Genomic DNA, 72,089 nt, shown 5'->3' with positions numbered 1-72,089 from the left:
GCTGGTTGCACAGATACTTACATCTGCTCCCACGTGTATGGTTGGATGTTTATGAGGGAAATTTATGTTTTCTATATATAGAGGACCTCCCTCTCATATTTGGAGGTTAGAAAAATTTTGGAGCAAAATTTTTCCTCTCTATCTACAATTCTCTTTCTCTCTTGCAAATTTCTTAACCTTTGCTTACATATCCTTCACCATTGCCTATACACACTTAACCAAACCTCTCCATCTTTGAGTTGAGGTGTCTTTGAGCCTTGTTTGAGCTCTTAAGGGTGTGTTTGCCTTGGTTTATTGCTTGGAATTGATTTCCTCTTCAAGAGGTATAAAGCTTTGCCTCTTTAATTGTTGTATCTACTCTTTTTCTTGTTGTTTTTCAACTATTTTTGGGCTGTAAAAACTCTATATTTTTTAGCTGAAACTTGGGTTTTAAGGCCAATAAAGGTTAAGGGATGGTTCACCCTTCTTTACACCTTGCTTTCAAGGACTTTACCCTTGTGTTTCCCACCTTTGTACTATCTTTTTTTTTTTTAGCTTTTAAACACTGATTTTCAGAGTTATTTTAGTGGCTAAAATTATGTTTTGAAGTCCAAAATTGAAGGAGTTAGCCTCCCCTCCTTGTGTTTTGCATACTAGTCTAGCATGTTAGGATTGTCTTCTAGTGTTTGTTGCATTTGAGCTTTGTTTTGCATGCTTATAGTGTAATTGTCCTCATAAGCTTTATGAAATCCCGTATTTTTATATAATAAAAATAATATATAATTTTCTTAAATAATTATTCACAATATTTTGAATTTAATAGTCTGTATATTTTTATACTGAACATTTATTCAAAATAAAATGAAATAAAATATTTTTTGACTTTATATTATTACTCAATATTAATTTCTGAACCTTATGATATTTTTATTATATTTTTCTCTATATTTTTTTGTAATCAAATTACACTGGAACCTAATATTTTCTGTACTAAAATCCAATCCAAAAAAAAAAAAAACCATGGGCTTGCTCCCCATGTTTTCTCACCTTCCACATGCACCCCTCTCTCAGCTATCATTACCAAAACAAAACGTGGAGAACATGCTGATGCCATACCACCAAGTGTTCTATTTCTCATTTTTGTAATTTCTTTTCATCTTCCTCATTTTGCTTCTCTTCTAATTTGATATCTCTCTCTATCCGTTTCATATATCTCTCTCTCTCGGTTCTCCCTCTCCCTCTACCTCTCATTCTCAAAACTCTCTTTCTCCTTATTTATCTATGTTTTTCCTTCTCCCCCTGACCTCCATAGCCATGGCCTCAACCCATACTATCACCATCCAAACCACCAACCCGCAAACTTCACCACCATTGGCGCACCGTCGGACCGCCACCACCACCACCATCACCTATTTCCATTATCATCTAGAACCACCATTCACAAAGTGTTGTAGGTGAGGAAAGAGAAGAAGAAGGAAGATGGAGGAGAAAGAAGCAAAGTTAGAGAAGTTTATTTTGAAGTTCAAAAGTTGGTTTTCGGCTTACTTTCGACATGCCAAAACCATCCATTCCGGGAAGAAGTGAGACAAATAGGCCATGTAAGATGAAGTACGAAGTAAGTTGAAGAGATTGACGAAAGAATGAAGTAAAACCGTTAAGAATTAAGAAAGTTATGGGGTCCGAAAGATGGTTCGAAGAAATGTCCGAGATGGTAAGAAAAAATCTAATTTTTTGTCAAATTTGAGAGATCTGACGGCATGCAAAAAGTGATGGAACAAAGCGTGTGAGTAGTGAACCAAAAACTAGGCCGTGAGGTGAATCCAATGACAGAAAAATAAGATAAAACGGAGTTACGATGAAGAAGATACAAGTATTTGAACTGAGGACATTGAAACTAAAATTCTGGGTCTCTCTGTCATGCATGCTATGGCGGTTGGAGAAGATGAACTAAATTTTTATCCAGTGTTTCTCGGCTCATGGTGCTACGGTGCATCCTAGCACATTTAGGTTAATCGAGTGGTCCTATGACTTTGGGGATGACCACCCTTAGGTTTTTCGACGTGTAGAATCCAGTTTTGGGGTTAGATCTTGTAAATTCTGAGTCTAAGATGATGATCAACAACTAAAAGTTCTAAGAGAGTCCAATGGCAGATCAACGGTGAGATCGCGTCCGATTGATGTGAAATTTCAGCAAGACAATCATGGAGCCAGGACGATCATATCTTACGTTCAGAATCATAAATCAAATTCGAACGATAAATCGTTAGCAACCTAACATAGTAAGAAAACTCTCATAACCGTCTCATTCTTTTTAATTGTCAATTTTTAGATTTGTGTTCATATGTTAACATAGCTAAAACTTTAGATAAAATTTTGTTTATAGTTGTATGTAAATTTATGATTGGTATGTTAAATATTTGAAGGTCATTTCTTTATTAGTAACCTTAAAATCATGATATAATCTTGGAATTAGATGTGCATGCGTAGTTTGTGCCATTAAAGAGATGATTAAAGATTTTATTTGGTTTGATTATATAACTCTTCAATCTGCCAGAAACTTGTACGAATTTTTAGATAATTTTATGCTCAAAATTTTGAGATGAATTCTTCTACAAAGTTGTTGATAATGATGTCTAGTTTATCCAGAAATTTTTGGAAACAATTTTTGAGCTTTCTACGAATTTATACAAATTTTTAACTAAATCTGAAACTGTGTTGAGAATAATCTGTTTTGAATCTGCCAGCATGTTACCCGAATTTTTAGATAATTTTATATTCAGAATTTCGAGATGATTTCTTCTACAAAGTTGTTGATAATGATGTCTAGTTTATCCAAACAAATTTGGAAACAATTTTTGATCTTTCTACGAATTTATACAAAATTTTAACTAAATCTGAAACTGTGATGAAAATAGTCTGTTTTGAATCTGCCAGAATGTTGCTCGAATTTTTAGACAGTTTTACACTCAAAATTTCGAGATGATTTATTCTACAAAGTTGTTGATAATGATGTCTAGTTCATCCAGAAATTTTGGTAACAATTTTTGAGCTTTCTATGAATTTATAAAAAATTTTAACTAAATCTGAAACTGTGAGACAGATTTTACCATGTATTTGAAAATTTATTTAAAATTTTATACTAAGCCAAATCTGGTAATTTCTAACTAAAAGATGAAATTTGAGAAGTCTAGTTTCATGATAAATTTTTATATTATGGGTTTGATCTATAAATTTAAGCATGGAATTAAAATAAGGAAATGTGATAAATCTGTGTCATAAAATTTCTGGGAATTTTATAGAATTATTTATAACTTATTTTTGGGAATTTATTTCTGAAAAATGACCCAAACATATTTATTGAATATTAGAACTGTATAAATAATTTATTTATAATTTTTATTACCTAAGGTATAACCTGAAAATTTCTAGACAGGTTTAAGATCATCACTTCAATTATTTATTTGGATAAAAACCAGTTATTGTGTTGGTCCAATCCATCAAATATAGTAAATTAGTAATCCATGTATGGGTGTATTGTGGTTTATTTAATATTGTGGCAGTCTAATCTTGTAAATTAAAAATCCATGCACGTGTGTTACTTTGGTTTATTTTCTCTGTATCTAAATTATTATTTCATACCATGGTTTAAATAAATTGTTTATTTAAATGTTGTACATTTATTTATTATTGTGTGACATGTGTAATATTTTATGTTGGGAATTTTAATGAGTTGGTGTAACATCAATTATGATTAAAAATTGGAATTATTTGTGAGTAATATCAAAATTAACTGAAATGATTAACGGCATATACGAAGTTAACAATTGACGGTCAATACCAGTTGCTCAGAGTGAGTCTTGGTTTTAAAGAGTGTACGAAATTAAGGGTTGACGGTTAATACCGGTTGTTCAGGGTGAGCCCTGATTTTGAGAATTCTCACGTAAATTGTGTTGCGAGACTCTAAGATGGCACGGGACTTATTTGAACCCTTTTCGGTATTAGGTTTTGGAATAAGGGTGGATGTGCCGATGGCACACAGGGAGGTTACGTACCCCTGGCAGACCGTTTCCTTAGGGCAGACCACGGATGCTACTACTTGGGTATATAACTCCGGACGTGGGCATCCCTGGTAGTTACGGTTGGTAACACTAAAATATTTGACCAAGGGAGGGTTTCAAATTAACCGTTGCCATGCTTAGTGGTTGGTAAGTTCAATCTCTTTGGTGAGATTTCGAGTGTCACCTAATTTATTAAAATTATTGAAATTATTTTAATGGTTGTAATTCATGTTTACAATTATATTATTATCTCGTGTTTAAAATCTCATTATTTTTCTCTTAAAAAGAATGGTAGGTTGGTTATGTTTTCTTACTGTGTTGCAAAACTCATGGCATATATTTTTGTTGCCCTGGCGTTTTATGCCAGGTTTTGGCGAGGAAATAATTGAAGCTGAAATGGAGTTGACGCTAACGTAGAGCCTTGGCTGACTTGAAATCGTGACTAAAGTCGAATAACTTTATTATCTTATAAATTAGCTATTAAAGACCTTATAATTTCATTTGATGTTGTATTTGGATAATCTTAAGTTTTTATTTAATATTATTTGAATCTTTGGTTATGTACGAGAGCTGGAATGTCCTATTAAGATGTCAACTTTTTAGTTTATTAAGTCATTTTGTTTATTTAATTTCCCTTGATATTTCAAAAAAAAAAATTTGGGGCGTCACAAGCTCGGTGTTTTAAGCATTAGACACCACCTATTTGAGTTGATTGCATTTATTTATGGCTTTCCATACTTGTGATCACTCTTAATCACCTCTGCAACCTCCCTCCTTTTTTGGCTTTTGTTTTGCTTTGAAAGTGGTTTCAAACAACTTGTTTGTTTAAGCATGAATTGAGATGTCATGCTTAATGGTTTAATCCCTTTGGGGATTCATTACCAACGGTATGATGTCTCTTTCATGCCTAAAAAAACTCTTGGTTTGAGCCCTCTTCCCATTAGAGGACTTAACTTCACCTTTTGGACTCAATTAACTAAAGAATGGTTGGTAATTAAAATGAAATAATAAAACTTGAGGCTAAAAAAAGGTGCAAGATAATAACTTGTTTGGATTCAATCGGACATTAATTGAACCCTTGAGTCTTAAGTCGTTTCATACTCATTAGTGATGAAAACAGTTCAAGATTCATTGTCAACTACTTCCCTTGATCATTCATGATAAGGAGGTGGTTTTGAGAGTCTTATTTTGTTGCATCTATTGAACTTGCACACTTTGATTCATAGGCCATCATGCAATGAAATTGCATAGATTGGTGGTTTGTGAACCAAGATTACTACTCCTTTGATTTGTTCATGATAAGGAGGGGTAAATTGTGCAAACAAACCTTTGAGAATACATTGTTCTGCTCTCTGTTATGGCAGGAAAGTTCTGTCATCAATGGCCGGCAGGCTCTTATTGGTGGCCGGCAGGGCATCATCAGTGGACGACAGGCCCCCTGCCGGCCACCAGTGCAAAATCAAGCAGTGTTCTCTTGTAGCAGAACCATTGGTGGCCAACAGACCATCACTGGTGGCCGGCAGGCCACATCACTGGCCGATAACCAAGAGTGATGGCCGACAAGCCACCAAAGGTTGCAGGCTTGAAAATCACAAGGTTTGGTCCAAAAACAAGGCAACAGATGTGTAAAGTTGGAAAGGCTCAAAGCTGTGGCATTCCGCTGAGGACTTCGAGCACTTGACAAGCATATAGACTCATCATTGGATGTGCAAACGATGACGTTCAAGTCGTAAAGGCCGTCAAAAATGGGGTGTCTACGGTTGCTCATCTTTGACAAAACTCGGAGTCATGAAATGACGTGAGTGAATGTCAAAGCGTGAAGACGACCCATTTTGACAAGGCCATAAGACTTGGATAAACAATAAAGACAAAAATAAATGGTTGCACCAGCAGGTTGCCTACGTATCCTTTTGCAAGGAATCAAACCAGCGTAGTTTTGGAGCAAGATGCAAATGATATGCATAAAAACTTTGAAAGCTGGACTCACACGCTTCGCGAAGCCAACTATTTTGAAAACTCGTGATCATGCAAGATGATATAATAAGCAAGATAACGAGATAACAACATAGGAATGAGCAACTTCAAGCTTAAAACCAATACAGGTTCCATGCAAAAAAAAATCTAAAACACACTCTGACCATGCCAAAACACGAGACGGGAAAGAAAGCACAGCTCAGGGTTGTGCCTCGCGTGTTCTGAGAAACTGAGAAACGAAAACCGCTTGGGATCGCATTTTACACATCTTGAGAAACAGAGGAACAAAAACCGCTCGGGATCACATTTCATACATCCCAAGAAACAAGAAAAACAGCTCGGGCTGGCGTTTCACGCGTCCCGAGATACAAAATAAAACCGCTCAGGCTCAGATTTCACGCATCCCGACCAGGGCCGCGCGTTACGCGTCCTGGAAAACAAGAAAAGCCACTCAGGCTCACACTTCATGCTTCCTAAGATAAAACACGCCCAAGGGCACGCGTCCTGAGATAAGAGAAAACCGCTTGGGCTGCTGCTTCACGCGCCCCGAGAAATAAGAAAAACCACTCGGGATTGCGTTTCACGCGTCTTGAGAAATAAGAAAAATAGTTCGGGCTCACGTTTCATGCATCCCGAGATACAAAACAAAACCGCTCGAGCTCGCGTTTCACGCGTCTGGAGATAAAACACGACCAGGACCGCGCGTCACGCGTCTTGAAAAATAGGAAAAGCCGTTTGGGCTCGCACTTCACGCTTCCTGAGATAAAACATGCCCAACACCACGCATCGCGCGTCACGCGTCCCGAGAAACAAGAAAACCACTTACGCTCGCGCTTCACGCATCCTGAGATAAAATAAAGAGGTGTGCGATAGATGCACAAAGTGAACATGTGCGATAGATGCACAAAGTGATCGTGTGCGATAGATGCACAAAATGAACAAGTCAATTCAGTGACAACGCATATTCTATGCAAGATGGACAACCGACGTATGATGTTAATTGAAGGCATGTTCTATGCAAGAAACAAAAGCATATTCTATACAAGAAATAAGAGCATATTCTATGCAAAATTAACAGTGTGTTCTATGCACGAATCAAAAATGATGCAAGATACGCATGCAACATATGTATATGCGAAATGCATATTCTATGCAACAGAACAAGACGACTAAAACCAATATTCGGTGACGACCTCCGATTTACCTCTCGGAGATGTTGCAACATGTTCACAAAGGATACACCTCATTCATGTTGGCAAGTGAGGAACATCGTGTGCTAAAACATAGTTTTGAGCTCCCTTAGAAACAATTTGGACCCAACAGTAAACTTTCCCCACACTTCTTGGGAAATAAAGACACAAAACAACGTATGGACAGAGGAAGGCCACTGGCCACTCGCCGACCACAAAGGGAGAGCGTCGGCCACCTGCCGGCCATCAAAACACCTTGTTGACCATCTGCAGGCCACCCGTGGCAGATTCGGGGCATTTTTTACTTTTCACCCACGGGTGTTTAAATATGCATCACAACACTTCATTTCCACACAACCCTAGGTCCGAAAATCTTCCCTCTCTTTCTTTAGGTGCTTTCTCTATAGATTCGTGCTTTATACGCATTTTTCAACACCCCACGCACACTTTTTCGTAAAACCCTCTTGATTCTCAACATTTTGAATTGATCAAATTTTGATTTTGACGCTTTTTCTTGGATTTTCAACACTTTAGGCTTGTTTCCCACGAGTTTCTCTCGGGTTTCATGAACTTTCCTAAGCTTTGACTTTTTCTCTCATTTTCTTTCTCCTAGGGTTCACTTTTTCTAAGTTTACCCTCTTTTTTCTGTTTTTCTTCACTTTTCACCTACTTTTCTCCCATTTTCCAGATGACGGATGAGATTCCACACGATGGGGCTCTTCCAGAGGTTCTACCTGCATTTCCACCTGTTGCTGAGGTAGAAGAGCCGACAGTTGCCCAGGCTGGTGAGGCAATTGAGGGCATTAAGGCCGACCTCGAGGCAGAGTTTGAGCCTAAGTTTAAGCCAGAGCTGCTACCATTGAGAGTACGGCCTTTTGATCCGGCGAGATATCATCCCCTCAAGCACATATGGCCACCCGGAGGCATTAGGTGCTTCAGCGACTTTGCTCGCGATGTACTAGAGGACCTCCTGTTGAGGGAGCCAGCCTCCCACCTTTTATCCAGCGCCACTGAGGTATGAACTCTGTTTTCAAGCATTCTTGCCTTTCTTTTCACTGCATTTCTTGCATTGCCTTTCATCTGACTGTACTTTTTCATCACTGCCTGATCTGATTCATCTGTTCTTTGCTACAGGGAGAGTCTCGTGCCTACAGGGGGTACGGAGCTACGACAGCGAGGGATTGGTATGACAAGCTCCTCACTGGAGTCCGTGACATTATTGTTGAGACTGACTTCGGCCTTTTCTGCTCCGACCTAACATGGGTCATTGCGAGCCGTCTTCTTCTAGGAGCGCTTTTGGAGAGGTGGTGGGACACCCCCAACTCCTTCCGCTTCTCTACTACTGGGGAGATAACGATGACTCCCTATGACTTTGCCATGATCACAGGCTTAGGAGTAGGGGGTGATCTGATTCCCTTTGACACTGACATGGAAGAGTAAGAGCGACTTAGATCGACCTGTTGGGAGCGCGCCCGCCTTTGTACCGGCCAGCTATGGTCAGATATAGTTGGCTTGCCGAGCAGTTCTAAGAGAGCGAGCCTGAGACGCTGTAAGAGATGGAGCAGTACGCTCGGGGCTTCCTGATGTTTGTCCTCAGTACCACCTTGTTTTGGAACAGGTAGAACACCGCGGGCTTATATCTGCTGAGTGCCCTGGTAACCCTTCCCAAGGTATGCTTCTATGACTGGGGCGGAGCTGGCCTCACCACCCTATACAGCTATATGAGCTCTATCTCCTACCTGAGGGGAAAGTGGATCGGAGGCTCCTGGCAAGCCTGGGAGGTATGCATCTTAGTTTTCCCCTTTGCACTTTACATTTTATGCTTTATATCTGTTCAACACCTGTACTTTCTGCTTTGCACTTTCTATATCTATTCATGCTCTGTTGATCACATATCACTGCACTTTCCTTGCAGCTATGGGTTCATGTGTATTTTCCATCCCTCACCCCCGAGCCCATGGAGGAGCTCCTCCCGATGGTTCCCTACTCAAGGCAATATGATGGTCGATGCCAGCGCCGGAGTCGCAAATCCTTCGCCTTCTTCTGCCACTACTTTGATACTGTGGCCGCCCATGAGGTAACCCGAAACACAATCATTTTTTCTTTGCAACTATTCTAATTCACATTTTAGCAGCTGACGGCAACTAACAATCTGTACACTCTCTATTTGCAGATCATGTGACAACCCTGGGCCATGATACCGGCTAGGGTACGGGACCAATATGTGGGAGCGTGGGCCACATCGCACTTCCGGATCCTACTGGAGGGCCCAATCTGCTGAGCTTGGTTCTTGAGCGAGAGATTCGTTTGCCAGACTGTGGGCTTGCCGAATCCGGTCGTTCCGATGCCACCCCCAGAGTCTATGAGGTTAGCGGACAACCTATCCGTCGATCAAGTCATTCAGTTCATGGTGGTCTTGGACGCTGATTTCTTCAAAGGTGAGGGCGACTATGCGACCTTTATTCAGACCCACCTCATGCCACCTCTTATAGGTGCTCTCGGAGGCAAGGGGACAAGAGCTCCTGCGGCAGGCAAGGCGGTTCGAGCAACTTCCAACATCATGCTAGAGGGGCTCCCCCTGTGGAGCAGACTATCCACTGGCCAGATCCTCCCACTGTGCTCACATGCTGGAGGTCGACTGGGACTGCTTATCAGATCCCGATTGAGCCTGCAGAGGCTAGGCACGAGCTTGTCAGAGTTCGAGGCTCGACCCAGGTATGGACCATACTTTATCATTTGCACCCCACACTTCATTTCAGATACATTTATTCCAGACTTTGATCATCTAAATGCATTTGTAGGCATCCATTGAGTACACGGGGAGCTGTCTCGAGTTGGTGACCTCCTTGATGGGCATGGTGCAGAGGAAGGAGGCGCTGCTTGGTCTCCACGGTATCTAGGTAATTTTCTTTAGTTTACGCTTTATGCTATCATTTTTCCACTGATACCTTGACATTTCAACTGTAAACTTTCCCAAACTGCACTGATACACTGCATTGGCATACTGTACTCACACACTGTACTTACACATTGTATCTGATTTCTGCATGACGCTCATTCTGCATACTATGCTTGTATCTAATACACACACTGTAATTGATATGTTGACAGCTGTTTTATTTTTTTTCCAGATTCCATCTGTACCGATGGCGCCAGCGACGGTAACAGCACCAACACCGACAGCACCTCCTCCAGCAGCAGAGAGGAGAGAAAAACAGGCCCCAGCTCGCAGCCGAGATGCGAGTCACGGTGGAGGCAAAGATGGGGGCACCCGAGGCCAGAGTAGTCCTTCAGACCCCATCTTGAGCAATGATGATGCTGAGACTAGTGACTCAAAGGAGGCAGCGAGTCGACATTCTGAGTCATCCGAGAGTGGTGACGATGATACTGGCTCGAGCTCAGAGAGCAGAGGTGTTGCCGAGGCAGGCTATGAGGCAGAGAGCAGAGATGATACCGGCTCGAGTTTTGGTTCAGAGACTAATTCAGACAACGGTGCCGATAGAGATAGTGCCCCGAGTCCTCCCCTTCGAGGAAGAGGACGAAAAGGGCCTCTCAAGCCTGAGGGGACTGCTGCTGATTTTTTTTTGTTCTTTTTTGCTTGGTTTCTTTTTGTTTTGTAGCATTAGCACATGTATATATAGCTTTAGATAGGTTTATTTTGCTTTTGAAACTTGTACTCCTCTTTTGTAAAAACCATGATCGAAATAAAACTTCGCAATTTTTATAAAAAGTGTTGTCATTTTTGCATCATGAGCACCATATTTGCATGAAATGGACATGGAATCGAATTTGCAAATGAAATTTGAACACTTGTATTAGCGTGACACTCTTAATCAGGTAATGAGCAGAGCAACAACCAAAATACAAAATACAAAATACAACTCGATAAACAAAGCAAAAACAACTCAAATACAAATAAACAAACTTGCTAAAACCAAAAAGACTCAAAACAAGACCTTAAAACACTCAAAGATCAAGACAAAACACAAGCTTCCAGCACTATCCAGCACACAGATGGACGGTAGGCTAGAAAAAGGAACTGCCGGCTAGAGGAGAAGGTTGCCGGCCAGAGGGGGTGGCCTGCTGGCCACCAATGCGAGGAACCTCCATATTGTTGACAGCTAGCTTCCACTCACAGCCTTATCTTCTACAAAAGGTTTAGCTTCATGATTTCTCTTCAGAACCTCATTTCAGGTGCAATTTATTCCACAAATGGAGCCATTTTTTGCCGAAAAGCTCTCGGCTTGGATAGCAACTTTAGACGGCATGGAAAAGGTAAATTTTTAGGATTTCGGCATAAATGCACTTTTTCTGTTGAGCCGTACTCCACTTTATTTTCCGTTCCTTCATGCCGCAGTCCGATGTTGGGACCCAATTACACACGTCTTTCGTTTCGGGGGACAAGAAATATGCCCAACAATTGAAGAATTTCAAGCACTAATGGAATCCCGGTGCAATGAGAAAATCATGCCTCAGTCCCGTTTTAGCCACACCCAAGCTTTGGGACAGATGTGTGGGCTTACTCTGCACGAGGCTCGATCTCTGGCCCATAACGGAGAACTAAACATTCCCAGTTTGATTCATCGATTTTCCAACATCGATGACAGAGGCAACCTTCTTTGGCGAGGTTTTTGGAAACATGCCCTCTGCTTATGTATGCTTACTTATTTCCTTCTTGCCCCTATCGAAGTGGCCCAAGGTCTGAAAGAAGGCAATAGTTGCATTGGCTTGGTGCTGGCCGAGACCTTGATGGGCTTAGACGCCTTTCATCGACGAGAGACTACCAAATTCACGGGGAGTCCACTACTCCTTCAGGTATTGTTTCCCACTCTTTCTCATATGTGTTTCTCACATTACTCAGCACTCATGCTCTATTTTTCTCTCAAAACCCTTTTCTCACTTTTCCCTCAACATACATCTCTCTATTCTTTAATCTCTCTTTTCTTTCATCCCTTTCCAGGTGTGGCTTATGGATAAGCTGAAGGTAGTGGACTCTTGCCCTAAATACTCAGCTCGAGGTTTTTTCTTCCGCTACCAACTAGTGGATTTCCCGAATAAGGGATGGTGGTGCAACTGGATGTGCCATAGGTCTGCTGCTGACATAGCTTGGCGTTGTCCCTGGCTTAATCTAACCAAGATGAGTTACAGCATGGCTCGGCAACCTAGCATACAGTTGATCAGCCTCACGCACTGCATGTTCTATTTTCCTTTCCGGTTCAGACGTCAGTTCGGGCATGACCAGTCCTGCCCAGAGAAGGGAGTAAAGTACCTAGTTTCATTCCCCATCCGTGGTTCACACTAGGCTAGGTACCTCACTACTTGGAGGACGAGAGAGCTTTTAGCCCCTGCCCCTAGTTTCAGTTATGCCCTTTCTAGCGAATGCTTGGCTTGGCTCGAGGATAAGGCACAAACCAGGTCCAATTTGGCATTAGATGCTTCCACAAGCACGAGCAGAGGATGTAGAAACACCTGACTCACCTATGCCCTTAGTTTATTGCTTTGACCTTTCTTTTCAAGTTTTTTGTTTTCAATGTAATAAAAGCAACTTTGATTTGTATCAGAGAGTTGGAGAACTTTTATGTTGAAATCAATGAAATTAAAGTTATGAGTATTGAAAATTTTCCTTTTGGTCCAAAAATGGTCTAAGTTGTAAAAGGTAAAATTTGAACAAAATCAACTTTTATTAAAACTTTCCAAAACCATTTTCGAAAAAGATCACCACCTGACATGCACGGAATCAATCCTCAAGATGTACAACCCCAAATCCAAACCTCAGAAACGCCCCTGACTGAATAGCACTACTCTGCATTGTAACCAGCTCTTAGGTAAAGATCACAACCGACCTCCTAGGTAAAGGATAGACAAAGATGACCTGATCAGACACATGGACAGGACAGTTGAGTTGGAAGTGATTACGGTCGAACTTCAGGATGAAGTTTCCTACGTATCCCAAAGATGGGAATCAGGCCTTACGTAGTTCGATTCAAGTTCACTCGAATATTAACTTTCTCCTTTTGCGCTCTAACTTTTGCCAAAGTTGCCCTTTAGGGTTTTCAAGCTTGCGAGCTCAGTTTTTTTTTATTTCTAATTTTTCATGCTCTAGCTTTTGCCTAGGTCGCCCTTTCGGGTTTTTGGCCTAGCGAGCCTCTCAGGAATAGTATTTCTTCAACTTGTCCATGTTGATTGGTTGTGAAAATTTCAGGCCATCCAGGTCCATAAGAATGATAGCTCCACCCGACCAAATAGCTTTGATGATATAAGAACCAGTCCAATTAGGTCTGAACTTGCCCCTAAGGTCGTGAATGAGAGCTCGGTTGTCTTTCAACACCCCATATCCCTCCTTGAGATTCTGGGACTTAACTTTCTTATCAAAAGTCCTGGCAATTCTGTGCTAGTAGCCCTGAACATGATACAATGCTTTTAGTCTTTTCTCATCAAACAGCATCAACTCCTTAAATCTACTATGTTGCCAGTCTGCCTCTGCTATCTGACACTCAGCCATAACTCTCAGCGACTTCTATTTCAATTGGCAAAACAGCCTCCATCTCGTAGACAAGAGAGTAAGGAGTTTTCCCTGTAGACGTCTGAATTGAAGTTCTATAGCCCCAGAGTGCGAACGACAATTTATCTGGCCAGTCCCTGTAGGTCTTAACCATCTTTTACAAGATATTCTTGATGTTCTTGTTGGCGGCTTCAACAGCTTCATTGGTTTGCGGCCTGTATGTAGACGACTTATGAAAAGCCACATTGTATTTCTCCAACAAGTCTATCACCTCTTTCTTGAAGTGGGAGCCATTATCCGATATGATCTCGTTTAGGACTTCGTATCGGCAAATGATATTGTTTCTGATGAACTTGGCCACATGCGATGCTTTCAACACTGCATAGGACTGAGCTTCCACCCACTTTGTAAAGTAATGAATTGCCACCAAGATATATTCATGCCCATTCGACCCTTTTGGTGTGACTGCACCAATAACATCGATTCCCCAGACTGAGAAAGGCCATGGCGAAGTCATGTTGTACAATTTTGACGACGAGATATTCATGCGATTGGCATGAATTTGGCATTTGTGGCATCGCTGAACAAAACCAATACAATCCTCCTCCATAGTGGACTAGTAGTAACATTGCCTAAGAATCTTCCGGGCTAACATCACACCTTTCATATGCACTCCGCACTCTCCGCCATGGATGGCCTCCATCAGGCGCTTTGTTTCCTTTTCTTCGACACCCAACTTGTGCATTCCCAAATGACCCCTTTTATACAGTTTACCTCCACAGATGATAAATTGGACCGCTATTTGTCGTATTGCCCTTTTGTCCTTGGCATTTGCCCCTGGTGGATAAATCTCATTTTCTAAGAAGTTCCAAATATCATAGTACTAGGGGTTTTTGTCTTGCGCTTCATCTATTGCGACGATAGTTTCATAGGCCGGTGTGTATTTCTACTCAATGATAATTGGACGCATCCGGACTCCAAGTGGGGATGTCTACCATAGAAGATAGAGTTCCTAAAGCATCAGTGAACCTGTTGTTCTCTCGCAGTAGATGCGTGAAAGTCAGCTTTTCAAACCTAGGAATTAGAACATCCAGGGTCTGGTGATAAACCTTCATCTTTTCTTCTTTGACTTTTCAGTCTCCATTTGCATGAGAAACAACTAAGTTCGAGTCCTCAATGGGGGTGTTTGTTTCAGCTTTTCAGAGCCAACTTATGGCTTTTAGCTTTGAAAAAGTTATTTGGACTGTTTGGTTAAACTTATTTCGGACTGTTTGGTTAAACTTATTTCAAACAGCTTCTGATTCTAACAGCTTATTTTAACTCAAAAAAGCTGATTCTAAGAAGCTGTTCACCCCTTGCTTCTGATTATCAGCTTCTGCTGTGGACATGTTAATTTATGATTATACTCTTAAATTTTTTTATTTTTTATTTTTTAAAAAATAGAAAAAGACTCAAATGGACTATAGATTATTATTATTTTTTTTATGAGAAATGTAGACAAACAAAAAATAAAAATTAATTGAAAAAGCTATTTCACAGCTTATTTAACAAACACTACTCAGCAACTTAAATCTATAATCCAACAGGTACACCAAACAGATTAATAACTTCTGATTAAAGTCATAATCTATAATCTATTAAGCTATAATCTATAAGCTGTTTTAACAGCTACACCAAACGAGGCCAATGACATCCAGCCTTTTTGCCCCTAGTTCTAGGGCAGCTTCTAAACCAGCGATACACGTTTCATATTGTGCTTCATTAGTAGACACCTTGAACCGGAGTTTGAAGGCTAAAGGTATATGGGAGTCGTCGGGTGCTATCAACAACACACCTATTTCATAACTGTACTGATTGGACGCTCCGTCAAAGTACATTGTCCAAGTCTCCTCCTCGACTTGCAGAATGGCTTCATTTGGGAACAAGTATTCCATCGCCTTATCCCCTTCTACCGGGTGATCTACCAAGAACTCTGCTACAGCTCTTCCCTTGACCAACTTGCGGGTGACATATTTGAGATCAAATTCGGAGAGAAGAAAAAACCAACGAGCTAGCCTACCCGTAAGCGCTGGTTTCTCAAAGAGATATTTGATGGGACCTAGTTTCGAAACCAGGATTACAGAGTGAGCTAACAAGTAGTGCCTCAACTTTCTAGTAGCCCATACCAAGGCTAGGCAAGCTTTCTCCAACGGAGTATAGCGAATCTCATAGTCTAACATTTTCTTGCTCAAGTAGTAGATGGCTTTCTCCACCCTATCTTCAAATTCCTAAGTGAGCATGCATCCCATAGTTGTGTCTGTCACTGACAGGTACAGAATCAAAGGCTTCCCCGACTCTGGCGGCGATAACACAGACGGATTCTGGAGGTACTGCTTAACCTGCTCAAAGGCGAATTGACATCGATCATCCCATTGGAATTTCTTCCCTTTCTTCAGGAGACCAAATAGTGGTTCACAAGTCAAGGTTAATTTGGAAATAAACCGTCTTATGAATTGCACTTTACCCAGAAAGCCCCGCACCTCATTCTCAGTCCTTAGTGGTGGCATTTCTAGGATGGCCTTGATTTTGGAAGGATCTACTTTGATGCCCCTCTGTGTGATCAAAAAGCCCAACATTTTCCCTATTGTTACACCAAAAGTGCATTTCTGTAGATTCAACCACAATCTGTATTCTCTGATCCATTGAAAGAATTTCTCCAAGGCCACGTAGTGGCTCTCTCTTTCTTTAGACTTGACAATCATGTCATCTACGTACACCTCGACCTCTTTGTGGATCATATCATGCAGAATGGTGGTTGCAGCCCTCTGATCGGTAGCCCCGGCATTTTTCAGCCCAAACGACATAACCCAATAACAATAGGTACCCCACGGCGTAGTAAAGGCAATTTTCTCTCTATCCTCAGGCGCTATCAGAATCTAGTTATACCTGGAAAATCCGTCCATTAAAGATAGCAATGCATGGCCCACAATGAAATCCACTAACTCATCAATGTGCGGCAGACAAAAGTCGTCCTTCGGACAAGCTCTGTTCAAGTCCCGGAAGTCCAGACATACCCAGATTCTACCATCCTTTTTCGACATTGGGACGATGTTGGCCAACCAAGTCGGATATTCAGATACTAACAAAAAATCTGCCTCGATCTGCTTGGTGACCTCTTCCTTGATCTTCAACACCCAATCCAGATGAATTCTACGCAACTTCTACTTGGCGGGTCGAGCCTCGGGGTCAAGAGAGATCCGATGCTGTACAATCTCAGGATCGATTCCAGGCATGTCTTCGTAGGATCACCCGAAAACATCTTTGAAATCTTTTAATAAAGTGACTAAGCACTTGTGCTCCTCCGAAGACAACGTGGACCCGATCTGGACCAGACACGGATCCTTCTCAGTACCCACATTAATAGCAATGATTTCATCTGAATAGGGTTTCACAAACCTCTTCTCCTCTCGATTAATCAAGTTTTTCAAAACCAGAGGAATTCCTTCCTCTTTGTTTTCATTAAAATTCTGAAAATCTTGGTCAATACAATAAACAAGCGGCATAGATAAATACTTAGAATCGGCAACGTTCTCATTCATAAAGTCTAGATCTTCGGTTACAACCGACTCAAAAGCAGAAAAAGAGGACCTGGACAAGACCTTGGCATCCGAGTTATCACCCACAGGAATACCAGACTCAGACTCAAAAGAACCAGAATCTGATTCCAACTCCACAGACGTAGTGGAATCAGATTCTAACTCATCACCCGACTAAGAACTAGACAGGTAGCCCTCCTCCAGCTGCCAAATAAGAGATGGTGCCTCCGATGCATCCAAATGCTGTTGGATGGGCTCACACCCAGTTCCTCTCTGATCATGGAAATAGTCAGGTCATCCCCCAAGTTCTCTAAGTCAGTCGCAAGATCTGTAAGGAGACATGCTAGTGCTGTCCCTACTCCAAGTTCACTATTATCTGAGTCATTTTCCATGCTCCATTCAGCTTCAGTACTTGGTTCAACCTTTTTCTCGGCATCACTATCTTGTAGCTGCAGGTCAAAGAAGATTTTGAATCTAGGAACACGTTGCTTCATGGAATTCATCCAGGGCTTAGGAAAGTTGCAAAAGAGGAAATCTTCTCCCTCCCGAACAAAGCGGCCATTTAGCGTTCCCTGGATTGGCCTGTGAATGAGCTCATAGTGTTTCCTGACGTGCTTAGCTCTGGCTCTGCCTCTGATTTCTTCTCTCTTCCTACTCCAGTCCTCTTTGGTGGGTACATATCCCAGACTCCGGCCACTTCTTCCAAGTCCCATTCCTGGCACATGCTGTAGTTTGTTCATGAAATAGATAGATTGGGCGCTGACATACATGCCCTCATCAGTGACCAGAATGGTCTGCACTACCCAAGCCTCAGCCAAAGTAAACCCTGAGAGGAATACATCATGCTCGCCATGAGTGATCTCCAACACTGGTGTAGTTACCTTTGCTAGGGGATAGATGGATGAATTCCCGAAAATAATCGCCACTCCTTTCCCGTGAGGGCACTTCAGCATTTGGCGGATGGTGGAGGAGACAGTTTTCACATGATGCAGCCAGGGCCTCCCTAGCAGTAAGTTGAAGGTGGCCGGCACGTCCAGGACATGGAACTCGACATCCTGCTGAGCTGGGCCTACATGGACTCTGATTTGCACTGTGCCCATAACCTCTCTACTCGTATTATCATATGCCCAAATTACTTGGGCCGTCAGCACCAAGTTTGTTGGTCTAAGGCCGATTGTATAAGTTGTGTGAGAATGACAGACATTGATAACCGAACCGGTGTCTATGAACACCACTGGTACCCATTTTTCCCTGCACTCAAAAGATATGTACAAGGGTTTGTTGTGAGCTGAGTCTTCCGACCGTAGTTCTTTGTCAGAAAAGGTTAGGGTTGGCCCGGCACCACCTGGGAAGACCAATCCCACATGCTGTCCAGGGGTAGTGTCAATGGACAATTTAGCTTTGTCCATTGCTGACAGTACCGCCTGTCGATGTACCCAGGAGGCCATGAGAAGACCCCAAATTAAGATGTTAGCTTGGATTTTCTTCAGTTGCTTCAACACGGCCTCTTCTTCCAACTGTTTCTCTTTCTATTTCTCAACCTCTCTATCTTTCCCAGATGCCTCAACTTGATCTAAGTGCGGTAGTTTAAAATACTGCCCACTTCTTGTCATGTGATCTATCTCTTCTACGTACCATGTGTTGTCTGGAAAGCACTCACCCCAATCTTCGTCGGTGTGAGCTAGATGTAGATCGTCATCCTCCCATCATACACCTCCGGCAGTCGACAAACAATTGTCCAGCTCCATTCGGATCACTTTCACATCACAAGTACCCATCATAGGGCGTTGGGCCATTACAACTTTCTAGTTGTCTTCAACCCTTTCTTGTTCAAACTGCTTCAGTGCAACTTCCTATTCTGTGCCCACAGTGCTCACAGTGCCCAGTTCCTGAGCTAAATTTCCACACCGATGTTCTCTAGCCATTTTCCCTTTTCATCAGCCCTTCCGGCCACTGCAGCAATTCTTGCTTCTTTTTCCTCCGATTTCGTTTCAGGTCCTTCCTCCCTGTCTGGTTCACCATTCAACCACCCAGAGTTATCCGTTGATCCATTCAAATTGAACCAGTCAATCTGCACATCCCCTTGATCTTGTTCGTCAAAGAACTGCAGGTTGTCTAAGTCCTTCTCAAGTTCTGCCAAATCATCCAAACCTTGGCTTGGGCCATCCTCCCTAACCACATTGACCTCCACTATAGTTGGCAACACCACTTCTGGCTTGGCTTGATCAATTGGCACAATGTAACAGCTTGGATCGTACACCCCCTTAGGCAAGTCTTTAGAGCTCTCCAGAAATGAACTCATACTTTCCTCTAAGGCCAGCCTCCCTTCTACTACAACTGTCACCACCACAGGTTTAGGTTGAAGTGCGGACGTGTCCATCATGCACAAATCTATGATTTCAGGAATAAACACCGTCAGTCTTGGTTGGTGGGAAGGGGTAATATATACGCTGGGGTTGTTGGGGATGGCTAGTGTATGGATTAGGTTTAGATTTTAAGGTGGGAGAACTTGATTATGGGCTGAGAGGGTGTTTGTAATTACATTTAGTTTCTGGGGCAGTGCGATCACCTTGTTGTCAATAAGGTCTTGAATCTCATGACGCAGCCAGAAGCATTGGTCAGTATCATGACTATGCTGCTGGTGAAATGCACAGTATTTTGCTGGATTGTGTTTAGGTGGAAGAGGATCAGGTAATGGGCGAGGCTCTAATGGTTTGAGGTGCCCATTTTTTACCAACACCTTCATGGCTTGAGATAGGGTCATGTAGAGGTGGGTAAAGGTCCTCTAGGATCGGGCAGAGTTGGCTAAAGTTTGTGGAGCTGTATTAGCAAAGGGATTGGCAGTCTTGGTTGTGCTGGTAACAACGCTCACATCTGATGGTCGCGCAACTGTGCTACCACTGGTGGTTGCATTGGAACTGCGCACAAAAGGCCTTTTGGCCTACTCTTTCTCATTAGTAATCAGCCCTTGTTTCATGGCACCTTCAATCTGAACCCCCATCTCATGGAGCTCAATGAATGTAAACAGAGTAGGACGATCATTTTCTGCAGCAACTTCCCATGTAGATTGTGGACTACCATCATTATTTGGTCTTTCTCGGAAGGCCGTGTGGTCATCATTGAAGCTTTAGGCCTCCACCTTGTCACAAATTCTGAGAAGCCCTCCTTCGGCTCCTGGCGCGTTGCCTCGAGATCATGAGTTGTGACCTCGATTTGTGTGTTGTACGAGTAGTGAGCAACAAAGGCCTCGGCCATTTGCTCCCAATTCTGCTACACAGAATCCTCCAGCTTTGCACACCATATGGCTGCTATTCCTGACATGGTTTGGCCAAAGAGAGAGAGCTTCTGTAATCTGGTTAGGCCCATCGGGCGCTGGATGTCTGAAAATAGCCGAAGATGAACCATGAGGTCTCTAGAGCCATCAAATCTATCGATGTACGGCATTTTGAACCGATCTGGCAATGTCACTGCAGAGTCAGTATACCCATCTTCTATGTCGGGAATAGAGTCAACACCTTGTGCTCTCTTGAATAGCTTCTCCAGCTTGTTGACCTTAAGCACAGTTAGGTCAACCTCAAATTCAAATGGAGCCTCAGTTTGATACATAGGTGCTTTGGAGGCTTGTGGTGGGATCGGCTCTGCCGGATTGCCCTGATCTTCAGCATGGGCAGTGGCTCCGGGTGCTGGGATACCCGTAGGAGGTGCATGAGATGCAGAAGCTGCTGCCGGCCATGGTTGTTGTTATTGCAGCTTGTTTATTACCTCAGCCTGACATGCTGTGACCTCGGCCTGGCAAGCAGCGTCTTGCTGTAGAGTTTCAACTGTTTGCTGAAGATGATAGATTAATTCCTCCATACTGACTAGGGGATATTGTGCCATCGGAATAGACAAGTGATCTCGTACTGGACTAGATGTAGAAGATTGTCCCTGAGTCTGACTACATGCAGGTTTATGGGGTGACTGCTGTAGAAATTGGACCGGTGAACTCTGTCTAACTCTCCTCCGTCTAGTAACCGGTGGTAGCGAAGTAAACACGAGCTGTTCCCTAACAAGATCTCTAGCTTTGCAAAGCTTTTTGCCTCGGGTCCAGAGCACTTGGGGGATATCCGAACTTTCCGAAACTATGGTGTTAAATTACCTAGCAAAAAGAAAGCAGTAATTAGAAATTGCAAAGCACCTCAGCTAATGATGCGACCAACACAGATGTAATCAAAGCCATAGGACTACACTCAGCACTGAATTCTGCCCCCCAAAACGGATACCCAACTTGCAACTGATACGCACATTCCTATATAGTTTCACTGTAAAGCACATACCAGTTAAGAGAGAGCCAAAACACCCCTATAAGGGGGTTACCCTGTCCTAGTTTCTGACGAAACTAGGGTTCACTATTCAAACAAAACGGTTTCACGTAATCCTTCATTCGAATAAGCATCATGTCCTAGTTTGGAACGGTCTCTATGGCTTTTCAATATGCAACTAGGCCAAATGGTCAGAAGGGTACCTCAGTAAGACTACCTAATATACCTTTCACACCTAACATCGAGAAGTGAAAGAAGGATCAAGCGGTACAACAGTAGTCCAGATCCAATGGTTGTCTTCCCATCATGGCAGAGCCCGTGAGCGGTCAGCCTTTTGGCAAGCTTTTCAGGCAAGCCTCCAGCAAACCGTCTAGGAATAGCAGATCGAAAACACACTGACTTAAGCGCACCAATGCAAATGAAATGCAAAGAAACATATAAGTGTAGATAAAATTTCACATCATGAAATTCGAGTCAAGTTCTCTAATGTCCCTAGCAGAGTCGCCAGAAACTGTAGCTCGACTTTTTCGTGCCCCCTTTCGAAAGACGAATAAGCCCTATAGTATCGGACTCCCGCTGTTCTGAATCTGATCTCACAACAGCAATATGAAATAGATAAATACCAAAGAGTCCCAATCTGACAAATCTTTTAGAAAATCGATTTTAAATCAAATTGCCAAAAATGGACTGCTTTGCCAGATACAGAGTCACAACCTAAATATTTTTTAGGAAAATTTAGAAAACCCATGACTCGTGCCAAAGGCCATGTATCCGTCATCATTAAGATTGTCTCAGCTCGGGAACTTAGGTACAAGAGGGGAAGGTCATGAATTGAGCACCCCCGCTCGCCCGATCAAAGATCGACCTTTACTAATCATGATATGAATCTTATCTACATTATATGCTCTTGTTTCGATTATTAGGCTAGCATTACTATGTGATGCTCATATACACAAGTATAGACTAATTTGCAAGAATTGAAACACTTGAGTCATGTTTGTTTTGAAAATTGTTTCGAATATGAACCACTTGAAAAAGTGATCGCATAATGAACATTACTCAAATTATTCTAATTCAAGCAACTAGCCTTCATCCACAGGCACTCAAACAGTTTATCATTTAAGCAATTAGCCCCATGGCAAGCATGCTAAATATGGCAACATCACACTCATGCAGTATGCTAAAGTAAGTAAAGGCTCACCTAGTACTCCAAGCCAAAAGAGAAGATAAAGTTAGAAAAATACATGATCCTAACAAGGTGATATGACTAATGCAACACATGTGATATGCAATTATTTGGCTCGGCTACTAATATGGCATATGAAGCAATTTGATAGCATGCGGTCTAAGCACGTATTCAAAGAAGTATAAGCAATAACAATGCAAGTTAGAATGATGAACCGAGCCTCGGTGCATGCAAGACAAATGGATGCAAACATGGAGAATGCTAAACAAAACATGATGCCCTAAACTAACCATCATAAGCAAGTAAATAAAATGGAGAAAGACGTGGGGTTGGAAAATATAGACATTATTACAACATTGTGCCCTCACAAAGGAGAGTCCGAATGACCTAACTAGCTAACTAATTAAAGCTACACTAATTAATTAACTATTACAAAATAAAATGAATAAATAGCTAAACTACTTAACTAATTATTACAAACTGAATTAATTAACTAATCTAGCTAATTAAAATAATTACGACATGATACAAATTAGCTATTCTAACTAATTAATTACAAAGCCACTATTTTAAGCACAACACTACTATAGACAACACAGATCCCGAGGATCGATGGAGGGCTCATGCATGAATGCGGTTTCCACCCGAGAAGGGCACTATTTCTACTGCTGCATGTCTCTGTTGCACAATAGAACACTTGCATTGATTTCCACCTCTAGACCAACTTTGTTCTGTTTCAGGAGAACACTGCTTGATTTTGCACTGGTGGCCAGCAGAGGGCCTGCCGTCCACTGATGATGGCTTGCCGACCACTGAAGGCTGCCTGCCGACCACAAAAGATGGCCTACCAGCCACCAATAGGAGCCTGCCGACCACCAGTGTATTCTCAAGGGTTTGTTTGCACAATTTACCCCTCCGTATCATGAACAAATCAAAGGAGTAGTAAGCTTGGTTCACAAACCATCAATCTATGCAATTTCATTGCATGATGGCCTATGAATCAAAGTGTGCAAGTTCAATAGATGCAACAAAATAAGACTCTCAAAACCACCTCCCTATCATGAATGATCAAGGGAAGTAGTTGACAATGAATCTTGAACCGTTTTCATCACTAATGAGTATGAAACGACTCAAGACTCAAGGGTTCAATTAACATTCGATTGAACCCAAACAAGTTATTATCCTGTACCCTTTTTTAGCCTCAAGTTTTATTACTTTGTTTTAATTACCAACCATTCTTTAGTCAATTGAGTCCAAAAGGTGAAGTTAAGTCCTCTAATGGTAAGAAGGCTCAAACCAAGAGTTGTTTTAGGCATGAAAGAGACATCATATCATTGGTAATGAACTCCCAAAGATATTAAACCATTAAGCATGACATTTCAATCTCGTGCTTAAACAAACAAGTTGTGTGAAACCACTTTCAAAGCAAAACAAAAGCCAAGAAATGAGGGAGTTGTAGAGGTGATTAAGAGTGATCACAAGTATGGAAAGCCATAAATAAATGCAATCAACTCAAATAAGGTGGTGTCTAATGCCTAAAACACCAAGCTTATGAAGACAATTACACTATAAGCATACAAAACAAATCTCAAATGCAACAAACACTTAAAGACGGTCCTAAAATAGTCTAAAAACAGTCCTAAAACATGTTGGAATTAAGACAAAAATAGCTAGATTAATATGCTAAAACATGGAGTATGCTAGACTAGTACGCAAAACACAAGGAGGGGAGGCTAACCCCTCCAATTTTGGACTTCAAAACATGATTTTAGCCACTGAAATAATTCTGAAAATCAGTGTTTAAAAGCTCAAAAAAGATAGTACAAAGGTGGGAAATACAAGGGTAGAGGCCTTGAAAGCAAGGTGTAAAGAAGGGTGAACCACCCCTCAACCTTTATTGGCCTTAAAACCCAAGTTTCATCCCAAAAATACAGAGTTTTTACAGCCCAAAAAAATTTGGAAAACAGCAAAAAAAATAGTAGATACAACAAGTAAAGAGGCAAAGCTTTATACCTCTTGAAGAGGAAATCAATTCCAAGTAATAAACCAAGGAAAACACACCCTCAAGAGCTCAAGCAAGGCTCAAAGACACCTCAGCTCAAAGATGCAGAGGTTTGGTTAAGAGTGTATAGGCAAAGGTGAAGGATATGTAAGCAAGGGTTAAGAAATTTGCAAAAAAGAGAGAGAATTGTAGAAAGAGATGAAAAATTTTGCTCCAAAATTTTTCTAACCTCCAAATATGAGAGGGAGGTCCTCTATATATAGAAAACATGAATTTCCGTCATAAACATCCAACCATACACATAGGAGCAGATGCAAGCATATGTGCAAACAGCTGGCACAGCTGTCACAAAATATCTACAAAAGACATTAGTGGTCGACAGGCCATCACTGGTAGCCGGCAGGCCACCAGAGGTTGCAAGCTTGAAAATCACAGGGTATGGTCCAAAAACAAGGCAACAGGTATGTAAAGTTAGAAAGGCTCAAAGCTGTGGCATTCTGCTGAGGACTTCGAGCACTTGACAAGCATATAGACATATCATTAGGTGTGCAAGCGATGACGTCCAAGTCGTAAAGGTCGTCAAAAATGAGGCGTCTACATTATCGTTTTGCCTTGCCACCACAACTTTTCAGGGTTCATGGTGTGTTTCATATCTGTATGCTTCGGAAGTATGAGCCGAATCCGTCTCACGTGTTGGATTAGATTAACTTAGAGGTTGACGAGGATGCCTCGTATGAAGAGAAATCGATGAGAATCTTAGATACTCGAGACCAAGTCTTGCGAGGCAAGACAATTCCCTTAGTTAAGATATTGTGGCGACATCACGGAGTTGAGGAAGTAACTTTGGAACTTGAATTGGAAGTCCATGAGAAGTACCTGGACCTATTTGTTAATGTTTGAGCATGTATTGAAACTTTTGTTATGATGATTTTAATATAAACATTGTATATGTTTTGGGGAATGTGAATTGTATATTCAGTATTGAGAACTTGTCTGTCATGTTGATGAGAATGAATGACCGGTGGATGGGTCACGGTATTGGAATTGATGCATTATCATTATTGTAATTGGCTTAAACATGGTTTTTAAAGTTTGATTTATAATTTCGAGGACGAAATTCTTTAAGGGGAGAGATTATAATGATTCTGGTTTGGACCTAACCCATTTGATATTCTGAGTTCAAGTTCTATGGTTCTGTATTGTTATTCATGTTTTATTTCTCTTTTCCCTCCTTGAGTTTGGCTATTGGGTTATGCAGGTTGTGTTTGGAATAGGTTGGTACCTTGTTTTTGAAAAACCTTGTTGCCCAGAATTTTGCTTCTACGCTCAAACGCCACTTCTTGCGCTCAAGCGTTGGCCTTCTATCTGCAAAACTACTGAAAGTATGTATTCTGTGCTCAAGCGAGACTTCTTGCAACAACTTATTGTGTCTGGGCGCTCGAGCGTCACTTCTTGTGCTCAAGTAGAATGTGCGTATATCAGTTCGTAAAAGTCACTTTTTCATCTCTCTCTCTCTCTCTCTCTAAAACATTTCAAAACCCTAAGTTGAGACTCTCTCTCTCTAAAATTCACTCTCTCTCTCTCTCTCTCTCTCTCTCTCTACAAATACACCAAGATCTATCCATTTCTCCACCCTACTTCCTTTGTTAAAAAGTTAGAGCTCACCTAGAGCTTCATTTTTATCCGACTAGAGTTGGGTTTCAGCTTCATCCGAGTTTCGTCCATGTCTACCTCATCTCCTAGCTTTGAGATAGGGATTCTCTACACTCTTTTATGATTTTTAACTTTGCTATTTGTTTGTATAAAACAATCTTGTGATTTTGGAGGATTTTGAACAAACCTATGTTTTTGGTTTCAAATCAAAGTAGGGGCTTTCAAATGGTTGTGTTGAAAATGGTTGTGGGAGTAGAAATGAGGTTGAGTTGTGATTAACTTGGTGATTTTGACACTTGAAATGGATTTTGGAAGAAAAGTGGGTTTTGCCCTAAATGTCTCAAATATTTATTTTGTATAAATGAATGAAATTAATGTTGGAATGTGAAATTGGATGGATGTTGATATGGATTGTGGAGTTAGATATGTATTATCACTCACATCTTGAATTTTGGAAAGTTTATCTATATTAAGAATTTTATATCTGTTTAGAAATATTTATTTTGGGCTATCAGTAGAGGATAGCTATGATTGTTGTAGAACTTGCATGAGGATTAGATGAATTGAAACTAATTTCTCATCCATGTGCATTGAACATTGTTTATCAGTTAATACATTGCAAATATGCTTGAGTTTTGAGAAAAATTGGTGAGTGTTGGAAAGAGGTGTGTATCATCGAATTAAGTTGGCATATGTGTCCTGGGTGAAAGTCTCAAAAAATGCACATATACATGGGTGTCGGTTCCCGCGAACGAAATATCCGTAAAATGACGATAGAAGCTCTTGTATACGCTATGTTTACATGGGTGTCGTTTGACGATTTTCTACGGACAAAATATCCATGAAAGGTTGTACCGGTTTGAGATTTCCCCTTGTTTTCTATTGTAAGGACATGGTTTGAGAATTGTGATATAACCTAAGCATGGCATAGTCTTTGGTAAAGAAATGTAAAACATTTTGACATGAGCATTTCATATGCATTTCACCCTTATATTTTTGTTAATATTCATATATTGTGTTGGATTATCTCTACTGGGCTTTGACTCACTTTATGTGACAAAAATATTTCAGGTGTTGATGATATACCTCCACCAAGGCAGTAGCTTGGGAGGATTTGGAGCAAGAGCTTCTTTTGTTGTATTTGTTTTGTAAAGCCAAAGGCCTTAAATGTATTGGACCTAAAGTCCACTTTTGTTGTAACCAGGCCTTGTCTTTGAAATATGTAAGCCCTTAGAGCATTTTTATCTGCTTATCTTCCATTCTTTCTTTTAACTTGCAACATATGCTATAGATTCAGAGTTAAGCATTGTGAATTTGTACCGCATATGTTTTTCTTTTGTAAATCACATTGGACTTAATGGAAGATGTTCCACTTATTATTGTTGTCATAATTTGATATTGTGAATAGCTTATTGTAATTATTTCGGAGCGTTACAAATGAAGTATTTGAATTATGTCTTTTTTTTTATAACAAAGCATAATTTTAATTGTTAATTTTCAATACAATAATTTTAATCTATTTATACTATATATTATAGTAAACGAACATTTGTAACAAAATTCTTAAACTTATATATATAATTTTATTTACGAGAGGTAAAATACAAAAAAAATAAAATAATTATCGTATTTTTAATAAATATTATATTATTTTATCTCATACATAACACGGACGACATATTTAGAGCATCTCCAACCCACTAGGTATATTATGTTTGTTAGTCAAAATGCCTAGTATAATTCATTTTTTTCAACTCCAATGCACTAGGCATATAATTAGGCATTTTAGCTCAACTCACATTCACTAGCTACATGTAGCTAGCCTTCAAGGCTAGGCAAAATATATTTAATCATCAGGATCATTTCCCTCCATCTTTGTTGCTGGTGTGGCATTTTATAAAATTAATAATATTTAGATGAATAGCTAAAATAAAGAGCATGGTTGAAGTAGAAATATAAAATAGTTGATAGGCAAAATAAAATATGTACTTTATAGTAATGTTTAGATAGGTAAAATGCCTATTACCATTGGAGATGCTATATATATATATATATATATACATATGTGGGGCCTAATTAGAAAGACTTCGATAGTCAAAGTCTATGGTGATTGATATGGCAACCAAACTTGTGGAAAAATTTGTATATAAATTAAAGCCTTGAACCACCAATATCCATCAAAAGGCCAAAAAAAAAAAAAACAATGGGACGTTTAGAGAAACTACTCTGCTTTGTTTCTTTAGTCCTGTTTGCTATAAAACGAAAATACTAATTTTAATACATTTTTTCAAAATTATTAAAGGTGCTGGTCAATTATTTATCTAGAATATGTGCAGTTCCTCTCTTCCTTTATAGTTCTTCTCTCTCTATTTCACTGTGAGTTCATATGTTTTTAGGAAAAAAATTATATGTAATTTAAAATTTTGAATCTTTTTTGTATAGGAAGTTAAAAAATAAATTTTAGAATTTCTAATATAACTATACAATACCATATCCTTTAAAATATAGCTATATTAATAATTAATTTTAATCTATCTATTACCTATCATTATTTATATTGTTATATAAATAAAAATGTTGTACGATAATTGAAGTTCAAAGTCCTAATCTATTTTTTTGTTAATTTAAAATTGTTAAAATGCATATGTTGCAATATTACTAATTTCTTCCTATTATAAATTTTATTTTAAATCTTACAAAATTTGTTCAATGACTAATGTTCAATTTTTGCAAAAAAAAATTCTAATATATTCCTTCAAAAAGTTAATATAGCAAGTCTACAAAATCATAATTTAAAATTCAAAATTATTAATAATTTTATTTATTTTTATTTTTGTTTTAAATAAGCATTTTAAAGTATAAATAAATATCCAAATAAAATTATACTTATTAATAAATATGGCATTAAATTTAGTTGTAATCACATCTTTTTAAAGTCTTTATTCATTTTTTAACTTTTTTTTTTATATTTTAAATTACATGTTACGATAATTCTTTCTTACACATTAAGTTTTTAAAATTTCTTCAATTATTTCTCTTTCATATAACAATTTTTTAAAATTCATATTTTTTCATTCTAAAACAGTGAATTATTAGAACGATGTCATTTTTTTATAACAAAGCATAATTTTAATTGTTAACTGTCAATATAACAATTTTAATCTATTTATACTATATATTATAGTAAAGGAACATTTGTAACAAAACTCTTAAACTTATATATAAAATTTTATTTAAGAGAGACAAAATACAAAAAAATTAAAATAATTATCGTATTTTTAATAAATAATATATTATTTTATCTCATGCATGGCACGGATGACATGTTAGTGATATATATATATACACAATAGTGATTGGTAGCTCGAAAGGCCTTTCCCCGAATCCCCCCGAAATCAAAACGACGTCGTTTTCGTCGTTTTGATTTTTTTTTTTTTTTTCAAAAGAAGAAAATCAGAAGAAGAGAAAGAAGAAGAAGAAGAAGAAGGAGAGAAGAAAGAGAAGAAGAAGAGGCAGGGGCTGTGAGGAAGAGGAGGGGCCAACAAAATCGGGCTGGAGGCGGAGGCGGAGGCGGAGGCGGGGGTGGGGGTGGGAGGCGGAGGCGGAGGCAGGGGACGGAGGCGGAGGCAGAGGTGGGGGGCTGCGAGGCAGAGGCGGAGGCCACGATGACGGCGACGGCGGGGCTGCGACGAGCTGCGACGAGACGACGGCGGGCGACGATCGGGCGGAGGCGACTGCGACGGCGACAGCGAGCGGAGGGCTGTCACAGCTCCTCCTCTTCCCCTCTCTTCTCTTTCTCTCTCTCTCTTTCCCTTTCTCTTCTAATTTCAGGCTATTCGGAGGAAAAAATTTGTGGGGAAAAATTATTTTTGATATATATGTATGTGTGGAGGGCCTAATTAGAAAGACTTCCACAGTCAAAATCTATGGTGATTGATATGACAACCAGACTTGTGGAAAATTGTGTGTCGTAGATTTTTATATATTCCAACTTAATCTTTTCAAAATTTATCTTCAAGTTGAACTTTATTTATCTTTAAAAATCGTCAACTAATTATCCATATAAATTTTAAATATGATATAATTCCAAGTATATCTTTTGTCTAAGCTTAATCTTTTCAATATAAAAACAAGTGCTTGAAAAAGGAACCATGAACATGACATTGAAAAGAAAAAAAAAAGTATAATCAATATTGTGCCCTTTTTGACTCTCCTTCACGGTGCCTAAAAAATTTTGCTTTAAATTTCAAGTCACAAGTGATTTTTTTTTTTTCAATTGTATCAACTTTACATTTGAAATGTGTACTTGCATGAGTTTTTTGCCTTTGTGGGAAAGAGAGTTTATGTAAATGAATATTATTATTTTATTTTTGCTGTAAATTCTATTTATGTTTTTGTTTCTTTTTCTTTTTTCTACAATGTGTATTTTTTTATTCCTTTCTTTTTTGGCTAATAATGTGTCTTTTAATTGAGATTTCATTCTATCTTTGAAGTGCTACTATTAATTTGTAACTCTTTCACTTATTGACTATTTGTGTTTAATTATTTTGGGTGCAGATGTTATATTGGAAGCGAAGAGATCATCAAAATTTATTTGGATATGGATTTATGTTTTAAATTTAATCATCAATTATATTTGGTTGTTGATTGCCATGTTGAAATAACTTATGATTAAATTAATTTTCAAGATCTCATTTCTTTTGAGACCTAAACCACAAATTTCTTCTTTTTTTAAATATTTTTTTATGCAGATTCAAAGGCTAAGCAAATGCAAGCGATCTCATATTTAAAATGTTAGGTTTTTTTTGAATAATTTAAATATTTTTATTCTTTATGTTTGTCTGTTCAATTTTAATGCATTTTCAAACCTATTTATGTTTAGTGAATCAACATAAAATTAAAGAAAAAAATTTATTTTATTTTAATTCATTATATTGTGTGGGATAATTAACATAATATCTCTTATTGATTGAAAAAAAATGAAAAAATAGCATTCTTTTATTTAATGTTAGTCATTTTGATTAATTATAATTTTAGTATGCCTTTGTTACTCCACTTTTGGTTGTCTTAACTAACTCTTATTATCTACTTGTTATGTGATGATTTAAGATGAAAAAGGTCAAAAATAATAAATAAATAACAAGATAAGTGTTCGCATTTATTAGATAAATGTTTGCTAATAAAATAATTGATTTGTATTTTTTTTTTAAATGTGATGTTAAAATTTTAAAATTAAATTTTCTATGACATCTTTAGCTCCTTATCTTTATCAAAAAAATTAAATTTGAATTTAAACACTAAACCTCGAAAACACATTATCTTTAAATTAAGTTTCCATATAAATTTGAACAACCACCAACAAAATCCAACATTGGAAACAAACCCTCAACAACATCTTTTTTTTTTTTTTTTTTTAACGCAGTGGTGGTCATAAAAATTTCTTTAAGATATTAATATTTTATATCTCCTAACTCCAATAATTTATTTATTTTTCCTCTCTAGGGAAGATTATAATATACATAGAGCTTTACAAGCAATATCTCGAGGTTAATCATTTTTTTAATTGAAATCTATTTGAAGTCATAAAATTTCATGTAATTTTTTTTTCATCTTTATTCTATTGTATTATTTAATGATAGATCTTTTCAAGCAACATGTTCAAATTCATATAAATTTACATAGGGTCTATATATGGTTTTACATAAAATCTACTCAGGTCTATCAACATTTTCATGCAATTGCTCTAGATTTATAGATCTTCAAATGCATTTTGTGATAGTACTAGAAAAGATTTTTTATTGAATAATTCGTGCATATTACAATTATCAATCACTTCATTTTAACTCACCATAATAAATATATGTATGTATATATTATGCATGTTTCTTAAATATATCATTTGTCCTATAATATTTAGTATAACTACTACTATACATTTTTAGTCTCTATTGATCTAATTATTAGTTATATATGATATCTTAAAAATTCATTTCAATTATTTATTGCAATTATTAAATTGATATATGTTATATATGATATGTTTTTTAATTTTTCATATTGTGAAGTATTAAAAATTTTGAATGATGTATAATAAGATTTATATACACAAATTAAATAAAAATATTTTATTTATATTAGAAAATATAACTAAATAGCATAAATTTTTTTTTTTAAAATTTATTATGTTCACTTTATAAAATCCCGTGCAACGCACGGGTGACTACTAATTTTTGATATGTATGTATGTGTGGGGGGCCTAATTAGAAAGACTTCCACAGTCAAAATCTATGGTGATTGATATGACAACCAGACTTGTGGAAAATTGTGTGCATAAATTAAAGCCATGACCCACCGATTAGTTATCCATCAACAGGCCAAAAAAAAAAATTGGGACGTTTGGAGAAACTACCCTGCCTTGTTCCTTTAGTCCTGCTTGCTATAAAACGAAAATTCTAATTTTAAAACTATGCTTTGTTAGTTAATTATTTATCTTTAATATGTGTAACTCCTCTCTTCCTTTAGTATTTCTCTCTCTATTCTATTGTGAGTTTATATGTTTTTAAAAAAAAAATTATATATAATTTAAAATTTTGAATCTTTTTTGTATAAGAAGTTAAAAAATAAATTTTAGAATTTATAATATAACTATACAAAACCATATCCTTTAAAATATTGTATATTAATAATTAATTTTAATCTATCTATTACTTAACCTTATTTATATTGTTATATAAATAAAAATGTTGTACGATAATTGAAGTTCAAAGTCCTAGTCTATATTTTTTGTTAATTTAAAATTGTTAAAATGCATATGTTGCAATATCATTAATTTCTTCCTATTATAATTTTTATTTTAAATCTTATAAGATTTGTTCAATGACTAATGTTCAATTTTTGTAAAAAAAATTCTAATATATTCCTTCCAAAAGTTAATATAGCAAGTCTACAAAATCATATTTTAAAATTCAAAATTATTAATAATTTTATTTATTTTTATTTTTGTTTCAAATAAGCATTTTAAAGTATAAATAGATATACAAATAAAATTATACTTATTAATAAATATGGTATTAATTTTAGTTGTAATCACATCTTTTTAAAAACTTTATTCATTTTTTAACTTTTTTTTTATATTTTAAATTACATATTACGATAATTCTTTCTTACTCATTAAGTTTTTAAAATTTCTTCAATTATTTCTCTGTCATATAACAATTTTTTAAAATTCATATTTTTCATTCTAAAATAGTGAAATATTAGAATGATGTCATTTTTTTTAATAACAAAGTATAATTTTAATTGTTAATTGTCAATACAACATTTTTAATCTATTTATATTATATATTATAGTAAAAGAACATTTGTAACAAAACTCTTAATTTATATATATAATTTTATTAAAGAGAGACAAAATACAAAAAAATTAAGGAAAAATTACTCATAAATCCTATTTTAGTAAATGTTACACTAATTAGTCCTGAATGTTTTTTATTAAACCATTTAGTCCTGATTATTTTTGGTATATCGTCAAACAAACATCAGCAACATCTTTGTGAACATTCAAGCACATCATCAACATCGAATATTCAGAAACATGAAGACCATGTTCAAACATTCAGAACATTCAAGAACATTGAACATCATCGAATCTGGTGTTTATGAAAACATTCAGAACATTGAACATTAAACATTGAACATTGAGATGTTGCTGATGTTTATGAAAACATTGAACATTGAGAACATTGAACATTCAGAACATTGAACATTTATGAAAACATTCAGAACATTGAACAATGAACATCATCAACAAGAACATTCAGAAGATTCAGAACATCAAGAACATTCAGAACATCAACAAACATCGAATATCAAACAACATCGACCATGTTCAAACATCATCGAACAAGAACAAAACACCTTTGTCGTGGCCTAATCGTCGGGAATTACTGCCACGATGTCGTAATCACCGATAGCCTCGGCGGCGCCGCGGCCTTCATCTCCGTCGTCCTCGACGGCCTCTTTATTCCCTCCACCTACGTCTCCAAGGTCGATCCCGACTTCGCCTACGATGTCAATCACCACCCCGTCGTCTCCTCCTCCTCGCTCACCACTCTCTTCCACGCCCATTTCTCTTCCGAACCCACAGAATCGAGACGCCAAGATCGGGTCCTCAGGCGGGTCCGATCCTGCGATCCGATTCTTCCATCGAATCTTCCCATCAGAGGCGGCGGGTTCCGTGGTGGTGGTGGTCATCGTGAGGGTTGATACTGAAGATTGATGAGAATTGAATCTCTCTCTTTATATATATATATATATATATTTATATATATCCATCTTCATTTTTTCAGATCTGGGTTTGTGTGTTTAGGGCTAATAAATTATGATGATGTTTGATCAAACAAATTGTTATGATGATTGTTTAATCGTTATTTTGATGTTTGATGTTATTTTAATTGTTATTTTGATGTTTAATCATTATTTAAAAAATTGTTTAATCGTTATTTTGATATTGTTTTGATGATGATGTTGTGATGTTTGATGTTGTTTTGATGATGATGTTTGATGTTGTTTCGATGATGTTACTCATAAATCTAATGTTTGATGTTTGATGAATAATCCTAATATTTAATGGTTCAAAATCTGTGTTTGATGTTTGATGAATAATCTTAATGTTTAGTGGTTGATGTTTGATGAATAATCCTGACGTTGCTAATGTTTGATGTTGGATGAATAATGTTTGATATTCGAAAAGAAGGGAAATTATAAAAAGGCCTATAGTAAGCTTCTTGGAAAATAGGACCTATGAGTCCAACAAAAAATATTCGGGACTAAATGGGTTAACATTCCCAAATTTAAGATTTATTGATACTTTCCTCAAAAATTAAAATAATTATCGTATTTTTAATAAATAATATATTATTTTATCTCATATATAACACGGATAACATGTTAGTTATATATATATATATATATATATATATATGGGGCCTAATTAGAAAGACTTCCATAGTATAAGTCCATGGTGATTGATATGGCAACCGGACTTGTGGAAAATTTTGTGTATAAGTTAAAGCCTTGAACCACCTATTAGTTATCCATCGAAAGGCCAAAAAAAAACAAAAAAAAAAAAAGAATGTTTAGAGAAACTTCTCTGCCTTGTTTCTTTAGTCCTGTTTGCTATAAAACGAAAATACTAATTTTAATACATTTTTTCAAAACTATTAAAGGTGGTGGTCAATTATTTATCTATAATATGTGCAACTCTTCTCTTCTTTTATAGTACTTCTCTCTCTATTTCACTGCGAATTCATATGTTATTAGAAAAAAAAATTATATGTAATTTAAAATTTTGAATCTTTTTTGTATAGGAAGTTAAAAAATAAATTTTATAATTTATAATATAACTATACAAAACCATATCCTTTAAAATATAGTTATATTAATAATTAATTTTAATCTATCTATTACCTATCATTATTTTTATTGTTATATAAATAAATATGTTGTACGATAATTGAAGTTCAAAATCCTAATCTATTTTTTTGTTAATTTAAAATTATTAAAATGCATATCTTGCAATATCATTAATTTCTTCCTATTATAAATTTTATTTTAAATCTTATAAGATTTAGTCAATGACTAATGTTCAGTTTTTTGTAAAAAAATTCTAATATATTCCTTCCAAAAGTTAATATAGCAAGTCTACAAAATTATATTTTAAAATTCAAAATTATTAATAATTTTATTTATTTTTATTTTTGTTTTAAATAAGCATGTTAAAGTATAAATTGATATCCAAATAAAATTATACTTATTAATAAATATGGCATTAATTTTAATTGTAATCACATCTTTTTAAAATCTTTATTCATTTTTTTAATTTTTTTTTTTTTAATTTTAAATTACATGTTACGATAATTCTTTCTTACTCATCAAGTTTTTTTAAAATTTCTTCAATTATTTCTCTTTCATATAACAATTTTTTAAAATTCATATAACTTTGTTCTAAAATAGTGAAGTATTAGAACGATGTCATTTTTTTTTATAACAAAGTATAATTTTAATTGTTAATTGTCAATATAACAATTTTAATCTATTTATATTATATATTATAGTAAAAGACTATTTGTAAAAAAACTCTTAAACTTATATACATAATTTTATTTACGAGAGACAAAATATAAAATAATTAATATAATTATCATATTTTTAATAAATAATATATTATTTTATCTCATAAATAGTACGGATGACATGCTTAGTGATATATATACATATATATATATATATATATGTGTGTGTGGTGGGGGGGGCCTCATTAGAAAGACATCCATAATCAAAGTCTATGGTAATTGAGGTGGCAACCAGACTTAGGCGCTGTTTGGGAAAGACAAGTTCAGACTATTATAGCCTCATTTTGGATATAAGCCAAAAGGCATGAACAGTAGGCGGAGGTGTAAAACTCAAAAAAAAAAAAAAAAAAAAAAAGTGCACTGCCGTGACAGTTATCACGTTAGAAATTACGGTTTTGCCCATTTTCATCAATTTAAAAAATTTTAATTTTAGGGACAAATTTGTCATTTTAAATTCAAACATCATTTCAACACATTTTTCAATACAATAACTCAATTAAAAATCCATCTCATCTTTCCAAACATAAAAACTAAAATAGCCTACTAAAATAGTCAAAAAATTAAAAAGCCTTTAAAATAGCCACTTCCCAAACGAGGCCTTAGTGAAAAAATTTGTGTATAAATTAAAGCCTTGAACCACCGATTAGTTATCCGTCAAAAGGTGTGGAAAAAAAAAAAAAAAAAAAAGACAATGGGACGCTTAGAGAAATTACCGTGCCCTGTTTCTTTAGTCCTGTTTGCTATAAAACAAAAATACTAATTTTAATACATTTTTTAAAAACGGTTAAAGGTATTAGTTAATTATTTATCTTTAATATATGCGGTTCCTTTCTTTCTTTATAGTACTTCTCTATCTATTCTACTGTGAATTCATATGTTTTTAGAAAAAAAAATTGTATGTAATTTAAAATTTTGAATCCTTTTTGTATAGAAAGTTAAAAAATAAATTTTAGAATTTGTAATATAGCTATACAAAATCATATCCTTTTAAATATAGCTATATTAATAATTAATTCTAATCTATCTATTACCTATCCTAATTTATATTAAATATTAATTCTAATCTATCTATTACCTATCCTAATTTATATTATTATTTAAATAAAATATTGTACGATAATTGAAGTTCAAAGTCCTAATCTATTTTTTTGTTAATTTAAAATTGTTAAAATGCATATCTTGCAATATCATTAATTTCTTCCTATTATAAATTTTATTTTAAATCTTGTAAGATTTGTTCAATGACTAATGTTCAATTTTTGTAAAAAAAATTCTAGTATATTCCTTCCAAAAGTTAATATAGCAAGTCTACAAAATCATATTTTAAAATTCAAAATTATTAATATTTTTATTTCTTTTTATTTTTGTTTTAAATAAGCATGTTAAAGTATAAATAGATATCCAAATAAAATTATACTTATTAATAAATATGGCATTAATTTTAATTGTAATCACATCTTTTTAAAGTCTTTATTCATTTTTTAAATTGTTTTTGATTTTTTAAATTACATGTTACGATAATTCTTTCTTACTCATTAAGATTTTGAAATTTCTTTAATTATTTCTCTTTTATATAACTATTTTTTAAAATTCAAATATTTTTATTCTAAAATAGTGAAGTATTAAAACTATGTAACAAAACTCTTAAACTTATATATAAAATTTTATTTACGAGAGACAAAATACAAAAAAATTAAAATAATTATCGTATTTTTAATAAATAATATATTATTTTATCTCATGCATGGCACGGATGACATGCTAGTGATATATATATATATATATATATATATGTGTGTGTGTGTGTGTGTGTGGCCTGTGATGACCGGGTGTGCTACTCATTTCGTTTTCCCTCGTTTAACTTTGGGTTGGTCATGTTGGGGTGTCGGTTTGACTTGGAATCTTATTAATCGTTTGGGTTTGTTGCGTTCGGGAGTGTAGACACCCCATTTTTGACAGACCTTAAGACTCAGACGCCATCGATTGAGCGCTCAGTGATTGCGTATGTTGTTCTCATTTCGAGGTTTCGGAGTTTTCGGCTGAGTGCCTTGTCTCCGGGCCTCTGAACTCTTTGTGTTTCGACTCGGTTTGCAGACCAAGCCTTGTTTCCCTTCCCTGGAGGGAGGGAGAGGTCTTGTCGACCACCTTTTTGTGGTCGTAGACCACTGTTCCTGCTTGGAGACTAGTTTCCGATTTTCGGAGCCTTCAGCCACGCGCCTTGTCTCGGGACCGCTTAACGTTCTCCGTTTGGCGTGATTTTTGAACCACACCTTGTTGCCTTTGCCTAGGGGGACACTATGGTCTGGGAGACCACTTTTGTAGTCGTAGACTACTTTGGTGCCCGTAGACCAGTTTTCGAGGCTCCTGACTACATGTCTGGCCTCCCGGACTTTCATCCTACATCCTTTTTGGTTTGTTTTTGGTACAAACCTTGTTTTCCTTATTTGGAAGGTGGTACAAGGGTGGGAGACCAGTTCTTCCCCTTGGAGACCATTTTCTTTCCTGCCTGCCAGTTTTCTGGTCAGGCAACTGGTTTTCTTGGTCTTTGGGCCACCTTTTCTGGTCGGCCACCACACCACCACCTTGGTCTCATGCTGCAGACCACCTCCCCCCAGTGGCCGACCACTTTCTTCCCTGACCGACCACTTGCACTGGTCGGCCGACCCGTGTGAGTAGCTGGCCGACCACTTCAAGTGGTCAGCAGCTTTCCAGCTCATTCCTGGAGATATTTTCTCTCCAGCTGTTACAGCTGGAGGGCACAGAAGTGATCCTCCATACACGTGTATGGAGGGATGGCTTTAGGCCTAAACTTGTCCAACAAGCGTAACCTTTGGTTCTCTGTAAAAGAGAACCTCCCCCCTCCTCCTCCAGGTTCAGATTTTTGTGTTTGAGCTATACATATACATCTTTGTATCTATCTTGCACTTTCTCTCTTGTTTTGTGTCTTAAAGTGTAGTTTTTCCATACTATTGCACACAAACACACACTCAAACACCATACTCTTGTTGCTGAGGCTCTTTGAGGTTGGTTTTAGAGTCTTTGGATTGGTTTTGGTTCAAAAAGAGTACTGGAGTTGCAGTTTTGAAGGTGTTCTTCAAGGGTGATAAACTAACCTCTTAAACCCTTATTTTGGCTTAAGCTTTTGGCCCTACTTGCATGTTGTTTTAGGACTAACTTTCTACTACAAAAAGTTCTGTTTTTGCATGCTTAACATGTTTGTTTAAGGTCACTTTTGTGTTGGGGGTAGTCTACCCCCTCTTAGGCCTTGTTCGGTCTTGTTCTTGTGTTATCTTTTTAAGCTATTGGGACCACCTTGTTTTGGCCTTCTCACCACTGAAACTCAAAGAAATTTCAGTGGTGGAAATGGTGGTTTTGAGGTCCCAAATAGGAGAGGGTCATCCCATCTCCTTGTGTTTTGTATGCTTGCTTTGAATTCCTCATGTTTGAGCATGTTTGTTAAGCTTATGTTGGCCATATCTTAGCATGTATTTGGGATTATTTTGGCATGGCATACCACTTTTTTTACTTGGTTTTGTCATCCCTTGCATGCCTTATACACTTGTAGTGTAAATTTTGCAAACTAGTCTTGTATGCTTCATGAAGTAGCATGCCTTTCTAAGCATGATTTGATTCTATTTCAGCATGTTCTTGGTGTTGTTTTGCCATGATATACCTCTGTTAAGGTTTGGTTTGATAGCCCCATGTATGCTCCATGCACTTGTAGTGCAATTCCATGAACTAGCTTAACATGCATCATGTGTTTAGACCATTATTCTAGCATGTTTTAGCTTAAATCTAAGAAGCTTTTGTCTATGTTTTAGCATGCTTAAGCTCTAATTTATGTTGTTTTGGTCATGCATGCCATGTTTTGTATAGCTATAGTGCATTCTAGCTTGTTAGCTTTGTGTATCAAGTCCACTAGTATGCATTGGTTGGCCTATTTGAATGATTTGGAATCATTTGTTATGTGATTTCAGTGCATGCAGTGTGGTCATACACTTGCATCTTTCACTCTTTCAATGCGTTGGAGGGTTTGCCCTTTATGCCTTAACATGAGTCATTGCATATGACTTCATGCCTAAGCTTGCGAGCTATCATTTCAGTATGTTTTTGGGGTTATTTTGCCATAATATAACTCTGATTTTTGTTGGCGAAGCCATCTCATGCTTGGTCTTGGTAGGTGTAGTGTAACCCTCCCTTTTGGCCTTGCATATTCCAGGCTTTATGCCCTTCATGCTAGCTTATTTTGGCTTCCTTCCATGCATGTTTTAGTATCATTTTGACATGTTCCAGGACTGTTTTGGGTTGCCTTGGCCATGTGCTTCATGTTTTGCATAGCTATGCTAGCTTCAAGTTTTGGGTACCATAGCATGCTTCATTTGTATCATGTACATGATTTGGCATCATTTCACATGTTATTTCAGAGCATTTAGCATTGCCATATTCCCACTTTTTTCACCCGTTGAGTGCTTCTAAGGATTGTGCATTTGTTGCCTTGTTTATGGCTTAGCTTGTATGCATACATGCCTAGGCCTTTGTGCCCTCATCTCAGCGTGTTTCGGTCTTTGTTAAGACCTATTTACGCTCTATCCATGATTGGTTCAATCATTTGTGCCATGTATTGCATGCCCTTTGTGTAGCCCCTTTAATGGCCTTGTGCCTTAGGCCCTCTTGTATGCTTTATTTGTGTTGATTGAATGATTTGGCATCATTTCATATCTTATTTCAGAGCATTAGTGTTGTTACACTTCCACATTTGTCACTCCTTGAGCACTCTTGAGAGTTGTGCTCTTAGACCTAATTGGTGAGCCAATTAGCATGCATGCTTGTATATGCTTTTGGAGCCTTCATTTTAGCATTATGGCCACTGTTTTGGGCATGGCTGAGGTCTGTCCACATTCGGTTTAAGTCCATTTAGCATGTTTGCTCGCATGTTGTTTGCATGCTTGATGTTGCATTGCATTGTGTATGCCATGTTCTTTGCATTGAGTATGCCATGTTACATTGCATTGCATGTTTGCATGCTTGTCTATTGCATGTTGTTTGCATGCTTGTTTTATTGTATTGCAAGTTTGCATGCTTGAGTTGCATTGCATGTTTGCATGCTTGATGTTGCATTGCATTGTGTATGCCATGTTATTTGTTACATTGTTGTTTGGACTGGGTGTTAGTCCAAATGCAAGAAACGAGGGACGTTTCATACGTTTCATACTTAAAGTGATGAAACGTGCCTTATTTCTCGGTCGCCGACGCTCTTGATCAAGCAAGATAGAGTTTTAGGCCTTATGTGTTTATGTGTGCATTCATTTACATTGAATTGTGCAATTTAGCTTCTCGGCCATCATGCATCGAGATGCATATTTGGTGGCCCGAGGGTCGAGAACCACACTCCCTTGAGATCATGAAATGATAGGGAGGGTGGTTATGCACACATATCTGCAAATACATTGTCATGCCCCTTTTTGTTCTCTGTTGCAACAAACTGGAGAAGTGCAGCAACAACTGGTCGGCCGACCAGAAAAACTAGCTGGCCGATCACTTTTTTTGGTCTGGAGCAAAGAAAAGTGGTCGGCAGGTGGTTAGCAACATCAACAATTTTTCGGCCATGTTCCTACAGGTTCCCATGATGGAGTAGAAGCTTTGTGGAGCTTGGTGCAATGTTCTGAGGTCAAAAGAAAACAGAGGCAAGTTGGGGCATTGCGGTGGATTTCCGGACGAGGCGACCGAGCATGCATGCACTCTTCTCCCTCTGAGGACATTTCTTTACTGCTTTACTTAGCTAATAAGCTTAGCTAATTATGCCTTGGTTTTGTACTTAAGTAGTTGATGTAATTAGCTATTTGTTTCAATTTATGTTGTAATAACTAGTTAGTTAACTAGGAATAGTTAATTAGCTTCGTGATGTAATAATTAGCTTAATTAGCTTAGATTAGCTGGTTAGCTCATTATTCGAACCCTCCGACAAGAGGGCCAACTGTTGTAATAAGCATGCGTATGTATGATGCATGTCTTCTAACCCCCATTTCTTTCTCCCTTTTACTTAACCGCTTACGATGGTTAGTTTTAGGGCATATTTCGATTAGCATACCTTATGCTTGCATGCGTGCATCCATTCATCTGTTTTGCATGCACCGGGCTCGGCACATCATACTAACTACATTGTATTTCAATACATTTACTTGAATTCATGTTCAACAGCATGTTATTGAGTTGCATTCACATGCCATATTAGGATAGCCGAGCCTATCTTAGCTGCATTTTTGCATGTGTTGCATTAGTCATCTTAACATGAATTAGGATCATGCATGATTTCTAACTAGTTCTCTATTTTGGCTCGGAGTACGCTGTGAGTGTTTACGCTTTAGCATACTGCATGTGTGTAAGTGTTACCATGTTTAGCATGCTTACCATGAGGCTAATTGCTTAACTAATATAACTGTCTGAATGCCTGTGGGTGAAAGTTAGATTGCTTGAATTTGAACAATTCATTGAAATGCGAGTTTTTCTTAGCCTACTTGCGAGTAACAAACTTCAAATCATTTTCACAAACGAACATACAATGTTTTGTTCCAACTTAGGTGATCTAGTCTATACTTATATGTTGTGCGCATCACATAGTAATTCTAGGTTAATAACTGGAATAAAAACAAATGTTTTTCAAAAATAACATACCATGTTAATAAAGGCCGATCCTTTGATCGAGCGAGTGGGGGTGCTCATTGCATGACCTTCCCCTCTCGTACCCAAGTTCCCAAGCTGAGGCAACTTTGGTGATGACGGACACGTGGCCTTAGGCATGAGTCAGGGTTTCCTAAATTTTCCAAAATAAAACATTTAGGTGGCGACTCTGTATCTGGCAAAGCAGTCCATGTTTGGCACTTCTTTATTAAAATCAGTTTTCCAAAACGATTTGCCGGATTTGGACTCTTTGGTGATTTATCGATCTTGCATTTCACTTTGCGAGATTAGATTCAGAACCGTGACATTGAGTCCGAACTGTAGTAGCTTAAGAACAAAACGATTCGAGCCCTTGCGCGCAGAGAGCGGAGTTCTCGGGGCAGTCTGCAGGGAGTTTTTCTCAACACTTTGTTCTTGTTTGTTCTGGTGTTGAATTTCACTTGTTTTGGAGGGTAAGGGTTCGGTCCGGAGTACCAGGGATTGAGCTGAGGAAATTTTGAGCTGGAGTACCAGGGCCGTACGTGCGGAAGAGGGGCCGCACGTGTGGGAGGTGAGGCCGCATGTGCTGGAATCTGGGAAATTTTGGTTTGCACACTGCATTATATACAGGTGCGGGAGGAGGTGCGGATTGGGAGAGCCGTACGTGCGAGGATGAGGGCCACACGTGCAGGAAGCACACTCCGCACGCACGGAGGCAAGTGTCGCACGTGCGGTACGGATCTGAGTCCGAAACCTCTATTTTTTCTTTCTTTTGGGCTGAGTGTATATCACTTTTAAACACTCCCTTCTCACTCTAAAAGCATTTTTGCTCCTCCTTCTCTCTAAAAACTCTCACCAAACACTAAAAACTCTTGATTTCTTACAACCTTTTGGGTTTTGATCCTTGTTCTTTCACAAGTTTTGGAGAGCAAAGCAAGGACTTCACTTTGTGTGGTGGAGATCGAAGTTCTACACTTTTGATTTTAGGGTTTCATCTCATCTCTTCAACAAGATTGAGGTAGGGACTTCTTTGAGTTATATATACATGTTTTTGCAAGGTTGATGTTGATTTTGGAGTTTTCTCATAGATATTATGAATGTTTTGATTTTTGGCTCAAGAATGTAGGGATTTTCAAAAGTGGGTTTTAAAATCTCAAATCTTTCCAAGTTAATCCTTGAAGCTTTCACTTTTATTGTGTGAGAAAAGATGTTTTGTGTGTATGTGTGTCCTTTTAAAAAGGTGAAGAGATACCTAATCTTAGCCAAAGACCCAAACTCATGGATTTTTGAAATGGGTTGAGGGTCTATAAAATTAATAAATTTGTTGTTTTGTCACAATGGACGAATGAAATGGGAAATATCTTTTGTCATTGTAGAAATGATGAGTTTCATGGAATGTGTGAAATATGGAGATGGAAAATTTGTAGTTGAAATTGTAGATAAAGTTACGAAGTAACAAATTGTTGGTTTAGCATGAAATGTGAAAAGTATTCATTTGTTGATGAATTTATACGAAATTACGAGTATCATGCTAGATAATGTTGAAACAGGAATGGAAAGTTTGATTATGATGAATTATCATTGAGAAATTTGATGATGGAGAAATGTTATGTAGTGATGATGATTATTGCATTGTATATTCATTCAATTGATTATTACAAGATTATTATTTAGCTTTGGCATATATTGTATTGGCATTTCTAAATTTTGCATTGTTGCAAGTTTTGAGTTGAGATTTGAAAACATTTACATTGAGAAAGAAATGTTGTGAAATGAATTTATTGAAATATTTTCGGGTAAATACGTTGGTAAGTCCAAATAGGAGGTGTAGATAAAATTGATTAAGTTGGCCTGAGTGTCCGAGGTGAAAGACCGAAAACACGAGCGAATGAGGTACCACTTCCCTTCCAGTTAGCAACCGGTAAAGTGGGGCTTTGGTAGTGCTAGTTATGCCTACTTGCAGACACCAACCTAGGGATTACCTGAGTCGTATTTACTTGTAAATATCTGAATTGTTGAGGTTTCAAGTTATTATTGTGCAGGGTGGTTTTCAAAAGATGTAAAAGAAACTTTTTTTAAGGCATAACATAGCATGTGCATTTCATGTTGGGGATCTTGCATAAATGTATATACTTTGTTAAGAATTCTCTACTGGGTTTTAAGCTCACCCCTATGGGATTTTGGTGCAAGAAAATATGTGGTGAACTCGCCGAGTTAGGGCATGGACATATTTTATGGAAAGTAAATGACTCTTATTTTGTTGTGGTTTATTTTGCTAGCCAAGAGCTATAAATGTATGGGTTCGTGAAACCATTTTTGTGTAACGAGGCTTAAGCCTTGGAATATGTAAGCTCTTAAGGGCATTTTATTTATTTTTGGGATTTGATGTTTTATATGCTATAGATTCATGTATTTGATATCATTGAATGTACAATTTGCATGTAGGACTATTTTGAACAAACCTTATTGATTAATGATGTAAAGATTAAAGAATTGCAATGATTCTTTAATAAATATTGGTTGATGTACCTAAATTATGTTGCAATATTTTGGGGACTTACGGGGCCTAATTAGAAAGACTTCCATAGTCAAAGTCTATGGTGATTGATATGGCAACCAGACTTGCGGAAATATTTGTGTAGAAATTAAAGCTTTGAACCACCAATTAGCTATCCATCAAAAGGCCAAAAAAAAAAAAAACAATGTGACGTTTAGAGAAACTACTCTCCTTATTTCTTTAGTCCTATTTGCTATAAAACGAAAATACTAATTTTAATATATTTTTTCAAAACTATTAAAGATGTTAATCAATTATTTATCTTTAATATGTACAGCTCATCTCTTCCTTTATAGTACTTCTCTCTCTATTCTACTTTGAGTTCATATGTTTTTACAAAAAAAAAATTATATGTAATTTAAAATTTTGAATCTTTTTTGAATAAGAAGTTAAAAAATAAATTTTAGAATTTATAATATGGCTATACAAAACCATATCCTTTTAAATATAGCTATATTAATAATTAATTTTAATATATCTATTACCTAACCTTATTTATATTATTATATAAATAAAAATGTTGTACGATAATTGAAGTTCAAAGTCCTAATCTATTTTTTTGTTAATTTAAAATTGTTAAAATGCATATGTTGCAATATCATTAATTTCTTCCTATTATAAATTTTATTTTAAATCGTATAAGATTTGTTCAATGACTAATGTTCAATTTTTGTAAAAAAAATCTAATATATTCCTTCTAAAAGTTAATATTGCAAGTCTACAAAATCATATTTTAAAATTCCAAATTATTAATATTTTTTTTTTAAATAAGCATGTTAAAGTATAAATAGATATCCAAATAAAATTATACTTATTAATGAATATGGCATTAATTTTAATTGTAATCACATCTTTTTAAAGTCTTTATTCATTTTTTCCTTTTTTTTCATATTTTAAATTACATGTTACGATAATTCTTTCTTACTTATTAAGTTTTTAAAATTTCTTTAATTATTTCTCTTTCATATAACAATTTTTTAAAATTCATATATTTTTATTCTAAAATAGTGAAGTATTAGAACTATGTCATTTTTTTTATATATATAACAAAGCATAATTTTAATTGTTAATTGTCAATACAACAATTTTTATCTATTTATACTATATATTATAGTGAAGGAGCATTTGTAACAAAACTCTTAAACTTATATATAAAATTTTATTTACGAGAGACAAAATACAAAAAAAATTAAAATAATTATCGTATTTTTAATAAATAATATATTGTTTTATCTCATGCATAGCACAGATGACATGCTAGTGATATATATATATATATATATATGTGGCCTAATTAGAAAGACTTCCATAGTCAAAGTCTATGGTGATTGATATGGCAACCAGACTTGTGGAAAAATTTGTGTATAAATTAAAGCCTTGAACCACCAATTAGTTATCCATCAGAAGGCCAAAACAAAAACAAAAAAACAATGGGACGTTTAGAGAAACTACTCTGCCTTGTTTCTTTAGTCCGGTTTGTTACACTCTTTTCTTCAACCATTAATGTTGCTACTGCTTTTGTTCAAGAAGCTAATGCTCTCATCACATGGAAAGCCACCCTGCAAAATCCAAACCATTCCCTGCAAACTTCATGGGTCCTTCGACCTCATGATAACATCTCAACAAGTACTAGCCCATGCATCTGGTTTGGAGTTACTTGCAACTTCAATGGAAGCATCAATAGGTTGAACCTCACAAATTCGAGTGTCAATGGTACGCTCGACAACTTTTCATTTTCATCATTTCCCAATCTTGCATATATCGATCTCAGCATGAATAATCTCTTTGGTGTCATCCCACCTCTAATTGGCTTCCTCTCCAAACTCATCTATCTTGATTTGTCCATCAACCAGTTCTCGGGAAACATCCCACCAGAAATCGGCATGTTAATAAATCTTGACACTCTCCACCTATTCAAAAATCAATTGAATGGCTCAATTCCTCAAGAGATAGGCCAGTTAAAGTCTCTTACTGAGCTTTCTTTGTGCACCAATAGTCTTTCAGGACCCATTCCCGCTTCTTTAGGAAATTTGAGAAACTTGGCTCATCTATATCTCTATCACAATGATCTTTCTGGTTCCATTCCTCCTGAAATAGGAAACCTAGTCAATCTTGTTGAGCTCTACATAGATGGCAACAATCTCACAGGTCCTATTCCTTCCACATTGGGAAACTTGAATAACCTAACTGTGTTGCAGTTGTTCAACAATTCCCTATCTGGTTCCATTCCCCAAGAGATAGGACAGTTGAAATCACTACAAAGCCTAACCTTTCAGATTAACAATCTTACTGGCTCAATCCCAACATCTTTAGGTAATTTGAGCTCTCTAGCCCGACTATGCCTCTGGAATAATCAACTCTCTGGTCCAATTCCAAAGGAATTAGGGAACTTGAAGTCCCTCATTTATCTAGAATTGAGTTCGAATCAACTTAGTGGTCCTATTCCAGCTTCTTTAGGTGATTTGACCAATTTAGAAATTCTAAACCTCCGTTCCAACCGACTATCCAACCGCATTCCACAAGAATTTGGCAATTTGAAAAAATTGGTTGAGCTAGTAATGGACGAAAATCAATTTTCTGGGAATCTCCCAGAGCTTTGCCAAGGTGGTAAGCTTCAATACTTCAAAGTGCACCACAATCAGCTCACAGGTACAATCCCTAAAAGTCTGAGAAACTGCTCAAGCTTAGCCATAGCCCGCTTTGAGGGAAACCAACTCACTGGAAATATATTTGAAGATTTTGGCACTAATCCAAACCTAGTCTACCTAGATTTGAGTAACAATAATTTTTATGGCAAATTCTCAGAAAATTGGGGAATATTCCCAAATTTAACACTCCTAAAAATAACAAGAAATAACATCACTGGTAGCATTCCACCAGGTTTTGGAAAGTCAACACAGCTAGAACGACTTGATTTATCTTCAAATCGTTTAACTGGGGACATCCCAAAGGAATTTGGAGAGTTGACTTCTTTGGAGTGGCTGATTTTGGCTGATAATCAACTTTCAGGTTGGATACCTCAAGAACTCAAATCACTAACTAAGTTGTCGAAACTTGATCTATCCACAAACAAATTTAGTGGGCCAATACCAGGTATTTTGGAGAACTATCGAAATCTGTTTTACTTGAACCTGAGCAATAACATGTTCAACCAGAAAATTCCATTACAAATTGGCAAGTTATTTCAACTAACCGAGATGGATCTAAGTAGTAACATTCTCATAGGGGAAATACCATTCGAAATCACAAATTTGCGGAGCTTGGAGAAGTTAAACCTCTCCCACAATAAACTCTCTGGTCTCATTCCAAAGAGTTTTGAAGATATGCGTGGCTTGGCATATGTTGATATATCATACAATGAGTTACAAGGTCCTATTCCCATGAGCAACGCTTTCATGAATGCATCAATAGCAGCATTGCAAGGGAACAAAGATTTGTGTGGAAATGTCACCGGCTTACAGCCTTGCAAAATTCCTTCTACATTGCACACACACACTCAAGAAAAAAGGACACTAGCTCTTATAATCGTGCTCCCTCTTGGTGGAGCGCTCTTGCTTCTAGGTGCATTCATCGGACTTCTCATTGTCTTCGATCTAAGAAAGAGAAAGTCACAAGTTGAAAAGGGTGACACCCAGCCCTCGAGTGAAGATTTTTTATCGATATCAATATTCGATGGAAGGGCAATGTACAATGACATTGTAATAGCTACTGAGGATTTCGATGCCACATATTGCATTGGAAAAGGAGGATATGGAACTGTCTACAAAGCAAAGTTACCATCAGCTAATATAGTAGCTGTGAAGAAACTTCATCTGTTATCCGAGAGAGCTGATATGAAAGATTTCTTAAATGAGGTACGGGCATTGACAGAAATTAAGCATCGAAACATAGTGAAACTTTTTGGGTATTGTTCACATGCTCAGCATTCTTTTCTAGTTTATGAGTACCTCGAAAGAGGTAGTCTCGCTACAATTTTTAACAAAGACGAAGAAGCTAAAGAATTGGATTGGCCTAAGAGAGTGAATATTATTAAGGGTGTAGCAAGCGCTTTGTCATACATGCACCATGATTGCACACCGCCCATTGTTCACCGAGACATTTCCAGCAACAATGTTCTGATTGATGAGGAATACGAGGCTCGTGTTTCAGACTTTGGCACTGCCAAGCTTTTGAAGCAAGATTCCTCTAACTGGAGTGTATTTGCAGGCACATACGGATATGTTGCACCAGGTAAACATAGTTTTTTTCTCTCCTAAATTGACATAGAATCTGAAGCATAACAAAACAAGTGCATTATCTTGTCTCTCTTTTTTTGTAGAGCTTGCTTACACAATGAAGGTAACTGAAAAGTGTGATGTCTATAGCTTTGGTGTGTTGGCACTAGAAGTGATCAAAGGAAAGCATCCGGGAGACTTCATCATGTCTCTGTTGACCCCAGCAGTTGAGAACATAAAGCTAAAAGATGTGTTGGACCAACGCCTTTCGCCTCCATCCCCTGAAGTTGAGGAGGTAGTGATGTGTAGTGCAAAATTGGCAATTGCATGTTTGCATGTCAATCCACAATCTAGGCCAACCATGCACCTTGTTTCTCAATTGTTATCCACCAGAAAAATTCCGTACAGCCTCGCCTATGTGCACAGAATTGCTGCCCATGAAAATGCGCAGCATTGATCCCTTTCTATTCTGTATATTTTTCTGTGTACTAATTTTGTGATCTTAGCAAAACTCGAGCCTCAAAGACAGTGCAAAAGTTATTTTGTTTAGTAAGGACATGTTAGATATTAGAAACCTGATCCTCTCTATTACCTACTGAAATATAATTTTCATATAGGGATTTTTATTGTAAGAATAAATATTGAAGAGTGAAAATCAATAAAAAGAGAGATGTACCCATGGGGCTTTTGTGTGCCGTGTGTGTATGGTAGTATCAAACCACACACATATGGTGTGGCTTCTCTCTTTATTGCCATCTTATTTATTTTATTTTGTGTTGCTTTTATTTTTATTTTTCTTGAATATATACCTACCTTGTAGCACCAAAAATTGTTGGCTTCTTTTATATTGATTTGAAAGAGCAATGTTGTTGGGGTGCTATTTTCGATTGAATAATTATGTATAAATTACCAAAATGGTTCAAATTTGATGTTTGTGGTGATGAGTTTGTGGTGGTGGTTCTGGGTTTGATGGTGATTTGAGATTTGGTAAATAGGGAGGGAGGTGATGGTTGGCGGGGAAGGAGGCAATGGTTTATGATAGAAGATGTAAAAGAGAGAGGAGAGAGAAAGAGATTAACATATTAGGAAGAGTCCATGGCAAATTTGATTCACTTTTTTTATAATTTGGGAAGAGGGTTAAAAGTCAAAAGCTAACTTTTAACCCATTTAGAGTCACATCAACTCTTACATTTTTTATACATTTTTTTTTTTTTTTTGGATAAACTACCAATAGGTCCTAATAGTTAGACTTAATTCTCATCAAGTTCTATTAAAAATAAGTCTTGGTAAAATTTGTCGCTAAAAATAATTTTTTTGTGACAATTTTTTACATACGTCACTAAAAATTGACAATTAGTGACTTTTTTTTGTCATGATTTTTATAAATTGTTACTAAAACTTACAATTAGTGACTTTTTTATGACAAATTTTTTCCATAGGACCTATTAGACAATAAGTTCACTTATTAGGACTTACATATAAGTACTCCTTTTTTTTAAAAAAAAAAAGTCAAAACAAACCAAAAAACCAGCTTTTAACCATATTTTCAAATTAGTGCATCATAAATTTCATCAAATGATGTACTGTAAATTTGTCATTATAAATTTAAATCTTTGTTTTTATTTGTTTTTGTTTTGTTTTGGATTGTGAATCTCAATCTCAGTTTAGTAAATGAATTTTAACAAAATGCATTTAATATAAAGAATAAAGATTGTAATGAGATTAGTAGAAACAACTATAGCAATACACAAGTACTAGTGAAAATCCGTGCTATGCACGGGATGTGAGAAAATTAATAAAATATGTTGGGTAAATTACATTTACCCTCCCTGATATTTGGGTTTAATACATATCACTTCTAACGTTTGGGAAATTCACTGACCCCTTTATCATTATAATTATTTAAACAGAATTAACGTTAGTATCAAAAAGATATTGAATTCATACACTCTCTTTTGTTGCTTTGATTTACTTCTTTTCTTTTCTTTTTTTTCCTTTGCTTTACTTTTTTTTTCAATATAATCTCCTTTGTTTTTCTACCACGAGTTGTTGCCTTTTATATAAGCAGGAGGTTTGTGAAATGAGAATATTAACTACAGGAGTGGGAATGTAATTTTCTCAACATCAAGGGGTGATATATTTAAACCCAAATCTCAGGGGATGTCAGTGTAATTTACCCAAATATGTTTATATGAAATAATATAAATAGTTAGATTTTTGTATCTAAATTATGAAAATAAAAATAAAAAATTGAAACTTACAATTTAAGTTTTATAATTTTATCACAATTTATGTATCAATTTTTAATTTGTTATAACTTCAATAATGTGACTATCAACCCCCTTACTAAAGTTATAAATTTGGGCGAGTTGAACCCAAGCAACTCGAGTCAAACCTGTAAATTTTTAAAGATTGTGCAACATAATTTTTAATTCAGTGAGAACCTATGTAAAATTCAAAATTTTGAATAAATTTGAATGGACTTGGAAAGAGACATCAAATAACTTGAGCAATCGAAATAAAATTATATATATATATATATATATATAATTATTTGCTAATTTATTTTTTTAATAATAAATAAGAATAATTAAAATTTAATATTAATGAACAAAAGTAAATACACATTTTAGAATGAGATCATCGAATAAGTTGATATTAAAAAAATTATATTTTATAATGGCATAAATAAATTTAAATATGATTTTTCAAAAATTATTTTTAATTTAAAAATTACAATAAAATATTTAATATAATAAAATTAAATTTCTACAAAATAAAAGTATCTATATAAAAAAATAGGGGTGCAACTCGGGTGGGCTCAACCCGAGCAACTCGAGCCCAACCCGAGTTTTTTTAGGGCTTGGGCAACTATATCTTATAATCTTGACGGGCTTGGGCAGATTTTTGATGCCCGAATTGCAATTCGGGCCGGGCTTAGGCAGAACCAATGGCCAACCCGAGCAACCCGAACCCGAATTGAATTTAATATATTATATAAATTATATAATATATATATAATTTAATAAATTATATAATATATATAAATTAAGTAAAAGAGTTAGTCTTAATTTTTATTTTTTATTTTTTATTTTTTGGTTAGTCTTCTATTAAGTAAAAGAGTTAGTCTTAATTTTGATTTTTTATTTTTTTTTTGTTAGTCTTCTACCATTAGATTAGCATCTTTTATGTCTACCCTTAGATCTGCCTACAGGTTTCTGGACTCGAGCAATTCGGGCAATTCGGGCTAACCCGAGTTCAAAATACAAAGCTTGGGCCGGGCTTGGGCAGCAATGCTCGGGTTCATGGTCGGGCTTGGGCACTGCCAAATACAATTCGGGTCGGGCTTGGGCAGACCCCCAACCCGACCGAACCCGCCCGAGTTGCACCCCTATAAAAAAATAAAAATAAATAAAAAGGTAAGAAGAAAATTTAGAATGGTATTCTCATTTGATCTGAAAATAATTATAGATGACCAATAAATTATCACCTATAACCCTCATTTTTTTTTAAATAAAAAAATATTTCACAAACCAACACTTTTATTAGAAAAATTATATTTATTTCTATTTATTTTAGCAAAACTCACTTTTTAGCAATTTGAGCCCAAAAAAAATTCATTTTTATTTTAGTTTGTTTAATTGACAACTTAGATTAAAAAAAATTAATAGGATCCACCATGTTTCATAAATACTAAAAAAGTCTAGACAAATGATAAGAAAAATGTTTGAGACCCAAAAAAAAAAAAAAAAAAAAACCCCCACAATTGTATCTACAATGATGTGGTATCATATATGTCAACTCTTGATTTGATAACTTGGGACCCATCTCCCTTGTCACATAATTGTGGGTTAAAATATGAGTATGTAGTATTGTTGGAATAGTAAATTATAAGAGAAATTGCCTACACCTCCATTAAGGTTTAATGAAATTACAGATTCCCTTTTGAGGTTTCAAAAATTACATCCCGGCCTATCACAATTAACGCCATTAACGGATATCAAAAATTGACAAAAATGCCCTTTTGACAAATAAGAACAAATTACATACACCCCCTGAGGTTTAGCTAAAATACAGATTCCCCACTGAGATTTAGCTAAATTACAGATTCCCCTTGAGGTTTAGCTAAATTATCATTTTTAAATAAGTTATGAAATGCAAAATTAAAATGGAAAAATAGTTATCACACTACAAAAAAAATTAAGATTTTAGGGACAAAATTATTTTTGGGGGACCAAATATTTTTGTTGCGAAAAATATCGTTATTATATTTTTAGCAACGAAAATTAAACATTAGTGATTAATTATTATCTTTTTGGTATCAAATTTTGTCTCAAAAAATAAACCATTTTGATACCAAATTATTTTATCCCTAAAAGTATTTATTATTGACATTTTCAAAATTTTATCACTAAAAGCCTTATTTTTTACTTTTCAGGGTGACCTTTTAGCGACTATCTACCCGACGATAGAAATTAGTCCCTAAATGTCTTTTGCAGCAAAATTTTCACTTTTAGAGATCAAAAAATTTTGGTTTCTAAAACACTTATATGTTGTAGTGTCAAATGGTAAAAATATCATAAAATTAACAAATAATTAAATAAGTTAAAAACACAACAAATGGCTTGTCAAAAAATTCTTAGAGTATGTTTGGTTTGATTTTCATAAATTTATTTTTTAATTTTTTTAAAAGAAATAAAAATTAATTTGGTTAACAAATAAAAAATAAAAAATTATTATTATTTTTATATAATTTTATCTTTTGTGTGGTTAGAAATAATTTTTACAAATTAAATATATTTTTTCATATTTATTTTTATTAAATTAGTTTTTTTTTTAATTCTGAATTTTTTTTCTAAATAACAAATCAAACATGGTTCAAAAACCTTCTTTTTTTTTTTCCCATCTAACGTAATTCTTTTGTAAATTTTGTTGATTTATCAAAGGGATTTCAGCAGGAGCAATTGTCAGCTAACCATTCTTAACGTTTAGTTAATGGTAGGGTTTAAATTGTTATGCGAATATAAACCTTGAGGGACAGGATGTAATTTCTGAAACCTCAAGAGGGAATTTGTAATTTAGCTAAACCTCAAGGGAGGTGTAGATAATTTGCCCTAAATTATAACATGTAACTCCCTTTTTTTTATTATTATATAAGAAAAATAGGTTTCACCAACTATCACTTTTAATAGAAAAAATATTTTTTTTTTCTATTTAATTTTAGCAAAAGTCACTTCATAACTATTTAAGCCATTTTTTTTTTAACTTGTTTAATTGACCATTGAGATAAAAAATAATAATAATAATAGAATCCATTATGCTTGGCAATTGTTAAAAAAATCATTCATTTTCTTAATATTATTGTATTTTGTTAAAAATAAAAATTGTATTAAAAAAATTTATTGTTCACTACAAGAAAAGGGCCTAAATAATGCAGAACTTTTTGCGACGACAATTATCCCTTCCCAAAAATGGTATTTGCGACGTCATTTTCCACCATCGCCAATAAATACCTTTTGCAACAGCAATGACCCATCGCGAATAAAGATACAAGAAAAGGTGTGTTAAATACTAAACTATTTGTGATGCCTTGTGTCCCGTTGGAAAACAAACCTTTTTGAGACAGGAAAAGTTGGTTGTCGCAAATAGTGGACAAATTGTGACGGCAAGTGTCCATCGCAAAAAAAACTCTTATTAAAATTGCGTCATTTTATTTGTTAGATTTATCATTTGTGATGGTTGAAATATGCCGTCACAAAAAGTAATTAAAAATTTCTATATCCCGCTCCTTTAGCCCATCCGTGCTCTTTTCCCCAAAATCCTTATTCGAGCTCATTTTTCCCAAAATCCCTACAACCTTTGAAGAAAAAATACCCAAGCGATCTTTCTCTGGTGTATATTTCGATTGTTTTCCCCACCGGTGTATTTCGATCTCTCTCTGGCGACTGCGACGGCGGTGGAATTTTGTTTCAAGCAACGACGACGGCGAGCAGCGAGCAGTGAGTAGCGATGACAGCGAACATCGAGTGACGATGGCGACAACGGCTAGCAACAGTCAGTCTCAATCGTGCCTCTCTCACTCACTCAGCGAGTGACAACGCCTGTATGCTCTCTCTCTCTATCACTCTCTCTCTCTCAAATTCAATCATGCCCATATGCAAAGAAAGAAACAGAGTATCTATCGCCTGTAAGTTCTATGTTGTTGTAAACATTTTTTTATTTTTAATTTTAATTTTAATTTCATGAACTACACTCACTTCATCTGCTACATCTTTTTAACTTAATTTGTTTATATTTACTTATTGTGAAGCATGTAGACACTTTGCACAATCCTCTGCTTTTAAATTATTTTTTTTTTGGTTAACAAATTTTATTTTTGTTGATTTTGTTTTGACAGAGTTTCCACTAATTTTATAACTGGACACATTCTTCTCTGTGGTGAGGCCTATTTTTGTTTTTTTGTTGTAGTTTTGCTCGATTTGAATGATTTTGATTTGAAAAACTTATGTGAGACTAATGTTGTAACACAAGTTTCTACTTTTCGATTGTTTGCTTGGATTATGTAGCACCTGTATCCTTCAAAGGTTATGGGAAAGTGTATTCGAATCCTTTATTTTTTATTTTGAAAATCTTTGGTGTTGTTATAGGTTGGTTTTGGAGGAGTACAATCCGATTTAAACTTGTTGGGTTTGGTTGTTCGCACTTATTCTTGTCAAAAGTTCTTTGGAGACTTAAAAATTCTATTCTAGGGTCGACACCAACCTTCCTAAGGGTCGACCCTTACCTGTTGGTGAAGTTTCTGGGAGTGTTGCTGGAAAATAAGGTAGACACCAGACTGGAGAGGGTCGACCCTCTTATGTTTGTGTGTTAGTTGCTGGAAGATAGGGTAGACACCAGACTGGGAGAGGGTAGACCCTCTTATGTCTGTGTATTGGTTGCTGGAAGATAGGGTCAACCCCCTCCTGTCTAAGGGTTGACCCCGGCATGTTTTTTTCAGATTTTTGAGGTCCGAATGGGCCCTATCTAAGGGGTTTTGGGGCCTATTATTTTATTTTACCTTAGGGCTTTTCCTTACTACTGTAAATAAGCCCCAACCATTTTTTCTCTCATGATTTTCCTTCCCTATGCTTGTCAGGCGGCGTGCGCAGAAGTAGACCTGATGGCGCGTATCAGGTACGAACCAATGCGAAAAGGACGCGTAAAGGAAACGGTTAAGAAAACCGTGCGTAACAGCTCATGCGCAGATAAAATTCTTAGAGTTCTTGATTTAATGAGGCAATAACCTCGGCTAGAGGAACGATCTCGGTTAAAGAACTTGGTTCTTAGTTTTGGGTCATTGATAAAGATGGACAGTTGAGTCCTAGGTACTTGAAATCGATGAGTCCTGATCTCGGCCAAAAAGGAAGAATGAATTTAGCCGACATGATATATGAACAAGCGATATAAGTTTCATCACCTCAGGATGTCGAGCTAATAGAACCTAGGGGGCAGTTGTGGGGACATTTTTTTGAATGACAGTACATGGCCAAGGTGACGCCGAAGTGTCAACTGAGGTGCCACGTGGTCTGGTCTTGATGCCGAGGTGATCTCGGCTAGGCCAAGGTTATCTGCGAAGATATCGGAATCCGAGATGAGCGGATAAGGGATAGGAGTCTTGGAACAGGGGAGGACCTCAGTCTGGATAAGAATAAAGCTCTTAGGGAGTTTATTCCTATCTAGCTGATGGTCCAGGATAGGCATTGAGCCTGAGTCCACTGAAATGAGGCTTTTACAGGGATCAAGTCAGTGTTGGCTATAAAAACATGGCACCCTCATGGGTCTAAAGTATGCTTTTATTTGTGATATACTGTGAGCAGTAAGTTAATTCTTGTGAGTTAAGCACAATTTGCTATATTTAAGAGATATCTGATTACTGACTTAAGCGTCGGGATGTCCCTAGGTGGACGAACCACCGTCAGATTCTTATCTTTCTGTGACAGATTGTTCGGGCTTAATCTATTCTATCGATACTCTCCAGCTGAGTTTCCCATTTCGTTGTGTGGTCAGAAATCAACACCCACAGTACGAATATAAATTTTAAAGGCCAAAATTGAAGATCCTTAATACTTTTAAGATTATATTTGAATGACAAACTTAATAAATAAATTTAAAAAATAAATGAAATGTAAGTAAAAAAATGATTATATTTCACTTACTTTTTTCTTTTCATTTGCTAAATTCCTTACATAAATTTATACTCTATACAGTGTAAGAGAAAAAAAGTACAATTTATCTTTTTCTTGGCTTTTGACCCCCCAAAAAAAATTGAGTAACACTAATTCTTATGTATAAAAATAAAAATAAAAATAAAAAGTAATAACTATTTCCATTAAATACTATTTTAGCAAAAATATAAGAAAACTTGAAAATAGTTCAAATTCTCATTCACCTCACAGTCAATAACCTAGTATAATAATTGAAAAGGGTGTCCCAATTAACCCTTGGCATGCATACGACTAACAAGCAGGACCAATATATCATCAAGTAATGTTAGGAATTTAGGGGGAAAAAAACTATATAATTTTTAAGATGAGCATTATATAAAAATTTTGTTAATTTTTTAAGATGTTAAACATTTTTACATATCATTGTCATGAGTAATTTATTTATTTATTTATTTATTTATTTATTTATTTATTTTACAATCTTTCTAACTTGTTTTAACCGTTGGGGGGTGGGTGGCAGCGGGGGTGGGTGATTCCGGGGGTGGAAGTTTGATACTAGGCGCACGCCATTGCTTGTGGGAGCACCACACAAATCGTTTGTTTTATAACAAAGATAGACCCCGGGCAATTGTTCCAATAATTATGAAGTGTCAAGATAAATAAAAAATTAAGTTCAAATTTAAAAAAAGAGATTAGCATGCGTTATAAAAAATTTAAGGGAAATTATCAATAGATCTTAATAGTTTGACTTAATTCCCATCAAGTCCTATTGAAAATAAATTTTGATGAAATTATCGTTAAAAATAATTTTTTTGTAATAATTTTTTACATACGTCGTTAAAAATTGATAATTAGTGACTTTTTTTGTCATGATTTTTATAAATTGTCGCTAAAATTTACAATTAGTGACATTTTTTTATAACAAATTTTTTTCATAAGACCTATTAGACAATAAATCTATTTATTAAGATCTACATATAAGTACCCCTATAATTTAATTATTAATTTATTAATTGCTATTTTGTACTAAAAAAAATATTTAATAAAGATAACATGAGAAAACAAAAAAAAAATTAAAAAAAATGTAAGCATTGAAAAATTTTGAACTATTTGAAGTATTTGTCAAACACTTTTAATTTTTTAGAAAAGTAGTAAGGAACATTTACGGATGTCAGAAGATTTTTTTTGACCTTGTCACGCATCTAACAGCATCTCTAATGGTGTTTGTTAAAATAATATTATTATTGTTATAATTTGACAATAAATAATATTATTTTATCAAATTATAATAATAGTGCTTCAATGATTTATTTGTTATTTTAGCAAATCTCGATTAACTTTCCCTTTAAATTTATAAGTATTGTTTGGATATTAGTTTTTCAATAATTTTTTTTTAATTTTTTTTTGTCTTTTGTGACCTTTTTTTAACTGTTTCTAAAAAAAATTATATATTTATATTATACCCGACTAGACAAAATGAAAAAGAAATTGAAAAAATAAATTTAAATACTAAAAATTACATTATATTGGAACATTAAAACGACATTACAAATAAAGACTAAAAATTACATTAACAAATAAATAACATTGCAAAATTAAAAAATATATTCTCCCGTAATTATTCATCAGCAGGCAAAGGAAAATAATAATTTGAGTTGCTGACATTTGCGGACCATTTGGCAAAAATCTCATTTTTTTGCATTATGTAATATGCTTTCGTCTAAAGATCCAAATGAGAAATGTCTGTAATTATTATCAAATGTTCTTTATTTTTGATCTCATGTTCTTGTCTTTTGATTTCAAGTTCTTTCATCTCTTGCAATTCTTAAATCCTTTTTTCTTTTCTTTTAGTTTTTTTCTTTTCCTTCTCAGCAAGATGTTGGTTAAATATCTCCAATTGTATGCTCATTTTTTGGGCTTCAGCTTCAACGACTTAATTTCTCCGAAATAATTCTTTTGCAACTTTCCTAGCCATAGGCTTTTTACCCCTTGCAGAGACACTACCCTCACCGATTTAATTATTATCAACACTTAGACTGTTATCGTCTTCAAGAGAAATGCAATTATCCATAGGGGAATCAGGGGCTGAATTAGGGAAAAACGGTGTATGTATCATTGACTTCACTGTGTTCGTAGGAGTTAAATCTTGCCACTTGATATTGTTTTGCAAGATTGGCCAACAATGTTCAAAAGCAAAATGTTTGTTTTCATCTTGATGGTATAATAGTTTTGCTTGACGCACCTGTATCAATAAAATATTAAATTAATTAATTAGTTAATTTTTATATAAGACAAAATTAATAATAATTAAAAAAAAAAAACTGACATAATAAATGAAGATGAAATCTTACTATATCAACTTGAGACATCCGGCTTAGGTGTAGATTTTCGACTTGCGCTAAACACCCATGAAATTTGTTGCAACATTTCATAATTACACCCCATTGAGATGAGATAGACACTTGTGTTCTTGAGTGATCATTCTGCAATGAACAATAACTTTTAAAAATTAATGAGCATAAGATTGCGAATTCTCAACAATTGGGTCTTCAGTAATGTGACACCAAACTCAACAAATTGACACATCTTCTTGAGTGGTGAATGATTTTCTTCTCTTTGTCTTTAATGAGCCTCCCATACTGATTGTGTGAAAAATAGAAGAGAAAAATATAATTGAAAGAAAAATTGTTGCCGTGAACTCAAATTGATGAAACAATGTATGTGTATTTATACTACTCAAATTGAAAGAAAAATAGCCGTTTAATTATAGTTGTTGGTGTCTTATTTGTTTGGGAAAATAGCCATTTTTTTACTTTTAGATTCATATAGAGTCGTTGGGCTCATGTTAAACATTCCACCAAGACACTCTATCTCTCATTTCCAACGGCTGAGATCTTTATTGTCTAGAAACATCTTCCTCTCTCACCGGTCTCTATTCTCTATAATTATCTTCCTCTCTCTATTCTCTAGATACTCCATCTCTCTTATCTCTCTATATCTTTTCTCTCTCCATACTGATCGGTCCTTCCCACAGTGGGAACTTCTCTCTCTACTCTCTCTCTCTCTCTCTCTCTCTCTCCTAGAACCCAGATCTGACTCTCTCTCACTCCTACAACTCGTCATCCTATACCAATCGCCGTCGTTTGCCATATCTGACTCCAAACACCTCAGGTCCCTCTGAATCGATCATCCATGTCTCCAAATCTCACAAACCCACCTCCTTCATCTCTCATGGACATGGAAGATCACTCGCCGAAGCCTTCCATCCCTACTACAGATGCTTCTTTTTGTAAGGTTTTTTCTTCTTCTTCTTCTTCTTCCTCCTCCTCTTATTTCGTGTTCTATTTTCTTTCCTCTAATTTTCACTTTCATTTACTGGTAATTTTTCTTTATAAAGATTTTTTTGTTGATTTTCAAATATTCCCATTTGTAACGAATGTTCTATTTTTTATTTGGGTGTTGTGATATGATCACAGACTGGATTGTCATTGAATGAAAACAGTTACAACCATGAAACTGTGAAAGCAAACACCTTCTGTCTACAACTATTTCTGTTATCAGAACTAGAACGGTGAATTCTTTCCCCTCCAATTTCTATCAAGTATTTTTTTTGACTTCACTGTGTTTATTTTTAAAAAAATTTTTTTTTTTTTTTTGGCTTGAAATTGTTGAAATTGAAATTTTGCTAACTTGCTTCTGTTTGAATTGCTCAATTTTGGGTGAAATTGGGTGAAAATTTGGAATTAGGAGAAAATTGCTTCTTTGTTTGGAAAGGATGATGAGAAAGAAAGGAAGAGAGGGAGGGAGTGAGGAAACGGTTGGTTGAAGTTGACTTGATAGCTTTGGCATTTGCTAAAGATAACAGCTGTTAAAACTTACCATTTTTATGAACTGCTGCCATAATTTAACAATAACAGCTTCAATAACAAACCATTAGAAATGCTCTAAAACAAAACATACTTTTCTATTGATTAAAATAATATAGACTTCCACTTGAAATAAAGTCCATCACACAGTTTAAATCAATAAAAATAAAAAATAAATAAATAAATCGTGCTTTGTTTGCACATTATCAAGCGTGTAAACAAAATAATTTTCAACCCAGGGGTATTAAAACCAGTTCATAGCTTTGTTAAACTACACTTTCTTATTCACTACATTTTTTTTCAATAGGTATAACATAAAGGGCGAGTATGGTTTGGATTGGTTTGGATGCCGTTATTCACGGTTCTTAAAAATTAGAATCAATCCAATCGGTTTAAATCGTGAAATCAATCCGAATCAATCTATTTAAACACGGATTGGATCGGTTTAGGACCACGGATTCACATAATTAAATAAGAAAAAAAATATATAAAACATTTTAATTTCATAAAATAAACATAGCATTATATTAGTTTCACAATAGTAACATATATTTCTATAATAGCAATATACTATTCTAAAATTTAAACAATCATAAAAAAACTGATTCCACCATAAGTATTTAGATCATTACAAATTAAAACTAAAAACTAACAAACAAAAGCAATAAAAGAAAATACTATGCGAGTTTAGATTTGAGTTTGAGTTTTATATGGAATGAGAGAAAATTCTATACGGGAGGGTGCATAATATAAATATAGGCTATTTGTATGGGTTTCAATCCGGAACCGTGGAGTTCAATCCAAAACCGATCCGTGGACTACGGATTTTTAATTTTTCAATCCAGAACCGAACTACAAATTCAAAAAACCAATCTAAACATACCGGATGGGATTGAATCGGATCGGATTACGGATTTCACAAATTCTTTGCTCAATCCTTATATAACACAAAAACTAAAACTATGTTTGACATAGTAGGGCTGAGCAAGGAATCCGTGAAATCCGTAATCCGATCCAGTCCAGTCCAATCCGATAGGTTTGGATTGATTTTTTGAATCCGTGGTTCGGTTCCAGATTGAAAAATTAAAAATCCGTAGTACACGGATTGGTTCCGGATTGAACCTCACGGTTCCGGATTGGAACCGATCCGGATCGTATACAAATAGTATATATTTTTATTATACATCTTCCCCCATAGTATCTTCTCTTATTCTATATAAAATCTAAACTCAAACCTAAAACCGTATAATATCTTCTTTTATTACTTTTTATTTGTTAGTTTTTAGTTTTAATTTGTAATGGTCTAAATACTTATGATGAAACCAGTTTTCTTATGATTGTTTAAATTCTAGCACAGTATGTCGCTATTATAGAAATAGATGTTGCTATTGTGGAACTAATATAGCGTTATGTTTATATTTTTATGAAATTAAAGTGTTATATATATTTTTTTGTTATTTAATTATGTGAATCCGTGGTCCTAAACCGATCCAATCCGTATTTAAATGGATTGGTTCGGATTGGTTCCATGATTTAAACGGATTGGATTGGTTCCAATTTTTCAGGAACCGTAGATAACGGATTTGTCCTGGTTTTACCTCAATCCGGTCCAATCCGAACCATGCTCACCCCTATGACATAGACTACTTTGACTATTTTAGTTATAAAAAAACAAAAATAAACTAAAAAATTAATAAGACAAAATGTCACATTTAAACTATAATCATTTTACTTTTTTCTCTCACAAAAGTCAAAAAAATCAAAAAACTCATCCCAAACGAGACTTTTTAGCCGCAGGATAAAATAGCTAAAAAAACCAAAAAAACGAATCCATACCCCCAAACGAAAGGTTAAATTCAGAATTAGAAGATATATAGGTTTTTAAAAAATTTATTGGTGAGACCTACTTTTCTAAAATTGATTTTATGTCCAATTATATATTTCTTTTTGTAGACATTCTTTTTAAAAATAAATGCAAATCAGAAATGCAAGATTCTTGCAATTAAGGCCCCACTATTTTCCCTTGGATTTTGCTTTCTTTTCTCTAGAGAAGTTATCTAATAGATCAAGCTTATCACATGACCGTGTGTACTCACTTAAAAGACTTATCACCTCAATAGTTTAAAGAACATTTATGAGCTTCTATTCTGAAAATTAAAAATGAGTGCCCCCTCCTTCACTGTTTTCCTTTTATAAGCTATTAATGGAATAGAAATCTCTATCATCCCCAATCAAATATCACCCTTAAAACACAAGCGACCACATATCTTTTCTCTTTCACCAAGATTGAGACATTCTCATTTATCCTCAAAGCCTTGGCATACTTGACATATAGATATAGGCAACGAGCAGAATATTCAAGAACTAATGACAGTTAAAAAGTCCCATAACCAAAAGGATGTTACAAAGTCTGGAGTCCATTTGCTTGAGCTAAAAGGCAAGGTGTCAACTGATCCCTAGTTTTGACAACCATTTACTTTTACAAACTGAAAATTTGGATACCCTCAAATGAGCAAATATTACTAGCTATTGGAGTAATGATCAACTACTCAATCATACACGTTTAGGGGGTACATATTGGACACGCTCATCTTCACAAAGATTCTGCAAATACATACAATTTACCAATCAAGATCAGATTCTAGATTGTATCAAACTAGATAGAAGAAAATTAACAAAAGAATTTCAACATATTAAATTAAATTGTGCAAAGAAGTATGCTTCATCTCACAATGTCACCAGAAATAAACTCCCCTAGGTAGGTATCTAGTGTATGGGCAATTTATGTACACAATGGATTTTGGTTATAATGAGTTGATAGGTTAGGTTGAGTGTCTTGGGTGCTGCAGTTTCAAGATCAACACAAAGACAATGCAACCACCGCACTGTACTCGCAGAAAATACAATTTTCACAAGCATATTCTATAATTTTCTTTAATTTTGAAAAATATCAGATGCTTTTTGGATACTCTTGGTCACATATCGGAATTATTATAAAACTGAGATCATAATAAATTTTGCAGCATTAGAGTATAATTGTTAGGATAGTACAAAAATAATTTTTCAATACTTCACTTAAAGAAGAAGAAAATAGTGAGATTACAGTAGTATCCAACCTTTTTTAAATTTACTAGATTGGCTTATCCTTAATGTGCACATGCGTCTCATATCCAAGAACATACTTTATAGAAGGTAAGGATAAATTAATAATATAATATACTAAAATTGAATTTTAGCAATTAAACAATAATGGAAAACTTGCGTACAATATTTTGTATATTTCATTTAAGTGTAAAAGGACAAGCACAATAGCAATATAGATAGTTAAGACTTTATATTTAAATGAAATTTTTATAGGACCTACTAAAAAAAAGTAGAGCTATTAACTCTTAAACTAATAACTAATTTATATAGAAGGATTTATCACGATAGTCTGAGTTTATGTATTAATACTAAAAATTATAATTTTTTACAAACGTATCATAGTCGTACCCATATCTTACGTTTTTAGGTTTTGTTATATCGTCATATCTATATCGCATCGTATCTTATTTTATTCGTATCCGTGCTTCATAGAGCATAGTGCAATGGAGATGGGACCAAAGTTCAGTTTGCACCAAATAGACCTATTTGACCCTTTCCTGTTCCTGATTGGTTTTGGAATTAAAATTTTGCAAAAAAACAAAATGTCCCTACTCAAATACGCATTTTGAGCAGGTCACAAAGGGTTTATAAGAAAATACTTCAGAAGCTCCCACAGAAACCATGCTCAAAGTGGCAGGTGTCTACAATTTCACTTGCCAAAAAATGTACACAAGCTCCAGCTCAAAGTGCACTCAAGCGAGCTAGCGCCTAACTGAAAAAAAGATGTCCAAAGGTCCCCCCACTGAGTGTTCTGTAGAATTTCAGTTTTTCTCAAATTTAATCTCTTCAAAACTTATATATAAGGCAACTAGGTTTTCTGTAGGCAGGGTGCTCAATCACTAGGCCATTGAAGTTGCCGCCTAAAGCCCACTTTTTCAAGAGGCCTTAAATTTCTAAATTACTTGCTGGATGCCCAAAGAAAAGCTCCTTATCTAAAGCCTAATAAAAATAACTGTCACAAGGTACAATAAAAAGATTCCTCCTCATCCGAAGGCCAAAGAAAAAAAAAAAGAACTTCCATGTCCAAAGGACCTAATAGTAAAGCCTGAAAAAATTAAAATCTTCCACGTTCAAAAGCCCCAATAATAAAGAGTTAAAAAGAAGGAAGAACAAAAAAAAAAAAAAAAAACCCTCCTTGTTCAAAGTCCCGGTAAAAACAATTCATTTCTCAAAAACCCAGATAAAAAAGAAAAGAATAATCATACATATCTAAAAAAAGTACCTAGAAAAATATCTAGAAATGTTCACATAACACCATATTTATTCGTTTTGATCTTCTTACACATGCTTTATTTGTGTTTTATTTGCTTTCATAGCTAAGTGGGGGTCATGGACTTTTCTAAATAGTTAGGGTAAATTACAAATACAGCCCTTGAAATTTGCTTAAAATACAAATTGCTCTAATTATAGAAAATACAAATATCCCCTTATCATAAATTTTTATGTAACAGAATTAACTAAAAAAATAAAATTCCTAACTCTTCTCTTATACAACAATAAAAGTACATGAATTGTAAATTGAAATTTATTTCTGACATCATTAAAAACTGTTAATTGTTTTGATGATTTATTAATAAAAGGGTGCAATTAGAAACTCGAAGGGACATAATGTAATATCCAAAACTACAGGGGCAATATGTAATTTAAGCAAATCTCATAGGGTATGTTCGGAATTTAATTTACCCAATTGGTTTTATGAACACATTTTCTAGGTATGTAAAATTACTCGCCCCCAAAAATATCCTTATCCAAAGGCCCTAATAGTCAAGATGGTGAACAGCCTTAAATTTTAATTAAAAGAATAGAAGATGGAAATGAATTTTACTTAAAAAGCAACAATATAAATTTCGCCTGAGGCCTCATTGAGGGTTGGGCCACCCTAGTTTGTACGAATACTGCAAAACTTTTGTAAGGGAAACCATGTTGGTTTTAGAAAGCAAAAAAACTTTAAGAAATCCATTGTTCTCAGTCATTGAGAAATTCATTAGATTCATTTATGGGAATGGACTTGATGGACTGATTTCTGGTATCACACATCTGTATACTATTTTTACATGGAGCATTGAGAAGAATATAAAATGCAACAGTCATGAATAATTTGGTTCAAACTTATAAATTGCCAAGGTAAATATTGACCAACTTCACAGAACAAAAATACATTCTAAGAGAACAAAATTTAAGAATTGCAGGAAGTATAAATTGCAAACCTGAAGATCCTCGGGGAGTGCCTCTGAGACTGCAAGCGTGTAACAACCAGGGACAAATCTTCCTGGTAAAGGTTTAATATGATCATAAATTCCAAGTTACAAGTCATTAAAACCATAAATTTTCCACTGAAATAAACAATCAAATGTTTTTGGAAAAAAGGAAAACTAGTTATTCAATTATATCAATCAATATCATTTCATGTTCAATATTAATTCAAAAACTCAACGGTGGCAAAATTCTTCAAGTGCAAGGTTTTATGAAGAGAAAGATAATTGTTCTAGTCTTTTCCAAAGGGATGTCTCTTATCTTCTCCAAGAGTCCTCTTCTCCTTTTGCACATTTTTTCTTTCACCTAAAGTAGTTACAATGAAACAAGAACAAAATAACAACAGGATCCGCAATAATAAAAATGACTGTTTTAGTTTTTCCTGACAAGATTATCTTCTCTCCAAAAAATTCTCTCTTCCTTGGGTTCAATGGCTTTTCCTCTCAAAGGTTCAGACCACAAACTAAACCTTATGCTTGTTGCTTAATTGTGAACTCTCTCTCTCTCCATTTTTCCATATGAGAGAATGATGTGGCATAATAAACCTTATGATTTTTGCTCACTGAACCTTATATTTGTCGCTTAATTGTGAACTCTCTCTCTCCATTTTTCCATATGAGAGAATGATGTGGCATAATAACGCACCCATGTACACACACATCAGTGAACGTATACATAAGAGTCTTAAGAAGAAGCACATAGTGATGCAACAAATGTTGGTCCAAAAGAAAATGTCGAAGGTAATGTTTAGAATCCTATTTAAATTTACTCAAAGTTAAATTGCAGCTGGTCCTACTCATTTAAGTTTTCTTATGTTCACGAATTGAGGATAATTCAGCAATTTATGGTTTTGCATTTCCTGAAGCTGACCATGCCAAATTTCACCAGGAAAAGAAAGGAAAAAAAAAAAAAAAGCAACAACATGATACATAATGAAAAAAGAAAGAAATGATTTGCAGAAAACCACTTGTTTTAGCCCTTTTGATTTTTAGCAATGTAGCAGCTAAATGAAAGAAGGAAAAAATAACTAAAGACAATACCAACTTTTGTCTTCAGAGAGAGAGAGAGAGAGAGTCATTCGAGAATATTATATGTAATCGGTCCAGTATATTCAATCCAGCACATAAAGGAAGGGTTGAAGGGAAGAATAGGGCTTATCATCTTCTTTGAAGATAGATGATTCAAGCAAAGGGGAAAGATTAGTAGGCAGGGGAGATGAGGATGATTGTTCAGCTACTACAGAAGACTTTCGACTTTGTTGGACAAGGCAAGCATGGGAATCGAATGAAAATAGTGGAGCAAAGGAGAAGACTCCAAAGATCTCTCATTTTTTTGGGATATGAAGTTGGCTTGCTAGGCAAGGAGTCATCCTACATATGTCATGTAGAAATTTCTTGTGGAATATGAAAAGGGGGAGGTAGGTTGCTGGAATGGAGACTTCAAAGTTGGGTGTTGGATTGGGTGGAGGTTCTTGGAGGCAAAGACTCGCATCTACAAAGGAGAGAAAAAGTTTGCATCTCAGAGTTGTGTATGGTGATGGATGAGGAAGGGTGGAGAGGGTGTCTCAGACAAAGATGTATTTTGCAAACTATGGTGGTCCCAACATGGTCTTAGAAGCCACTTAGTGTTGATGAACACAATAGACATGGAGATAGTTGTGTGGAGGTGGTTTCCTCCTCCACTAGGATGATAAAAACAATGGAAGAAGAAGTAAAATCAGAGAAAGGAATTACTTACCCATCAGTCCAATAAGTTCTTGTGGTTATGGCTATGTTAGTTGACACTAGCTCAGAGATATTGTGTCAATAGTTATTGTTGTCATTTCCTCAAATTCAAGGAACGAGACAATGGAAAGTTTGTCATCATGCTGTGTGAATGTCCATGTTTCTTCTACTATACCTACAGCAAAAATTAAATGTCTACACAATATGTTGCATGCAACATGTCCACTTGCCAGCTTCTAATAATATAATTGAACAGACTAAAACTATACCAAGCTTAGTTCCCATTTGATGGGGGTCAAGGAGGCGTAGATTGGGTACAATCCTAACCTTTGCCATAATTGAGCCAACTACAAAATAAATTTAATAGGAATTTATAGCAACAACATATGAGTTTGTATTCAATAGGAATTTATAGCAACAACATACGAGTTTGTCTTTATGTTTGAAGAGCATGTCATCCTTCATGTTATATTATATCCACCTCATACAGCTTAGGATTTTAATTTGGTACCTTTCGCTTGCTTCAAATTTTTTGCACATGAGGCTAACAAATAGCATTTCCGCATTTTGTCTACGTAGTTTTTTACTTATATATATTTGTTTGTCTTTTGTTAACTTATAACTTAACAAAACTGATGCATGCTGTATAGTGCATGCGCATGTGTTATGCATATGATAACATCAAAATTGTTAATTGAAGTTGAGTGCAACCACAGTTGATTGAAAATTACAGCAGATTATGATGGATGATGATTATGAGAAGATATGTTTCATCTTGTTTGTTTTACCAAGCTTGTAAACTAGCCTCTTGTTTTTTCTAATTAGAAAGAAGCAATGATAATTGTAAAATTTACCAAAACATACAACATTCTAGCAAATTCACGTTTAGGCTTTAGGCTTTAGGCCAGGCACACGTATCCACACAGGCTAAGATACATATGTCCTTGTCAACATACAAGCTCTCTATAAATCCAGTGCGCTAAACCCTAATTCGAAAAGTAGGCAACCCTGGCTCATAAGGCTTCCAAAACAAGAGGCTGTATAGTGTCAACCAGAGACCAAACAGAAAAAATTAATGAAGAAGCACTAGCTCACTCATGCACAAAAGCAGCATCTATATATATATATATATATATATTTGGGTAAATAGAAAAAAGAAAGAAAAAAAATGAAAGAAAGAAAGAAAGAAAGAAAGAAAGAAAAGAAAAAGAAAAGATGAGCATATAGAAATAACCATGTAAGTGTAAAACCTTCCAGAATTTTCAAAAGAAAAAAAGAAAAAATTAGAATGAAAAATAGCTCGGCATACCAATGCGAAGCCATCGAGCAGCCCAACTTCTGGTCGGATCCATGACTGAGATAATCCTGCAAAACAATTCTCACCAAAAAAATTAAACGAAGATAGAAGTGAAGCGATTGATGTGGAGAGCACAAAACACCCAAAAAAACAAACAAACAAACAATGAAATTAGCAACATGTATGTATCATGTAGATTGTACTAAACTGAGAGAGAGAGAGAGAGAGAGATGCGTAAATAATATTACCCAGTAAAATTAGGAGTAGTGCAATCAACAACACGCTCATGATCTTCGTCCATCTTAAAGAAGGGGCAGTTCTCGCATCCCGATTCCCTAAACTGTAACTTTGAAAAATTATCCACAAATAGGCATGGCCCCAATAATAATACTACATATAAATACGGGATAAATGAATAATGTCATTAAAAAATAAACCCTAACGAAACAAGGAAGGAGACGATTTCAATGAGATACATAAGACAACCGCTGTAGCAATTAACACAAGCAGATAGAGACCTGATCGTAGGTTTTGACAAGCCTGCACCGAAGGCATGCTCTCAGTTCATGCCCGAAACTGGTTGGTATCTGAGCTGCGCTCGCCATTTTTGTGCAAAAATCTCTCTACCTCTCTCTCTCTCTCTCTCTCTCTCTCTCTTCGCTCCTCACAGACAGTAGAGGACGCTTATATATATATATATATATGTACGTCTGCAATCAAAGCCCAGCGCCCTTGCCCCTGGATTGAGCGGAATTCAGAATAGGTAATTTTATCCCCAAATTAAAAGAGGAATAATTTATTTTTAAATTAATACTTGTCACACTATTTTTTATACATGTGATTAAATTGATACATTTATTATTACCGCATCAATTTAATTATATATATATATATAATCTATATGCAGGTCTATAAAATAGATTGAATTACAAATAAATTGAAAAGAAGTTAATCTATTTTAAATTGAGTCAAGTTAAATGTTAATATAATACGAAAATAATTAAAATTTTAATTCATTTTTTTACATATTATTGGATACTATATCTTTATACAATTAGACAATGCATTTTGTTTTCAAATTTTGTGATTTTTTTGGAAAATTTAAAACAAATAGACATTGAGCAACTGAGGGTGTATTTTATTTTCAAATTTGTGACTTTTTGAAGAATTTTAAAACAAATAAACATTGAACAATCTATGGTGTAGTGACAAACCACTGAGTCTTGCTCATGACCCAGGGTTGATCATCATATCATAATGCCCCTCCACCTTTTCTCCCCCTCCTCCGACCAAAAATGCAAGGGAAATTGTTTTGAAAAGATCTTTTCGTCAAAGATCTCTAATTACAATCTTCACTTGTTGAACGATAGGAGAAATTTCATTTATGTAGTATTTAGTAGAGTTTTTTAAATACGATTTGAAAATAGAGTTGTATTTTGAGTTTGTGAGTTTTAGAATTATGATTTGAATGTGAAAAATTTATTTGGTTATAAGTTTTAAAAAGAGTTTTGAATTGAGTTTTGAAGAGAGTTTTGAGTTTTTGAAATTAGAAAAGTTATTTGATTCAAAAATTTATAACTCATGACCAAACACATAATACAAAATTTTATTCAAAACTCA

General features: G+C 35.5%; 2 protein-coding genes across 3 annotated transcripts; one reads left to right on the top strand and one right to left on the bottom strand.

Moving 5' to 3' along the window:
• Window positions 1-47,175: 47,175 nt before the first annotated feature.
• Window positions 47,176-51,185, top strand: LOC114273192 (uncharacterized). Its single transcript, XM_082893499.1, has 2 exons — window positions 47,176-49,997; window positions 50,086-51,185. Exons 1-2 carry the CDS (start codon window positions 47,198-47,200, stop codon window positions 50,436-50,438), a joined length of 3,153 nt encoding a protein of 1,050 aa, XP_082749625.1. The 5' UTR covers window positions 47,176-47,197; the 3' UTR covers window positions 50,439-51,185.
• A 13,166-nt stretch (window positions 51,186-64,351) lies between these two features.
• LOC145788671 (transcription elongation factor SPT4 homolog 2-like) lies at window positions 64,352-71,265 on the bottom strand. 2 transcript variants are annotated; one of them, XM_082893497.1, is made up of 5 exons: window positions 70,988-71,265; window positions 70,718-70,809; window positions 70,482-70,537; window positions 67,403-67,464; window positions 64,352-64,655 (listed from the first exon to the last, which is right to left on the bottom strand). In XM_082893497.1, the coding sequence occupies exons 1-5, from the start codon at window positions 71,072-71,074 to the stop codon at window positions 64,605-64,607; spliced, it is 348 nt and encodes a 115-aa protein (XP_082749623.1). In that variant the 5' UTR covers window positions 71,075-71,265; the 3' UTR covers window positions 64,352-64,604. The 2 variants fall into 2 exon arrangements, with proteins under 2 accessions (XP_082749623.1, XP_082749624.1); XM_082893498.1 differs by having other exon boundaries at window positions 67,403-67,460; window positions 70,988-71,202.
• Window positions 71,266-72,089: the final 824 nt, after the last annotated feature.

Source organism: Camellia sinensis, chromosome 11, assembly GCF_055761805.1.
Source record: "Camellia sinensis isolate YWXY chromosome 11, ASM5576180v1, whole genome shotgun sequence".
In the NCBI taxonomy this organism is placed as follows: Eukaryota; Viridiplantae; Streptophyta; class Magnoliopsida; order Ericales; family Theaceae; genus Camellia; species Camellia sinensis.
This window is presented reverse-complemented; position numbering and strand designations above follow the sequence as displayed.

Coding starts and splice junctions, on each gene's coding strand:
- LOC114273192 (XM_082893499.1), top strand. CDS start 47,198: ATGGGACGTTTAGAGAAACTACTCTGCCTTGTTTCTTTAGTCCGGTTT. Junction 49,998..50,085: donor ATACGGATATGTTGCACCAG/GTAAACATAGTT, acceptor CTTTTTTTGTAG/AGCTTGCTTACACAATGAAG.
- LOC145788671 (XM_082893497.1), bottom strand. CDS start 71,074: ATGGCGAGCGCAGCTCAGATACCAACCAGTTTCGGGCATGAACTGAGA. Junction 70,810..70,987: donor TTGTCAAAACCTACGATCAG/GTCTCTATCTGC, acceptor TCAAAGTTACAG/TTTAGGGAATCGGGATGCGA. Junction 70,538..70,717: donor ACTACTCCTAATTTTACTGG/GTAATATTATTT, acceptor ATTGTTTTGCAG/GATTATCTCAGTCATGGATC.